This window comes from Bidens hawaiensis, unplaced genomic scaffold (assembly GCF_021521415.1).
Source record: "Bidens hawaiensis isolate Kalapana, Puna unplaced genomic scaffold, B.hawaiensis_p1.1 tig00009425_1, whole genome shotgun sequence".
NCBI lineage: Eukaryota > Viridiplantae > Streptophyta > Magnoliopsida > Asterales > Asteraceae > Bidens > Bidens hawaiensis.
This window is the reverse complement of record NW_027491697.1, coordinates 660,691-732,779: the sequence shown is the minus strand read 5'-3', so window position 1 is coordinate 732,779 and position 72,089 is coordinate 660,691. Positions and strand designations below refer to the sequence as shown.

General features: G+C 34.7%; 2 protein-coding genes and 3 pseudogenes across 5 annotated transcripts; 2 read left to right on the top strand and 3 right to left on the bottom strand.

The window, feature by feature from the left end:
- The first annotated feature begins 4,581 nt into the window (after positions 1–4,581).
- On the top strand, positions 4,582–7,025 carry LOC143532285 (lysine histidine transporter-like 7). The gene is made up of 4 exons (XM_077027374.1): positions 4,582–5,183; positions 5,308–5,441; positions 5,552–6,117; positions 6,496–7,025. The coding sequence occupies exons 1-4, from the start codon at positions 4,885–4,887 to the stop codon at positions 6,982–6,984; spliced, it is 1,488 nt and encodes a 495-aa protein (XP_076883489.1). The 5' UTR covers positions 4,582–4,884; the 3' UTR covers positions 6,985–7,025.
- A 12,683-nt stretch (positions 7,026–19,708) lies between these two features.
- LOC143532267 (lysine histidine transporter-like 8) lies at positions 19,709–27,726 on the top strand (annotated as a pseudogene). The gene is made up of 5 exons (XR_013135149.1): positions 19,709–19,947; positions 20,060–20,193; positions 21,074–21,115; positions 26,569–27,089; positions 27,178–27,726. The product of XR_013135149.1 is annotated as a lysine histidine transporter-like 8 (transcript).
- A 4,609-nt stretch (positions 27,727–32,335) lies between these two features.
- LOC143532284 (lysine histidine transporter-like 8) lies at positions 32,336–40,237 on the bottom strand. Its single transcript, XM_077027373.1, has 5 exons — positions 39,759–40,237; positions 39,124–39,260; positions 37,646–38,076; positions 33,379–33,510; positions 32,336–33,057 (listed from the first exon to the last, which is right to left on the bottom strand). Exons 1-5 carry the CDS (start codon positions 40,190–40,192, stop codon positions 32,572–32,574), a joined length of 1,620 nt encoding a protein of 539 aa, XP_076883488.1. The 5' UTR covers positions 40,193–40,237; the 3' UTR covers positions 32,336–32,571.
- Positions 40,238–41,140: 903 nt separating this feature from the next.
- LOC143532248 (lysine histidine transporter-like 8) lies at positions 41,141–45,486 on the bottom strand (annotated as a pseudogene). The gene is made up of 5 exons (XR_013135140.1): positions 45,368–45,486; positions 44,998–45,020; positions 43,995–44,424; positions 42,412–42,543; positions 41,141–41,823 (listed from the first exon to the last, which is right to left on the bottom strand). The product of XR_013135140.1 is annotated as a lysine histidine transporter-like 8 (transcript).
- An 11,070-nt stretch (positions 45,487–56,556) lies between these two features.
- On the bottom strand, positions 56,557–64,021 carry LOC143532266 (lysine histidine transporter-like 8; annotated as a pseudogene). Its single transcript, XR_013135148.1, has 5 exons — positions 63,301–64,021; positions 61,214–61,350; positions 60,674–61,104; positions 59,513–59,644; positions 56,557–57,148 (listed from the first exon to the last, which is right to left on the bottom strand). The product of XR_013135148.1 is annotated as a lysine histidine transporter-like 8 (transcript).
- Between the last annotated feature and the right edge of the window lie 8,068 nt (positions 64,022–72,089).

The window sequence follows — 72,089 nt, the reverse complement described above, 5'->3', positions numbered from 1 at the left end:
GCGGTTTTCTCAAATATTGCACGTGTCGACTATGGACACTAGCATCAAAGGATATGTCGGGTCTAGTAAGTAGCAAGTAAATGAGAATACTAACGAGCTTCTAATATATCGTCAAATCTTCGAAATGTCATCCTCCATCTGCTCTAAGCCAAATGTTTCGCTCCATCGGTGCTACCAGAGGCTTACAACTTTCCGTACCGAACTTGCTTAAAAGGTCTACCGAATATTTGTGTTGGTGCAATATAATTCCTCACGTCTAATAAACTTCTAACTCGAGAAAATGTTTGAGTTTCCCTAGGCCCTTTCATGCTGAATCTAACACAAAGATTTTGTTTCAGTTGATCGATTTCATCGGCTAAGTCACCTAGATGATAAGATCACTCACATATACGAGTATTGTGGCCGCCTTTTTCCTTCGACCCCAAAAAAAATGTAGCAGCTGTTGTACTCCAAGAACTCTTTAATTTTACCAAACCAGGTCCTCAGTGATTGCTTTAAACCGTACAAAGCCCTTTTCAGTTTACACATGTAATTAGGCCGGGTATTCCGAACTTTCAACCCTCCCGGTTGATCCATGTAGATGTGGTCGAGATCTTCATATATATAAGAATGCATTGTTCATGTCCGTCTGCCACAAGTTACCCTCTTTGCTAGCTACATTAGCAAAAAGAACTCGAATTGTGGTTTGTTTGGCCACTAGACTAAAGGTTTATTGTAGTCTAACCCAAACTGTTGTGAAAAAATCGCTAGCCATTAATTACGCCTTGTACTTTTCAATCAAGCCATCCACCTTTGTTTAATCTTGTAAACTCATTTACAACAAACAAAATCATCATTTCTCGACCTTGGGACGAGCTTCTCAAGTTTGATTTCGTACAACAACATCAAGCTCCTCCTTCATTGCTTTTATCCAATTTCATTCTTGCATGCTTGATCATTCGTTTCAGGTTTGGTTTCTCATTTTTCTTCCAATATCGCCACATTGGTTTACCTTGTTTTTCTTTCTCATTTTGATCCTTAAACACTAGACTCTCTGGTTTCTATGTTCTTGGGCTGAATTCTTGGCTCATGATTCACACCATCCCGCCACAATTTTGTCTCGGATTTTAATAGAGTTTCTCTCTCGTTGAACCATACAGCCAACTTCTATAGAGCTATTAATTTCTCAGACTTACAAACATGAAAAGCTAGATTGATATACAACATGAAAGTTTTAGCTTGTTCAGATATATCCATATATCAACTATCATTTCCATATGACGTACTAAATTACAATATATTATTAATTTAACACTTTATATAAGCTTCTCACACCTAATCCCACATGTGCTACATGGACTATAGAGTTTTACACGCCGTGTGATGTATATTATTATATAGTTAATTAGAGAGTCGTAACGTCATTGCTTTTGCCGTTTCCAGCATGTATTAATTCAATGAAAATATAACTTATTCGTACATTTTATTATGTTATGTTCGACTAATCCCATGTTACGAAAGAAACTTGCCACAGTTGACTACGTACAGTTCATAATACACTTGACACAAAACATGTTTTTGTTAGCTCCTCGCCCATGGTCAATGTTGGCGGCTTGTACAGTAAGCAAATTTCTGTTACATCATGTATGACCCATACACGTATATTTTTTCCTAAGCAAGCTAGTTTGAGAAGCAAATAAAACACATGCTTTAAACTTAGCAGAATTATCAAAATTTAAAACTACCAATAAAAATTACTCTCCCTCATCCCATCCCATCCCATCCCATCCCATCCCTACATTAAATAATAGTTACAAAGGTGTCTACGCGATAGCGATATAGTGAGTATTTGAACATAAACTTTGATAATCACGTAACAGTTATGGGCGTTCATGGTTTGGCACGGCATGAAACACGACCTGAACACGACACGATTTTAAACAGGTTCGACACAACACAAATAAGTATATGGGTCGAGTATAGGTTAAAATTAATAATGTCACAAATATGAGATTTATTTTATTTTAGAGAATAGTGTAGAGTTATGTAATTATTCTATCAAGCTAGTTAATTTAAGGTTAAAAATCGAATTATTATGTGTTACGGTTAAAGAAATAAACGTGTTACTATTTTTTGTATTTAAATTATAGAAGTGAAAAGGTAATGTGATTATTGAAGTTTATTGAATACTCTAAGTTGAGTTATTGTAATATTTGGAGGTTGTTTGTATCTTTGTGAGAAAAAATAGGTTGACGTACATAGGATGCTTTTAACCATCTTTTGTATTATGATTGTATATTTAGATTGTACATTCATGCTTTGTTGACTTGTACCTTATAAATGACAACTCGTTATTGAATGACATTTATATAAAAACGTTGAAAAAATGAGTCCATCGCGACGGTAAGTTTCTTTATTTTTTATGATATAATATACTTAAAAATAAAAAAGAAAACATCAAATGACATAGGTAGCGTTTGTTATGAAGGAATTACATGAGAATGAAATGATTCATTGCGTGGGAATGAAAAATGTGGTGTTTGGTTGCTCGATGGAATCATTCATTACACATGGAATCCCATTACATCAAAACAATTTCTTCCCACCACCTTTTTTTTCCATTCCATTCCACCTTCACCCTACTTTCTTAACAACCACTACCATTGCCATCACTATCGGCCACAACCACTGTTTCTGCTGCCACACCACCACCTTACCACTATCGCTACCACCGTCACCATCGTCGTCGTAATCACCAAAGCATTGTCACAGCCGCCTGACCACCATCGCCACCATCGTTGTCGCTGGTTGACCACCACCACCTGACCGCCACTACTGTCGCCACAACCATACCTAGCCATTACTACCTATGCTACCACATCCACCCCGCCAACATCACCACCACAACCACCGCCCATGCTCTGACCGCCGCCACCACCACCACCATCGCCACCGCCAACACCATTTTCGTCGCCGAAGCTACCACCACTATTGTCGCCATTGCAGTTTTTTTTTGTAAAAAAAAAATTATATTTAGATATATGAGCGTTTTTTTGATATCAAACAACATAAGGTAATAATTTATTTAATTCCCGTAGGTTAACCAACAAGACAAAGGAATTGTAATGAACCATTTCATTCTATAATATCGTCAATTTCATTCATTCTCTCATTCAATTCCCCCTTCATTTTATTACCTCCAACCAAACATACCCATAGTTTTATTTTAGTCAAAAATAGGGGAAAATGATGGAGTTAGATTGGGAGAAACGTGGCTCATTTTCTTTTGAGGATTTAGTGGGTGTGAATGTTGTATCTTGTCTATCTTCTTGATAGCCTTGTTGACTATTCATTTAATAAAAATGACCGTTCAAAAAATAATAATAATAGTAGTTTATGGATACTTTATTAAAGGTGTTGCTAAACGTATCCCTCACCCATCCATTTTTACTAAACATGTCTCATCCCTCAAGTTTTACATTAATACAATTCACACCTTTTTGTTGTTTCTTTTGTCAATCTATTATCTTTTATTATTATTATTATTTTCATAAAAGCATTTTTTTTCTATTTTTATTTAACAATTTTTTTTCTATTTATCAAAGGCCTTTTAAAAAAACAAAAACATTTTTCTTCTTATTCAAAGAAAGGTAGATAAAACGTTGTTTTACTTGTTTAAAAAAATGTTTTTTTTCTATACTTGTTTAGTATTTTTGGAGAGCGTTTTTGTTTAAATGAAGAGATAGTTTACATTCTTTTATAAATAATCATATTATTTTTTATAAATAAAAGGGTTAAATAACACACAACTTGATAAACAAATTTGGCTATTTTCTTAAGCAAAGTTATTCTCATGTATCGAATTATCGATACCTAACAAAAAAACATTAAATTGTTTTGAATACATTTTATGAATAAATTAAAAATAAAAAAAAATTAGCTAGAGAAGGCATACAAAACTTTTTAATACATGTAAAAAATAAACAAACTTTTAATAAGATCTTAAAGAAATAAAATAATAAAACTATATAAAAAACTGTGAAACAAAAATAAAAACTTAATATTTTTTTATTTGATATTTTGAGAAAATTATAAAATAACATAAGAGGAAATAACATGTCAATTATAAATGTTAAGGGATAATGAGAGTTAGGGGGGGTGTAGTACGAAGGGAGTGGGGTACGTTTAACCTGACCCTTTATTAGTAACATTTTAATTTTTTAAACATTTTCATTCTATTTATTTTTTTTTTAAGTTATGACTTTTTTAATATTTTTAAATTTACTTTTAAGGGAGTTTTTTTTTACAAATTCTTCTCACATTTTTTATTTTCGTCTCCCATTTTAACTTTACCCTGCAATTGGAAATGCAAAATCAAAGGGATATAATTGTTACAATCACAATAAATTAAAGATACCAATAAATATATTCCTTATCGAGATAGTAGTCCTGATTTATGCGGTTTCCTTAATAAATAATACTAAAGGAAAGAAAAATAAGACGGCCTAGTTTTAAAAATGGTAAGAAACAAAAAATCAATTTTACAACCATCCAAATACAGATCAGGAACCACCAAACACCATTAGACATTAGTTAATGAGGTACTATGAGATTAACACAATTAAGAATTTTTAAAGAGCATCATACGTATCAGATTCAAATAGTTGACATATATAGAAAATTCGATTGATATTCATTTTATAATTAATAATAGAATGGTTAGCTATGGTGTGTCAATCGTAAGCTCACGCGTATGCATACATACGTCACCTTGTTCCACTAATATATGCTATGTATATATAGTCTCCTTTCCTTTCATACTTTGTTCATCAAAATAATTCTTCTTCATCTCTCTCTCTCACTCTCTCTCAAGTCTCAACACACACAAGGTGTAATTAAGGACGCATGGCTGAGATACTGGATGAACGTAAGCAAGGAGAAGTTGGTTTAGATAGCTGGATTCATATCGTGAATGATGATGGTGAAATCACAAGCAAACACATGCAGGATGAGTATAACTTGCAGTTAGAGGTATCTGATTCCAAAGAAGACCAGAATCATAAGATATATCAACCACCAGACGATTGGCTTCCCATCACCGAATCAAGAAGAGGGAATTCTTGGACGGCGACATTCCACTTGCTTTCCTCTGGAATCGGAATCCAAACACTCTCTCTCCCTCTCGCCTTCGTATACCTAGGCTGGTAAGTATTATTTTGCCGTGTACCTTATCATCCCCATAACATGTATTGGTGATTATTATTATCGTCGTTACACGCATTATCGTTTTACATGGTAAACTCTAACTAATATAATTTTTCGTTACAGGTTTTGGGGGATTATGTGTTTGTTTGGGGCATTTGTATGGCAACTCTACACCATTGGATTGCTAGTGAGTCTTCACGAATCTGTCCCTGGAACTCGTTTCAGTAGATACCTTCAACTTTCCATGGCTGCTTTTGGTATGTATATAAAGCAATAAAGCTCCCTCTTTTTACTATAAGCATATAAATATTGGATCTTTACATAAAGTATTTAACATGAGTGTCCACTTTTTGAATGACTTTTGTAGGTGTAAAATTAGGGAAAGTACTAGCCATTTTCCCAGTGATGTATCTTTCAGGAGGCACATGTGTAATGTTCATAATCACAGGGGGTGGAACCATGAAGCAATTCTATCAACTCTTGTGTGGGAATTGCTCTTCCAAACACCCTTTGACCACAACCGAATGGTTCTTGGTTTTCATCTTTATTGCAATTCTCGTGTCTCTATTCTTTCCAAACCTGCATTCGGTATCTTTGGTTTCGTTTCTTGGAGCAATCATGGCTGTTGGATACTGTACGATTTTATGGGTCATGTTTGTTGCTAAAGGAAAGGTTGATGGCGTTGTTTATGATCCATCAGAAGCTGTCACAACCGAATCTGGTCGAGTTCGGAGTATCTTTAATGCACTTGGGATCATTGCAGTCGCCTTTAGAGGCCACAATGTTGTGTTAGAGATACAAGGTACAATGCCATCAACCCCAAATCGCACATCATCGAAGTTCATGTGGAAAGCAGTGGTGGCATCATATATCATTATTGCAATGTGTTTCCTCCCCCTTGCAATTGTTGGATATTGGGCATTTGGAAACAAGGTTAGCAAAACTAAAACTCTTAGATTATGTTGTGGAAGTAGGTTATTTAGAAACTAGAACTACTAGATACTTTTATTTTAGGGCAACTTCTTGTATAACTTAATCGTAGTTCTTGATAGTTCGCTACCCTAAGCGATTTCAATGAAGATTTTTCCTTTTTATATAAAACTTAACAAGTGTTCATCAAACTTTATGAAAAGCGCGCCCAAACAAAATTACGAGTTCGCTTAGAGAGGTAGTGTAGTGTATAAAGTGCAGATTCCTCATAAAAACACCTAGAAGTGCCAATGATGTTCCTAAATCACCTTTCAGTTTATAAAACTGAAAATTTTCAATGATAACCTTCATGTTTAAACTCATTTACTTTAATGGTTGCAGGTTCCAACCAACGGAGGAATGCTATCCGCGATCTCAACCACCCTTAACTACCACACGTCGAAATCGGTGCTAGGTCTCATATACATGCAAATTATCATAAGTTGTGTCACTGCTTTCCAAATATACAGCATGGTGGTTTATGACAATTTGGAGCGTGCATACGCAACCAAAGCAAGACATGAATGCTCAAAATTTATCCGTGCGGGCATCCGGATTTTCTTTGGAGGTTTGACTTTCTTTATATCAGTAGCGTTCCCATTTCTGCCAAGCTTGGCACTAATCACCGGTGGGATTTCCCTGCATTTGACGTTCGGTTACCCGTCTCTCATGTGGATTGCAATCAAGAGACCATCAATGAAATCCGTAAAGTGGTGGGTTAACCTTACACTTGGTTGTTTAGGCACAGCACTAAGTGTTTTGGTAGTTGTTGGGGCGGTATGGAACTTGGTTTGTAGAGGTTTAGATGCCAACTTCTTTCATCCACATTGAAATAGGTCAAGTTCAACTCAACATCGGAACGAGAATTAATGAATTTAGCTAGGTTAAACAAGGATTAATACTCATAAATTTACAATTAACTTATCATTTACAAAATGTAGAAATTTATGGTTTAAATTATCCGTCTTAGTTGACAACTAAGATACAAAATTACAAACTATACCCAAGTAAATTGAACATATAATTATAGATCTAATCGAACGGTTGCTCTTTTTAAAATTTTATGAATCTCAAGAAATATTTAGAACTATATACGATGTTCTATTTTCTTTTATTTCAAGAAATAATGTCTATATCTATATCCAAATTAATTGTTCAATTATGAATAAAGAAGTAAGAGTAACAACAGAGAGAGAGAAAGAAAAAAAAATAATAAGAATTGAATTTGTATCCACATCCAACATCCTTGACGCTACCAACTTTCGTTTTGGTGCACCGCGGACTACAAGACTGCATCACTACCAACTTTCGTTTCTAGGCATGTCACCACCGGCTGCTTCGCCTAAGCCTAAAATAGTCCCATAATCCGCAACATCTCCAAAACTTGTAGAACCCGCCCAAAAACTAACATCATCAACCCCACTACCGTCTTGGACCAGACCCAAAAACATGTTGGGTTAATAGGGGCCAAACATAAAATTTAAAATTAAAATATTGTTTGACAAGTTTGTTATTATTATGTATTTATTTATAACATTATTCTCTACTTAAATGAAGGCTAGACCAGTAGACATAATATTTGTATATATTATATTTATATATAGAGAAAGTAAACAAGTCCTTTTACTCTTTCATGGTATCAGTGTAGGGATCCTATTCTAGCATCTATCGACATCTCTCATCTTCTCCACAATGACCGGCCCTAACAACAACCTTTCTTCGTCTTCCTCGTATGACCCCTCCTCCACACCCCTGCACTCTCTTCTCCACTCTGTATATCCTCCACCAACTACCTCTTTTGAAACAATCAAGTCCTCTCCTGCATAAATATTCTTCATGATCATATCAATGGTTCTTCCCCAGCACCATCATCCCATCATCAAAATCGTCATCACATATGGCAAAACTAGTCCGAATCCATCTTACACATCATGGAAAGATGCCGACCAAAATGTCATTTTTTTACTTCTTTCCACTCTTACAGAAGAAGCAATGACTAAAACTCTCGGTCACTCCACTGCTCTTCAGATCTTGTATGCACTCGAAAATGCCTACAGCCACCATTCCATTGAATGGATGCACACACTCCGTCAGTTGAAAAAGGAATCTTCAGCTTCTAATTACGGTCAAAAATTTAAACTCAAATGTGACCGGTTGGCTTCCATAGGTCACCCTATCACTAATGAAGAAAAGCGTCACAGTTTCTTGTGTGGACTCGGTTCCTCAATTGAAAATTTCTCCACCTCTCAACTTACTATTTGGCATGCTCCTCTTTTTCATGATCTATTGGCTCAAGTCGAAAATCATGAAATTTTCATTCAAACCCTAAATGGTCAGTCAACTCCCAAGCAGCATTTGCGACCAAATCCAATCGGTTCCAACTAAGTACTAGATCTTATTGAGACTCCTCCCAGCGAGGCCGTTTTCGAGGATCTACTTCGGCTCGTGGTCGTGTAAAAAGATGGCCATTCCACTAGTTGTTGTCCTAATCATGTTGATTACACACAACGGGTTGTTCTTCTTGATTCCAATCTTGCTCAAGTGTTCCAAGCACAATGACATGTCACTCAAAATACCCCGGACTGGACTGCTGACTCTGAAGCTATTGCACTTATGCTCGAATCTTCGGACAGCCTAGACAAGTCTTATGCGAACTCTAGTAATACGCAGGTCACCTTCGGTATGGTCAATCCTTACTCGTAACACAAATCGGTACCACTAAGATTAATAACACTTTACAGTTACAAAATGTGATTGTGGTTTAAAATCTCACAAAAAAAAATTCTACTTTCAGTCAGTAGATTAACATACGATTATCCCGTTGATATATTATGATCTAACACTTTTTTTTTCATATTCAAGATAAAAAAGTGGTGACCTCATCACTAGAGGAACATGTGAAAACGGGTTTTATGTTTCTTTCTCAAAGCCACAAGCCTCTTGTTATCGCTCTTGCTGTGCCTCACCTTCGTGCTTCCTTTGATAACTGCCATAGTCATTTAGGACATGCTGCTTTTAATGTTATTTCCAATTAAAAATAAACTTCCACATCTGTTTGTTTCATCATTGTTACCCAATCCGGAACTATGTTCTTGTCAATTATCTAAAACACTTTGTTTGTCCTTTATTGAGAATAATAAACACTCCCTAAATGTACATTGGATTTAATCCATTGTGATCTTTGGGGACCAAACCAATATCATCCACCGATGGATATTTATATTATGTTATATTTATGGATGATTTTTCACGGTTTATGTGGTTCTATCATTAAATTTCGAATCCGACTTGTTTAATGTTCTCACAACATTTTTTCAAAACCTTTTTCAACAACGAGGTATTCGACATAGACTATCATGTCCATATACACCTTAAAAAAACGGTAGGGCCAAGAACTAAAACATCGTCAACTTACTGAAACGGTGCTTTTATATCCACCACTTATATAATAAATCGGCTTTTGATGCCTCTTCTTGAAAAAAAAGTCATTCAACATTAAAATTTAAATAATAGTCAAACAACACTTAAATAATATTCATAAAACCGTGTCATATATTCCCGATTTGATGCAGTGCCATGTGCTTCAACCTCGTCTTCTTCATCATCAACGCACACATGAGTATTTCTGAACGACACGTTGAGTTGATCGTATTTTTCAAACAACTCATCGCTCAAACCCTTTTTCCTAATAAAACTATGTAGCGTGAAACATGCAATCGTAATGCTCCTTTGTGTTTCTAACGGAAATCGTGCTTTCAAGACAACAAAAGCATGCTCAATGACGTTCTGAATTTCTGTATGTGCATGGTAAAAATTTTCTTTATTGGTGAATGCACGTCTCCGATAAAAATCTCCAAGCCAATACCTCACATTACGGTATGGAGCCATAAATCCTCGTATGTGTGCATGCGCAGCATAACAAAGATAGTATTTCTCGTAAATATATACAAGTTAATTAGAATCAAACCTAAAGAAAATTAATTAAGATTGTAAGATAAAATCAAACCTGAAATTAAAGATGATATGGAGAATATGACTAGCAACGATGATTTAGAAAGCGGCGCGGGGGGTGTGAGGACGGAGTGGAGAAGATGACCTGTTAAGATTAAACACACACACGAACTGAACATGACACGCGAATGCAATAAATGACACGAGGATTTAACGTGGTTCGGTCTAAACTGACATACGTCCACGGGTGGCAACTAGGTATTTCTTTTTTGAGTGACAATTATTACAAGTAGATGACATCAAATATATAGAGATACACTTAGGGGGTGTTTGGTACAGAGAATGAAAAAGGAGAGAAAATAGAAATGGAAATGGAATTGTAGAGAAAGAGAATTGGTATGGAGAATGAGAATCATTTCTCTTGTTTGGTACACGAGAAAATAAACAGAGAACTCTACCATACCCAACCCCACCTCCACCCAACCTGACACCACTCACCACCACAGCCCCACCACCACCAGCACCACCACCACAGCACCACCACCACAGCCCCACCACTACAGCCCCACACCACCAGCACCACCACCACAGCCCTTTCTTCAACCACAGCCCACCACCACCGGCTGCCGCCACCAAATCCCCTTCTTCAACCACAGTACACAAGAAATTAAAAAGATTCAAATTTTTGGAACATAAGATATAGAAAAAGGAGGCTCAGATCTGTCATCACTGCCTCTTTGGAGATTTTGTGGTGGTGGTTGTGGTGGCGATGATGATGATGATAATCAGAAGCCACCTGCGACCACCGCCGATTTCCACCACCACTGTCACCCACCTGCGACCACAATCACCCGACCATCTGAAAACCCTAACCTACCACGAACCACCACTTGAAACCCTAATCTCCGTTCACCCGTACCACCTGCAACCTACAACCGGTTACCATCTTTGTGTTCACCACTGCGAACGGCGGAGACGGGGTGGTGGTTGCAGACTTGGAGACGAGGTGGCGGTTGCAGACTTGGAGACGAGGTGGCGGCCGGAGACGGGGTGGTGGCCGGAGACGAGGTGGTGATATGCTATGAGGAGGCTGCTGAGAAATGAATTTCTCTTTGTTTTAAAGAGAAATGGAATTCTCTAGTTTTAGAGAAATAGAAAGAGAAATAGAAATGAAAAGTGGAAAACAAACAAAAGAATATTTCTAATTCCATTTCTCCCCAATCAAATCCTTCTACCAAACACCCCCTTAGGGTTTGTATCTTATTAAACAAGAAATCTAAACCGGGTCGGGCCTGCCCTTTGGACTTCAAATAATAAACCGGGCCTACACCGAAAAGGCCTACGAAACCCAACATGACCGTCGGCGGTGGTTCAAGAGGCGGCGCGGCGATGGTGGTTCAAGTGGAGCAGCTGCGGTTGTGGAGGATGAGAAGTCGATGGTTGGAGGGGAAGGGGAGATTAGGGTTGGAGTTTTTGAATGAACGTATGTTATGTCTAATGTAAAACAAGAAGAATAGAAGAGGTTAGAAGACTATGATCCGTGTCTTCTAGATGATGCGCGAACCTTTTTTAATGCAATGTATTCCGAAAAACAAACACAATGTAGACCACAACGTATATGCGGCACAGACAAAGAGGCCAGGAAGAGATTTTGAGAAAAAACAAATAGCCCCAAAGAGTCTTTTGCGCCCCCTGTTTGAACGCTTCTACACAAAGCTTCGCGATAGACCCTACCTGTTCGTTTGAAGGGTGGTAATAACGGTCAAACGTAAAATTCAAAATTCAAATATTATTTCACAATTAGTTTGTTATGAATATGTATTTTTGCATAGCGTTATTCTTTGCTTAAATGAAGTCTTAATCAGTGGACAAAATATTTATAAATTAGTTTGTTATAAATCTGTACTTTTACTCTTTTAGGTTATTTGGTTTGTTCACAGGTTACACGGGTCTCATGTGAACGGTTTTGCAGGTGTACAGGTCACGAGTCAAAGTAATGGGCTAGTTAAGGGGATTAGCATATTTTAATTCACTTATTTATTTGTTTTATGTCACATGTTATATTATAGCTTTTAATAGGTCAAAAGTCGTGGGCTTGGTTTCTTAGATTTTAGGCTATTCAGGTATAGTAGCAATAGCTTACCTTCTATCTAAAAGCAAGTTAGTTTCTTTTCAATGTACTTTTTCATTATTAATGAAGGAATCGTGAATACAAAAGGGCTCTTATAACAACCGTACCCATACCGATAGCAAAATGTACTTGCGCCATTAGTGGTTTCGAACAAGTTAAAGCAAGCTATGAAATGGCTGTCCGAAATGAAAAAAATGACCTAGATAGAAGTCGTAACCTGAAGATGTGAGTGGTAGTTGAGACCATCCAGTATGTGTTTGTTCAACTCAAATGATGATCGGCGTGGCAACTCACTATGTTCTTAAGAACAAAAGCGTTTTTAAAGCATGCGGGAATTGTTATCGTCAATCCTAGTCCCCATGCCCACCTTATAGGGACCCATGTCCTCCATGCACACCAACGTCAAACTACAATTTCCAATTTACTTGCTTACTGCGTTTTTATTATTTTTCTTAATTCATCTGTTTTCTTATTATTAGTTGAGTAGTTGGGCAATGCTCAATGAGCATGTTAGTTATTTCATTCTCTTAATTTGTTGCAAGTTAGTTATTTCATTCCCTGTATTGCGAGCCTTATAAAAGAGACATTGTGAGTTAAATAAAAAGCAGATATAATTGTTTCAAGTTGTTATTAATTATATATCGTTCTTGGTCTTGTTATTTGGAGATTGACCCATTTAACCGATTTCCTATAGGAACTATAATTATCACTATTAAATAGCCATGATAATGATTTTTTGAACAAGGATAGATTGCTTTGTAGTGGTTGTGCAGTTAATTGGCCAATTGGATCAGATTTGGTTTCTGTATTTGATCGGAATAATTGGGTACCAATGAAGGTTAACCTATTTGGATGGAAGGTTTAGATGGAAAGAATCGTAACCTCGGATGAGTTATGTAAACAAAGGGCTCTTGATGATACTAAATGTGGTCAGTTATGTGAGGAATTGCTAGAGTCGTTGGAGTGACTACTGGTTTCATTCTATATACCGACAATTATCTGGCGATTTGTTGTTGGTGCGATATTATACACATCTATGCGTTTAAGGTAAAAGATCGATTTACTATAGATCCACCTTAACATAAAAGGGCATGAAGGTAAACAAAGAACCGTTCTATCAGTCATACACACAACATGTTAGCCTATGGAAGTGGAAGGGCGGGAATAAAATCCTTTTTAATAACACAAGAGTGTCGATCACTAAATTAAAGAAGCGAGAATGCAAATTACGTTCTTATGAGTGAAGAACAGGGGAAAATTGTTTGGGTAAGATCGAGAGAAGTGGGTAGCCATTTCACTTTGTAATTTTATCATATAATTTGATGTGTATGTTGTAATCATTTATAATTTTGGTGTTGTTTTGTGACTAGTTACCTTCTAGTCCTTCCAAAAATCGTTTGTTCAAATATAACATGTTAATCACTTCAGCTTTATTTATTTATAGGATTTCTTGTCTTCCATTGATTTATTGTTACTGCAATTGACTATATTTAGTCAGGGCCGACTATGAGGGGAGGCGGAGAGGTTGACCGTCCCTGGCCGAACACCCCGTTATGACAAAAAAAAAATTAAATGATTTTACATTTTTTTTGAAAAAAAGAGTTGTGTTCTTAATGTTTAAACTCAATTATTCAACTTATCAAAGCCCAATTTTATATATTTTTTTCACAGCCCAAATTATAACCAAATAAACATTGTAAAAATTTAATTGATTAAACCCAATAAAAAAATATTTCTACTTGATACCCAAATTTTGTCGCCATTGGCCCAAAAACTTTTAACGATTTTCAAAGACAACTTTGTGTTTAGTTCATAACATACCGACACAAATCATGCACGTCTTTTGTTTCTTATTAATATATAATTTTCTGAACTGATTTACGTTGGTTATTTGGTCCAAGTTGGCATATAATAAACTAATTTCTATATTAACACTTTCGGATGAAGTAGTGCTTCAAGTGTTGTACATCCTGTAATTAAAATTGTATTGTCTATTTTTCTTCTTCTTTGTTATTGTAAGGCCTTTGCTTCAATTGGCTGACTTTTCAAAGTTGCTTATTTGCTTTTCAAAAACAAAATAAGCAAATAATTATGTTTAAGTGTTATAAAAACATTTCTAGGTTTTTGAAGAGGTAGGTCCCCGCAAAGCCCAGTTGGACCAGCAAGACTCACCTTGAAGAGGTACGTCTGCGCAAAGACCGACTGGATCCGCAGGACCCACCATGCTCAGAGATGAAGACCTTACATGCAGTAAGCCAGCTGTTCCCGCAGGAAAGCCTCCCTTGGTACAGTACCCTGCCTGTCCCCGCAGCTGTGGGTACAAGCCAAGAAGGAAGGCTACCCGCACTAACAGTAAGGCTATACGCATAAGGCACTAACTCTTAATACTTCAGTAATGTCACCTGAAGAAGGAATGAGCAGGGCGGGAATATTCCCGCCCAAAAGAGCCAGTCCGTACGCTTCTAGAAGATTTTTTGTACTATACATACCAAGGTATGGACAAATAGACAAGATCTGGCAAAAGCAACCCATGAACCAATCACAGGGTGACAGCTCACCGACAATAGTACGAGGAGGAGCACGCTCCAGTACAAAATGTCACTATCAGCCGCTGCCTACCCACCAACTCCCATCGTGGCACGAACGTAGCCCATAGCTGGTGGAAAAGGAATATAATACAGCTGGTCATACCTACTTGGAAACCTACCTTCGGCTATAAATACTCCAACACCTTGGATCGGTATGGAGATCTTATCTTATCTTCTCTCTAGCTATTTCTCTCTATATACACTTATATTCAGAGCAATCTAGTCTGATTCTCACACCGAAGGGTGGTCACAAGGAGGAACCCACCCCCCCTTCTCAGTGACGAGCTCACGGTGTCTGTTTTGCAGGTTGAGAAGAATAACCATCTTTGCCGGACCTAACCCTCGTGGGAAACATTTATTTAACCCTAAGATTATCCTTAATCTGCCGGGGTCATTTAGTGTTTCTTCATTGGCGCCATCCGTGCATTAAGCTAGAACTAATTCTTTTTCTCAGTTTTTTCAAACTTCTGGAAAGATGGTTAAGGTTACTCTGATGCCAAGGCCACCGAGTGACCAAGAAACTCCGGTAACCACAACCCCAGCTACTGGGGGGAACACCGGGGAATACACGATTTTTACGAACACTACCCCGGCTACCCAAGCCGGGGCAAGTGCAGTAAACAATCCTCCCCTGGGATTCATTGATACCCAGTTGGAGAAACAACAGACGAGGCTTCCCCGACAAACACTAGATCAAGTTAAAGCTTGGGCGGAAGCACGTCAGAAAGAATTCCAAGCTGAGTTGGACGAACGTTTACGTTCACTCCAACGGGCCAATGACGAATTCGGAAGCACTCGACAACAGCTCAACATGAGCAATGATTGCGAGTATTTGGCTGATGAAGATTGGGAAGAATCAAGTGTTACGTAAGGGGACTTCCGCGGAATGTTCGCACTTTGGTTAAGTCTAGTAAGCCCGCAACATTTGACTCGGCCGTGGAATTGGCCGAGATGATTTATGAGGACCTTGCCAACTGTGAAGGGGAGAAAATGGAACCGAAGAAAAAGAACCCAACCCCAGAACCAGAGGAAGCCAATGAAGTGGATCCACGCAAAAAGAAGGCAAGGCAAGAGGGGTTCACTGCTTGTGAAAAATGTGGGAAGAGACACCCCGGAGAGTGCAGAAAGGGATTAGGTGTTTGCTACAGGTGTGGAAGAGCAGGACATTCCTCTTGGGAATGTGATGATTACCATAGGTGTCACAACTGTGGAGGACGTGGGCACATAGCAAGGGATTGTAAGAAGCCAAAGGGAGGACATGAAGGAGAGAAGAGTGCTTGAGGTTTAACAGATTCCTCCGTATGCTTAGAGAAGACATTCAAGAAGGCTAGATGCTAGCCATAAGTATTAAATCTATGTGTAACTTATTAATGACTCGATGCGTGTTGTTTTATGTTGAAGTCTTGACTGGTGTTTATTAATTATGGTACGAATTGTCTGAATGCATGTTAGTCATGATAAATTGTTGGGCTGTGATAGAGTGTCGACTTAGGCTTTAGCATTTAATATGATATAAGACAAAGCCTCTTGAAGATTGAAATGAGACTTGGTACATCGAAGGCTTCATGGACAAGCTACCTTAAATAGCTAATACACATGACCACCATTCGATGACTGCAAAGTCGGAAGTAAGAAGAGCAACTCAGAAAACGAAGGCGATTCAATAAAGCGTGTAAATATAAGAAGTTTTCCTTTTATAGGGAATAAGTTAGGTTTCGGGGACGAAACCTCTTTAAGGAGGGAAGACTTGTAACATCCCGAAATTTCAAGATAATATTAATTATATTACTTAATAATAGAGAGAAAGTTTACCCGGGTTATCAGGAAATAAACAATAGAATAGGAGTTGGTATGGGTCGGGCTAGTGTTGGGTAATGGATGTGGGTTGTGGACTTGGATTAATTAGGATGGGTTAAATGAGAATGGGCCTTAGGTCCATGGGATCTCAGGGATATAAATACCCTAACACCCCAAAATATCTTCATTTACATCTATTTCTTCACACACTCAAAACACACACATTCTAACCGATCAAGATTCGAAGCCGAGACCCGAGATTTTGTTGATAGATCTGAGTTGGTAAGGTAAGAACAAATCCAACAAAGCTAATATTACTGAAAATGGTTAGGATTGGATGGTTAACCGGACCCGAAACCCAAACTGCCCAAATCGGACCCCTAAAACGTCGATTTTAGGCCGATTTGATGGTTGGGATTTGTAGGCGCCGATCATACGATTCCGTGGGTACCAAAATCGAGTTATTTGGCTAAGAAACGAAGGATTTATGGGCAAACAGATCTGTAGCGCGATAACTTCGCCTGCAAGATTAAGTTCGCCTGATGAACTTCGCCTTCAAGCGTAACTTCGCCTTCAAGCGTAACTTCGCCTACGGCCAAGTTCGCCTAAGGATAACTTCGCCTGAAGCCAAGTTCGCCTAAGGATAACTTCGCCTGAAGCCAAGTTCGCCTAAGGTTTAACTTCGCCTGAAGCCAAGTTCGCCTAAGGTTTAACTTCGCCTGAAGCCAAGTTCGCCTAAGGTTTTAACTTCGCCTAAAGTTAAGTTTGCTTAGAAAATAAATTAAAAACCTAATGGGAAATGTGTTAAGACAGTTAATGTAAATAAAATTTTTCCAAGCTGACCTGGCAGCTCGACCCCAGCCAGGGGCTCTGCCCCTTGGACCCTGCTAGGGGCTGCCGCCCCTAGACCCCGCTGCCAGGGGCGCTGCCCCCGGACCCCCGTTCGTTGTGGGTCATATAAAGATAGAAATACATTATGAGAAGTGATAGTTAATTGATACGTGTAACTTGTTCAGTCAGCCGAGCTCAGTTAAAGAAGGGATTTACAGCTATCAGAAAAAGAAGCAGAGTTCAGGTGAGTTTCTAGCCCCATTCCTTGTTATGTTTTCGGGGCTGTGTGCATACTCAATGTGATAGTTAATACACTTATCCTAAGAGATAAGTGTATGCCTTATGTGGATAATGTGAAATGTATGAATGATTGCTTGATGGTACGTGAACGATCTTCGGATATTGCACGTACTGTCAGGTTGTAACGCTAGGTATAAGGTAAGTATGTTAGGTATGATTATGTGTATAAACATGATGGAGATAATAGAAGAAAGAAATGATAATGTATGGTCGTATGGTTACGAAAAGGGTACCGAGCCCTACTAATACTCGAGGTATGATGTATGGTTGTAAGGTAACGAAGAGGGAATTGAACCCTACTAATATTTGGGAACTAGGGAACCGAACCATACCAATATTCGAGAAAAGAGGTGTATGCCGTGTATGACATATGTGATAGATACGATTGATTGTCTGACGGTACGTGAATGATCTTCGGATATTTCACGTACTGTCAGGATATAAATAAAGATATTAATATTGCATGTAATGTAATGATGATGTATGAACATTATGAATGAAAGCTTGTCGGCACGTGAACGATCTTCGGATATTGCACGTATCGTCAAGGGAAGAGATTAGCTCCTTACATGGATATTAAATAATAACGTATAGATAGTGTTCCTTTCATGGAAAGTATAGTGTTCCTTTTATGGAGAGTATAGTGTTCCTTTTATGGAAAGTATAGTGTTACTTCTATGGAAAGTATAGTGTTCCTTTTATGGAAAGTATAGTGTTCCTTCTATGGAAAGTATAGTGTTCCTTTTATGGAAAGTATAGTGTTCCTTTTATGGAAAGTATAGTGTTCCTTTTATAGAAAGTATAGGGTTCCTTCTATGGAAAGTATAGGGTTCCTTCTATGGATAGTAAAGTGTTCCTTCTATGGAAAGTATAGTGTTCCTTTTATGGAAAGTATAGGGTTCCTTCTATGGAAAGTATAGGGTTCCTTCTATGGATAGTAAAGTGTTCATTCTATGGAAAGTATACAGAGTGTTCCTCCTATGGAAAGTATACAGAGTGTTCCTCCTATGGAAATTCTATATAGTATGGTAATGGTAAAGGTTCTTTTAATAGATATTACGTGATGATCCTCCTATGGATATTTACACGAGGTTAAGGTAGAAATAGGTGTCTTCGGATACGTTAAGAAATATATGAGAATAAAATTGTATGTTGCCTGATTAACTAGAACTCACTCAGCGTAGCTGACTTTTAGTATGCACGCAGGTGAGCTGATTATAGAGTTAGCATGAGGATGACACACGGCATAGTTTGAACGGCTGACATCTGAAGAAAGAAGTAAAGATGTTTTAAATATAAAGTTTTGTGTTATGGTATCAAAGAAAAGATTTAATGTTTTGTAACAAATGATTGATGTTTTATATTCCGCGAAAAGTTTTAATAAACTCTGATTTGAAGAACTGTGTTTATGAGTAAATCCGACACGAAAGTAGGGCCACCGGGTTCGGGGCCTTACAATAGTTGGATTATTTTGATTGAAGATTGGCTCATCGGATTTAATGATGATCAGTTTTATATGAACGGGAACTAGCTTGATCATCTCCAAATGAATTGTGATTTATTTATTCATTTCATGAATAATGATGTCTATTTTGTGTGTGCACAACTTCATATTCCGTGACATCTGGTTCATGTTTATTTTGCCATATTACTTATATCACATATAGTTAGAGTGTATTTTGAGCATCTTTTTTTGTTTGACATTGTATCATTTATTCAATCCGTATAGCACACGGGATACTAATCTAGTAATTGATATACATAGAATAGCCGTTGCATATTTATTATTTTACAATAAAACGGTTAGCCATCATGTGTGATAATCGTAAGCTCACTCGTCTACGTTTACGTCGCCATACTCCACTAATAAATGTGATGTATATCTTCTCCTTCTTCTTCTTATATACACAAACACACACAGAGTGAAGGTTAAACAAGTGTAAGTAATTAAGGACATATGGCTGAGATATTGACAGGATGTAGGCAAGTAGAAGTGGCTTTTGACAGCAGGATCCATATCGTAAACAAGCACATGCAGTCAGAGGTCCCGAATGATGATGAGATGTATCAACCACCAGACGAATGGCTTCCGATCACCCAATCGAGAAGAGGGAATTCTTGGACCGTGACATTCCATTTGGTTTGCTCTGGAATCGGAATCCAAACGCTCTCTCTCCCCCTCGCCTTCGTATCTTGGCTGGTACGTAATTATATATATATATATATATATATATATAGCACCGTCTACCTTTCTACTCAATTATTATGGATTTACGTAATAAACTAAACTATATATTTGTCATTGCAGGTTTTGGGGGGTTGTGAGTTTGTTTACGGCATTTGTATGGCAGCTCTACACCATTGGACTGCTAGTGAGTCTTCACGAATCTGTCCCGGGCACTCGTTTCAGTAGATACCTTCAACTTTCCATGGCAGCGTTTGGTAATTATAACAAAGCTTCCTCTTTATACCATTCGATCTTTATACTGTTGGATAGAGGTGACAATTATATGAATGAGTTGGGTTGGATTGGATGATTGGTCAAAATGGGTTTGGGTCGGGTTTGAGTCGAGATGTGTTTTTTTTTTAAAAAGAGGTTATGATAAGTATGTGTCAAGATGGGTAAGGTTTACACATCTGGACCCAAGTAACGGTTATAATATAAAGAGTTTCAAAAAATACTGTCTATTCAAACACCAATTTTGCTATTCATACACCCTTTTCATGTACAATTTCTCTTTTTCATACACCCTCTCTAAAATTATTGTGGGTGTATGAATAGCAGCTCCCTTTCAAAAACCCTTCAAAAAAATCAATAAAGAAATAACAACTTAAAATATAAATAAATAATGAAAAACGTAAAACAACTAAATATTTCTCCCGTCTTCCTCGTTCATTAAAAAAACTCGGTTTTGTCTCGGATCAGGTTCAGTGTTTCTAGTTTTTTTTTTCGGTTCGGTTTTGTTCTTTTTTCATTTTGGCCAGTTTTGATATCTGTTCAGTTTTGATGTTTTCGGTTTCTATTGGGTTTCGATTTCTCAGTTATTTTTTTGTTTCGTGGGTTTTGTTTGACAAAAATAGGATGGAGATTGTTTTATTCCATTCTAACCCATATATAAACTCATTTTAACCCATAACCAAAAATGACTAGTCTTTCCCAACTCATTTTGACCTTATTGAAAAAATTCGTTTAATCCATCCTAAACTCATTTTGTTTAAAAGCCCAGTTAAAAAAAAAATTCCCACCCCAACTGTTCAACATACAAAGAACGGATTATTACAAAAGTAACATGAGGGTCCACTTTTTGAATGACTTTTGTAGGTGTAAAGTTGGGGAAAGTTATAGCCATTTTCCCAGTGATGTATCTTTTGTTGAAAGTGATCCAAACCTAACTAGCCGTTAAAGTTCATGACTGTTGAAGTTGTTGAGATCATGGTCAGTCAATAAAGAAGTCCTAGTATTCTGCAGCTATTTTATGTTTTATTATTTAGCACGTTTGTTTACCTAGTCTATCGGTTAGTTTGTTATGTTTTGATTAAGTCTTTTATTAACGTTGTAATGTTGCCTATATAAGGCTTTTTAGTTTAATGAAGGTATTATCCATTTTTCAATAATCACATTCACTGTCAAACACTAATTCTTATCTCTTTATCAATTTGTTCCAAAGATTGGTATCAGAGCTGGTTATACACAATCACGCTCGCATAGTTTTAACCCTCCATCTACAATTTTCCATCTACAGTGATTGCTGATGGCTGCTAATGGTAATGGTGGCACCCTGTCCACTCCCCTTCCAATTTTTAAGGGGGGTGGGTATGAGTTTTGGAAGATTCGTATGAGGATGATTCTGCTTTCACAAGATCTGTGGGATTTTGTGTGGACAGGTATAATGAGACAGATGGAGATCGGGTGAGGCTACGTGATAATAGAAAGAAAGATGCGAAGGCACTATCTTTAATTCAATCTGCAGTACACGATGATCTCTTTATCAATTTGTTCCAAAGATTGGTATCAGAGCTGGTTATACACAATCACGCTCGCATAGTTTTAACCCTCCATCTACAATTTTCCATCTACAGTGATTGCTGATGGCTGCTAATGGTAATGGTGGCACCCTGTCCACTCCCCTTCCAATTTTTAAGGAGGGTGGGTATGAGTTTTGGAAGATTCGTATGAGGACGATTCTGCTTTCACAAGATCTGTGGGATTTTGTGGGGACAGGTATAATGAGACAGATGGAGATCGGGTGAGGTTACGTGATAATAGAAAGAAAGATGCGAAGGCACTATCTTTAATTCAATCTGCAGTACACGATGATATTTCTCTCGAATTGCAGGAGCCACTACATCCAAGCAAGCTTGGACACTCCTGCAAAACGATTACCAAGGTGATTCGAAGGTGCAAATAGTCAAGTTGCAAGGACTCCGAAGGGAGTTTGAAATAATACAAATGAAAAAAGGGGAACCAGTTGCAGATTTTTTATCAAAAGTGATGAAGATAGTAAACCAAAAGCGAGCGTATGGAGAAGTTGTGACGGATCAGACGGTCGTCGAAAAAGTACTTCGTAGCCCACCAGTTAGATGGGACCATGTTGTGGCTGCAATAGAAGAATCAAAGGACCTCAGTAGGTTGTCATATGATCAGGGTTCGTTACAGGCTCATGAAGCCAGAGTAAATCGAGGTGTCCAAACTCCTGTAGAAGAACAGGCTCTTCAAGCCAAGGAAGAAGACACGGGACTGTTTGTACGTGGTAGAGGTCGGGCTCCATTTAGGAGCCGTGGACGAGGCCGTGGAAGAAATACTGGACGGGGCATAAATCTGTGCTACAATTGTAGGCGAATTGGGCACATTAGTAGAGATTGTTGGAGCGAACCTCAAGCCAGTGCGGCGATTGAAGGAGAATATGATGAAGAAGAGGGTCAAGTGCACATGGCACTTGAATGTCTTAATGACGAGAATGAAGCTGCTAGTGTTCTTATGGGCCAAGAAAAGAGTTCTGTTAAAATTAAGGACATTTGGTTCCTTGATAGTGGTGTTCTAATCATATGACAGGACAAAAAGTCTTGTTCGAAGACATTGATACAACAAAGAAAGTAAAGGTACGGATGGGAAACGGGAAGAAGATCCAGGTAGAAGGAAAGGGTCCAGTAAAGATTGATGCTATGGCTGGTAAGCATAAGGTTATTAGGGATGTTCAATATGCACCAGAGTTGGACTACAATCTTTTAAGTGTAGGACAATTAATGAACGTGGGCCATAAGTTGTTGTTTGATGATGGTGTGTGCACTATCACAGATAAAAAGACTAATAAAGTGGTATGCACAATACCAATGTCAAGCAACAATACTTTTCCACTTGATGTTACATGTACTAACAGTGTTGGGTTACCGGTTGTGGAAGATGAAACTCTCATTTGGCATCTACGGTATGGGCATCTAAATGAGAGAGATCTGCAAAGTTTTAGCACCAAAAACATGGTATATGGTTTGCCAACTGTGAAGCAGTGGAATGTGTGTGAAGGTTGTGTACAAGGAAAGAAGTCTAGAGAGTCGTTTCCTAAGCACGCTACTAGAACTCGTCAGATTCTTGATCTTGTACATGCCGACATTTGTGGACCAATGCCCACTCAATCATTAGGAGGTAACAAGTTATTTCTTTTGTTCACAGATGATGTTAGTCGAATGACCTGGGTCTACTTCCTAAAAGATAAAGCTGAAGTATTTGAAAAGTTCAAAGTGTTTAAAGCCAAAGTTGAAACTGAAACCGGATTAAACATTAAAGCTTTAAGGTTAGACCGAGGGGGAGAATTTATATCACATGAATTTATGAAATTTTGTGAAGATTAAGGAATAAGGAGAGATCTAACTGCTCCATACACTCCCCAACAAAGTGGAGTGTCGGAGAGAAAGAATAGGACCATAGTTGAAATGGCTACTAGCATGTTACAAGAAAAGAATCTAAGCAAGGTGTTTTGGGGAGAGGCTATAGCTACATCAATATGCATCAGAAACTTGTCACCCACTCGAGCACTAGATAACCGAACTCCATATGAAGTGTGGTACAATTGTAAGCCTTCTGTTTATCATCTTAAAGTATTTGGGTGTGTTGCTTATGTCCTAAAGCCTAAACAACACAGAAAGAAACTTGATTCCAAGACTAGAAAGTGCATATTTATTGGTTATTCCCTGAACTCTAAAGCATATAGATTATATGATCCGGTTACTAAAAGTATTGTTATTAGTCATGATGTAACATTTGATGAGTTGGCTAAATGGAGTTCAATGGGTGAGGGGAAACATGTGTTGGAAGTAATTTCGGACTCAAGTCACAAGTCGGTGAACTTGAAGGACCAATATTAACAAGTAGGTCATAGTGGTTATGTTTCCTAATTGTATTGTAATTATATTAGGTAATGTCTTGGCTAGCAAGTTAGGTTAGTCTATATAAGCATGTCATGGTTAGACATTATAGAATGGGGTGTGAGGTGTAACCGAGTTAAGGGTTCATCTGGAGACACACACGAGATGTAACCGAGTTAGGGTTTATCTAAATGTAACTGAGTTAGGTTTCATCAATAGTCAAACCAAGTTAGGGTTTGAGAGAGATTGTAATCAGTTTTTTGAGTGAGATTTTCTGATTAATATAAACGAGAGTTAGTCGTTTAATTCGTGTGTTGATTATTGATCCGGGACTTGAACATGAACTTGCAGAAGAATTCATAATTGAAGTAGGTGGCACAAGTAAACATTATCCACCAAATTATGAGTCTTCAACTGATGGGTCAGATGAAGAAACGATTAACAAGCAGCAACATTCAAGTCGTGAAGATGTGAAAACACCTATATCAAGTCACTCAAATAATGCAAGTTCAAACCACACACTAGAAAGTAAAACACCAAAGGTACGATCTCTTACTGATTTATATGAGAATACTATTCCTATGGAAGATTACCAAGCTTGTCAGCTTACACTTTCATCTATGGAACCAACAAATTTTGATGAGGCTGTAGAACACAAAGAATGGGTTGATGCTATGCAAGCTGAATTGCAAGCCTTGAAGCATCACAAAACATGGACCCTAACCGAGTTGCCTGAAGGGAAGAAGGCTATTGGTCTAAAATGGGTATACAAAGTAAAAGTTACGGCTGAAGGAGAGATTCAGAAGTACAAAGCACGTCTAGTTGTGAAAGGCTATGCCCAAGAATATGGAATCAATTATGAAGAAACTTTCTCTCCGGTGGCTCGTTTTGAAACAATTCGTGTTATAATTTCGCTGGCTGCACAACAAGGCTGGGAAATTTATCAGTTTGATGTTAAATCAGCCCTCTTGAATGGACCTCTTCAAGAAGAGGTTTATGTTGTCCAGCCACCTGGTTTCGAAGTGCATGGTGAAGAACATAAAGTGTATCGGTTGCACAAAGCTTTGTACGGGTTAAAGCAAGCGCCAAGGGCATGGTATGAAAGAATAGACTCATATCTTCAGCATCATTCGTATATTCGAGTCAAATGTGAGCTAACAGTCTACGTTAAAAGGGTTAGTGTAGCTGACTTAATCATAATATGTCTATATGTTGATGATATAATTTACACTAGTTCTTCAAGTGATTTATTACAAGAGTTCAAAGACAAGATGGTTAGGGAATTCGAGATGTCTGATCTCGGTAAATTGGCCTACTTTCTTGGGCTGGAAGTAACACAAAGACATGATGGCATATTTGTGTCTCAAAAGAAATATGCAAGAGATGTGTTGGAAAAATTTGGTATGAGAAAATGTACATCAGCTGTAACACCTATGAACACATGTGAAAAATTGCATGCTGATGCAGAGGGACAAGTTGATGAAAGGTTGTTTAGAAGTTTGGTGGGTGGTATGTTATATCTAACTCATACGTGGCCCGAGTTGGCTTATTCAGTTGGTCTTATTTCAAGGTTTATGTAGAAACCATCTGCATGTATTATGGTGCTGCTAGGAGAGTCCTAAGATATGTTGCAGGGACGATTGATTTTGGTATTTGGTATGAACGAGGAAAAGATGTGTGCTTGGAAGGTTACACCGACAGTGATTGGGCAAGTGATATTGATGATCGAAAGAGTATTTCAGCAAATGTATTTTCTATCGGGTCGGGTGCAGTTACATGGAGCTCCAAGAAGCAGCCTATTGTGGCACTTTCTTCAACTGAAGCTGAGTACGTTGCAGCTACAAGTGCTGCGTGTCAAGGAATGTGGCTAAGGCAATTAATGAGTGAAGTGGGGTATGAACAAGAAGGTGCAACCAACATTTACTGTGATAGTGTATCTGCAATATTTTTATCAAAGAATGCGGCATTGCATAGTAGGAGCAAACACATTGATATAAAGTACCATTATATCAAAGATCTGGTGGAAGCTAATCGTGTTAATCTGAAGCCATGTCACACTCAGGAACAGATTGCAGATTTGTTAACAAAAGCTTTGGGAGCTGATCAGTTTTGTTACTTACATGAGAGATTGGGAGTAAGAATATTTGAATCAAGGAAGGGTGTTGAAAGTGATCCAAACCTAACTAGCCGTTAAAGTTCATGACTGTTGAAGTTGTTGAGATCATGGTCAGTCAATAAAGAAGTCCTAGTATTCTGCAGCTATTTTATGTTTTATTATTTAGCACGTTTGTTTACCTAGTCTATAGGTTAGTTTGTTATGTTTTGATTAAGTCTTTTATTAGCGTTGTAATGTTGCCTATATAAGGCTTTTTAGTTTAATGAAGTTATTATCCGTTTTCCAATAATCACATTCACTGTCAAACACTAATTCTTATCTCTTTATCAATCTGTTCCAACATCTTTCCGGAGGCTCGTGTGTGCTGTTCATAATCACAGGGGGTGAAACCATGAAGCTTTTCTATCAACTCTTGTGCGGGGATTGTTCTTCCAAACACCCGTTGACAACAACCGAATGGTTCTTGGTTTTCGTTTGTATTGCAATTCTTGTGTCTCTATTCTGCCCAAACTTGCATTCGGTGTCTCTGGTTTCGTTTCTTGGAGCGATCACGGCTGTTGGATACTGTACGATCTTATGGGTCATGTTTGTGGTGAAAGGAAAGGTAGATGGCGTTTATGATCCATCAGAAGCAGTCACAACCGAATCTGGTCGAGTTATGGGTATCTTTAATGCATTTGGGATCATTGCACTTGCATTTAGAGGACATAATGTTGTGTTAGAGATACAGGGTACAATGCCATCTACCCCAAATCGGACGTCATCGAAGTTTATATTGAAAGGAGCGGTAGCATCATATCTTATTATTGCAATGTGTTTCTTCCCCGTAGCAATTGCTGGATATTGGGCATTCGGAAACTAGGTTATATATTAAAACTAAAGCATCTAGACTTTGTTGTGGAAGTAGGATGTTTAGAAACTATTACAAGGTTATACTTTTATGGTTTCAGGTCCCAACCAACGGAGGAATGCTAACCGCAATCTCAACCACCCTTGACTACCACACGTCGAAATCAGTGCTAGATCTCATATACATGCAAATTATCATAAGTTGTGTCACTGCTTTCCAAATATACAGCATGGTGATCTACGACAACTTACAGCGGGCATACGCAACCAAAGCAAGACATGAATGCTCAAAATTTATCCGAGCGGGCATCCGGATTTTCTTCGGCGGTTTAACTTTCTTTATATCTGTGGCGTTCCCATTTCTGCCAAGCCTGGCGCTACTTATCGGAGGGATTTCCTTGCATTTGACGTTCGGTTACCCGTCTCTCATGTGGATTGCAATCAAGAGACCACCAATGAGATCCGTAAAGTGGTGGCTTAACCTTACACTTGGTTGTTTAGGCACAACACTAAGTGTTTTGGTAGTTGTTGGTGCTGTATGGAACTTGGTTTGTAGAGGTTTAGATGCCAACTTCTTCCATCCACATTAAAATGGGTCAAGTTCAACTCGTAATCAGAACGAGAATATTCTTGAATTTAACTAAGATAAATGAGGTTTAATACTTTAGGGGGAAAGTTAACGTTAAAACTAAAAATATAGTGTAATTATGTAATTGCATCGTAATATAATTACATTATGTTGAAATTATACTACATTATAATTACAATATGTTGTATATATGATCACACTACTTAATTTGCATAGTTAGCACGTTAATTTGATTGTATTTAATCCATACCTATATATATTCTTTCAAATAACTTATTGTTAAACGTGTCCAACACCAAATCAGATTGAGGTCTCCTAATATCTCGTAGAATATTTAATATAATAATTAGTTTATTATTATAGATAAGCTAGCTTTATTTAATCCTATTTGTTTTAGATTCAAATTGTGTATTTGGGTTAGTATAGGATTACAACCGTGGGCTTATATATACCCTAGGATCAATGTGTTAGTTAATTATTAAAGTTTTTCTCGTTAGTCGTTTTCTTAATAAAAGAGTCGATCGTGTGTTGATCAAATCCTCGTGTTCGTGTTCTTGATTCACCCGCTAAAAGTTTAACAAGTGGTATCAGAGCCAAGGGCTCGTACTAGGAAGCGGTTTGAAGAGCGGAGGCAGCCTCTACCGGTGGGCGTGTCCGTCGGTGGAGGGCAGGCGTGAAAGAAAGTCTTGGGTTTGCTTGACACAAATTAATTTGTTTTATTATGGCCTAATTTGGTTGTCTTTTGTGAATTAATTGCAAGTCCACCGTATTCTATTGAATGCAAACAAGTATAACGGAATTTGCTTCTGAACTCCGTCTCTTTTGTATCAAGCCCACCAATAACTACCAATTGGTTTATTGGTTGTACACAAGAAGAAAATATGTTTGTGACAAGAAGGAATCAACAGTATGTGGTGTAACCGTTCGTAGCAAAACAATAATTGCTGAAATTTGTATGATTGCAACAGGAGCTTGCAGCCAAAGTATTTTTTTGATTTTCTTTTTGTTTGATTGAAAGAAAAATATAATACTTGCAACTTTGTGTTCTCGTTTCGAGTTCGATTTTTCGGAACGGAACCGACCACAGAAAGTTTCCAATCGAAGGTGTGTCCGTGTTTCGATTGTCGTAAGTTTCCGATCGAACAAAGGTGTGTCCCGGTTCTGATCGAGGTGAGTAAGTTTCCGATTTAAGGTGTGTCCGGGGTTCCGATCGTGAAGGAGTTGCGACCTGTTTGTCGGGCTAGTGATTGAACCACTGAAAGTCGAAGGAAGCGATGGCTGGCTGTTTTAGTTCGTTTAAAACATAGAAACCAATCGAAAGAAGGGGTGTCCACGTTTCAATCGCCTTAACTTTTGAAGATCGAATGAAGGGGTGTTCGGTTCTGATCGCGGTACGATTAAATGAAGGCGTGTCCAGGCTTCAAGTGTAGTACGTTTCTGATCGAAAGTGTTTGTGTTCCGTCGGAGTATGAATTTGATTGTATGCATCAATAAGATGGTGATAAACTAATAATCATGATTTAATGATATGGTGATCGTTCGGCAGCTAGGTGAACACATGCTGATTGACAAAGTGGTGAAACTTGTTTCAATAGCAAATTGGTAATTGTTGAAAAGTTATATATTGGTGGTCAAACTTTGTTGGCTCATGCTAACTTATCATGAAGCGTACGTGGTTCCATGAATTTAGAATGTTGATTAACTGTGAGATTGAGTGGGTCAAGAATCAAAGTCCCGGGTCCTAATCGATGCACGCCTAAGTGAACAAAGTGTTTCCATCTTGTTCGAATATAGAAGAAGCAATTGGTTCAGTTTGAAGTTGTTTACCGTGTGACGTTTAGCCGAACCGGTGAATGTTGTCTATGGGTATTAATACTGGTTACAAGGTGGTTCAGGTCCGCCGGTATAACGGAGTGCAACAAGGTTGTGTGTCAACTTTGTTTTGGTGTTCATCGAGTTGAAGGTTTCGGTGGTGACGTGCCTTCACCGTGTGTCGGGATGGTTAAGTTTTTGTGTGTCTAAGGAGTGATGATGTGCCATCACCGTGTGTTTGGATAGTTAACTCTTCGTGTGTTGAGCAATGATGTTGTGCCATGATCGTGTGTCGGTATGGCTAAATCTCCGTGTGTCGGAATGATAAAATCTCCTTGTGTCGGGGTAGTTTAGTGGGTTGGATCGATGACCCAACAGTTCGAGTGGTAGTGTTTTCGGGCTGTCTAAACGAGACAACAACATCAGATGTTCGAGGTCCGGTTTCGGGAACAAATTGTAACGTGCATGGCAGCAACGGTTCATGTTAACAACAGCGAAGGATGAGTTACGGAGCTAGAACTGGTGGCTAAAAATGGTCACATAGTTATGGTTTTGGGACTGTCAAAATAGAAGACAGCGGGCTCGATGGTTTCGGTTTGTGCGAACAGTGGGTTCGTAGAAGAGCACCGAAGATGATCAAGGCTTGTGATAAGTTTGTTTGGAGGTGAGTTGAATATGTCCTAGATCTTATGTAGATTAAGGTGTAACGAACCTAGAAGCAACTTCGTGTGAAGGCGTGTGACGAGACCAGGAATCAAGTCTAAAGAGATATAGGTGTTGCGGGTCCGTAAAAGACCTTGGAATTACCAAGTATGAACCTAGAGGGAGTGTTGGAATTCAACATTTGAGCCGATGTCGAAAGACGTGACCTATTGTGTTGAGTCGCGGGTTGTTTCGAGTCGAAGTGCTTCGTGTGTGTCACGGTTAGAAGAAGTTTGGTGTTGAGAGGGAGTGTTAAACATGTCCAACACCAAATCAGATTGAGGTCTCCTAATATCTCGTAGAATATTTAATATAATAATAATTAGTTTATTATTATAGATAAGTTAGCTTTATTTAATCCTATTTGTTTTAGATTCAAATTGTGTATTTGAGTTAGTATAGGATTACAACCGTGGGCTTATATATACCCTATGATCAATGTGTTAGTTAATTATTAAAGTTTTTCTCGTTAGTCGTTTTCTTAATAAAAGAGTCGATCGTGTGTTGATCAAATCCTCGTGTTCGTGTTCTTGATTCACCCGCTAAAAGTTTAACACTTATTAGTCGTAGAAAACAATTATATATGATGGCACACAAAAACATCAATATGATGTATAAGCTGCAAGAGTGTCCGGTTTGTATTTGTGACTAATATACATGGGTTGTTGTAGGAAGGTCATTCCCAAATTTTTCTTCAACCAAATGAATGCAAATCGTGGGTACATGGTTTGACATATCGTTTGCAGTAGCCTATGGTCTCATAAGATAGATGTAGTTTAAAAAATTAAACAGAATTTTTGTGTGAGGTTGAGCATGGACCAAATATTGATCTATATATCATTGATGCCAGTTAAAAGATATAGCTTTTCTTGAATGATATCACGATTTGTTAACGAAAAGCTTCCATTTTGAGTTAAGAAAATTGTAGACCTAATGCTTTTTAAAAGTTGATTGGGGAACTCATCCAATAGTTTAGCAATGCGTGAATTGAAGCCCAGTTTTGCTTTGAAACCATAAAAATATAGATTGAAGCTTTAAAAATACGGTTGTGTTTCGAAAACTTTCTATTAGCTAATGAATTTTATGTAATAAAACAATAGATTTACTAATTTTGGGAGAACTTCTTTTTTTGTAAGCTGGAACTGTTTCGTTTTCTTATTGCTTATGAGGTTATTCTAGATGTTAAGTACTCCTTTAACCTTGTGCAAGTGATGTATTTTTGATTTAACGTAAAACACCCCCAAATCAAGAAGATAGGCGCGCGGGAGATGAAGATGTAAGTTTAGAAGCTCATTTTTGGGTTTAATGTTGTGGATCTCCTATGTTTTCTTGAACGAACAACGAATAAAAGATGACATTATACGTCTGCGATCGAAGACGATGTTGAGTAGCCTAAGCCAACTATCTCCTGTTTCAGGAAAAACTCGTCGCCTGAAGACCCATTTTGGTAAAACCTTATGGGATCGGATTCCAACTTGAAACGTTGCGGCCTCTAGCCCAAATCTTCAACCCCCCCCCCCCCCCAACCCCCCACCCCCAAAATAATTATAAGCCTTAAATGAATCGAACGCTAATTTTGGTGAACTGTTCGTGATCGTTAGACGGGAAGTTCGTATATTTAATGCATGAACGAACATGAACCAAAACTTTGAGTTCTTTTAACTAAACGAACGAACACGAACATATGTTTCGTTCGTTCATTTATGTTCGTGAATGTTCGTATGTGTTCGCTTATGTTTCATATATGTTCGTAAATGTTTCTTTGTGTTCATTTATGTTTGTTTGTGTTCATTTAATTAAGTAGCTTCATATATGTTCAATTATGTTTATTTTTCTTTGTCCATTTATGTTCGTGAACTTTCGTTTAAACAAACACACATAAACACACATGAACATGTTCATTTTTTAAACAAACGAACATGAACACCAAATATTTGTTTGATTAAGTGTTCGTTTAAAGTTAAATAAACGAACACGAACATACTCTTGTCCGTGTACGTTCGGTTCGTTCACATGCCTCCCCCACTCCCTCCCTTCATGATTCAATGTCAGTTGAGCTAAAACATATTGATAACTTACGCATTATATTGGTCTCAACTATACATAATGTTAGCGGATCTCCTTTTAAATATATTCATTGGTTTCAACTTACACACCCCATACTTGGTAAATATTCAGTTTTAGATTTCAACGATTTTTTAACAAGTATGTGAACTCTTGAATTCTTCTAGTACATGTTTACATTTTGAAAATTTTAGAACCGTATACAAACAATATTATAAAAAAATGTTAATAAACTCAATTACACCCACACACAAAAAATAACTTGCAAGTTGGCTAATAGAATTTGTCTAAATTAAATTTGGTCATTGGAAACTCTCATTCCATAACATCACACAGGCTTGAAGAAATTTAAATTGACACCGTCATGAATGACGACATAAATCCCAGCTGAAATCAGTAGCCCACTCAACATCATTCCAAGAATTCCTAGTCCCCAATGTAGCCACCAAACTGGGCTATAGACTTTTGGTTTCTTGATCTTTATCCACATGAAGCATGGGTATGCTAGTGTCACAGGCAAAGCAATGCCACCAATAAAGCCGGCTAGATTGGCTAGAAATGGGATTGCCACCGCTATAAAGAAACACGTGAATCCGAAGGCGGTTCTTATGATCATTCTTTGCCACCACGTACAAGCCTTTTTGAACTTTCTGACATATAATGACTCCAGTTCGTCGAATGTTGGCATTCCATAGATTTGAAATGAGCTTAGCGCGTTGAAGATCACAAGTATGCTTGTTAAACCAAGGACTGATTTCGCCACGTCTTGTGAATGGTACACGAATAGTGCGGTCAACATCCCACTCGGTGGAATCTGTCCAATAACAACGCGAATGATCGAGTTTTTTAAAAGTCATTTCGACAGATTATCCCTACACTATTTTTATAAGTTATTTGTATTTTTCAATATGTTTGTATTTAAGCTAGCTTGGATTTTATTCAAGCAATAGTCTTGGAAAGCTAAAAATGTTTTTAGGCACAAAATTAGTCATCGGACATGGCAAGCAAGAATCAAGTCCAAGGAAGCCCTATAACTCTACTTTGTTTTTTTCATGATTTTTTTTTCTCATTTTGACTTGGCATCCATTGAGGAAGCCCTAAAGATGCATGTTTTAAGGGGATAAAAATAACTTACCAAATTACCATATGCCCAGTAGCCTCCAATTGCAAGTGGGAACAAACACAATGCTATGAGCGTGTAAGAAAATTTGATACCGTTCCACATTGGTACTTGTGATGGATGAGCTTTACTTGTAGGCATCGTTGCCTACAATTTATTTACATGGTTTATATCCGATTAAAACATAGATAACAGTGTGTATGTGTGTATGCAAATTGTATATATAAGTATTTTAGTTATTCAAGCGAAACGTTTATGAAGTAATTCATACATTTAATTTTAAAAATTAACTAAAGCGAAACGTGTCCTCCAATGGTTTTTAATTTGGAGATGCATACTCACGAAGAAAAACCGTAATATCAGTCTCTCGAGTATAGTAAATCTCCTTGGGCGTTAAAGCTGATTTGACAAAAGACAAGTGGGACACCGCTCTATTCATGGATTAAGGGACGTTAAAAGTAAAATGAGTTAAAATGTTAACGAGCTTTAAAATCCCTTTAATAATATTTCTTTTATATGAGTGTCCGAAAAGTATCCAAAATTTTCAAAATTTATCCAAAATTTATAAATAATATTTATTATTTAATAATTAAAACAAATATTTTGGATAGTTCGGATATCCGAACTATCTGAAAGTTTTCAAAATCACTATAAAAATCCGAATCGAAATTTTGGATTTCTAAATTTTTGAATAATTTATATTTTCGGATATTTTGGATACGGATTCGGATTTTTTGAACACCCCAACATCCTACCATTGTAATATTTTAATTTGACTATCATTACATACGATATATAACTAATTAGTCGATATATAACTAATTAGTCGATATATAATTATATGCCTTTTTATAACATATATATTTTCAATCTAAGAATAATTTAGTGTTAAAATGATAAAAACTTGAAAACTTTCAATAAATTTTTTTTTTCGGATTTAACATTTTTCGTACATATTATATAATCAGGATATTTAACTAATTACAATTCGGTTACACACTTGGTTGTTATTATTCTTTTGCGTGCACGGTTAAATATATGTTTTTAACAGTGAAAACTTTTCACAAATCTTTTATTCAGCAATTTAATATATTTCGTATTGTTTTATATTATACTTTTTTTATGTAATGTTTAAGCCTTGTAAGAATATTTCTTCGATATATTAAACCAAAAAGGAGGAAACACCAAGCAAGTATCTAGGTGTTCAACTACAGGAAATTAAAACGGTACTAATTAACGAAACATACAAAGGCAGAAATTGTGTTACGTGTTATTTGCGTCTTTTTGTGTGTGTTTTGACTGGGGATATAACATGGGTGTATATTTTTGTGAATTTCTCGATGATATTAGATATATATTAATGATAACACTTTTAAGTAACATAAATTTGTTAAGAAAAGAATATATAAAAAGAATATAAACACATGAAAACACGTGAAGAAAAAACAAAACAAAACGTTAAAGATAAATGAATATAACAATTGAAATAGTTGTTTGTGCTTATTTAAAGAAAGGAGGGGAAAATATGTCCCACTTACATATTTTAAACTCACTACACGCATTAAACATATATTTTAATTACCCTGTCGTGATAAAAAAAAATAAGTGTTTTGATATTTTTATTATTTATTTATATATTTTGCATATATCATCTTTTCAAGACTCCTAACTTTCCAAATTTTTGCCCCTGGTGATTAAAATTCCTGATTCGACACTGATAAGCAAATTATAAATTTATATTTCCTCTATTAGCATGCAATTATCATTTTACCCTTACCCTTTTACAATCCCTAAAAAACAAACCAAGCGTCCATTGCCCATGTATTCACCCCCCCCCCCCCTCATGCTGGCAGAAAACGAATGTTAAAGTTTGTTCTTTAATTTCTGCATAAAAATCCCAAGAATGATTGACTTTGATTTGTTGTATCAAGGCTCCATATTCAATGTAGTTTTCGATTTGCACGGTGTTTTTGTGGGTTTGGGGATCCATCGGAATACCGACAACACTTACGATTTACAGAGAACAGGGAGAGAGGATTTTGTGTGTTGCGGAATACCAACAATACTTGTCGGAATACCGACAGCATTCACCGGAATAGCAAATGGTGAAGACAGAAACCAAAAAGCTCGCAGATTCTTAAAACACGTAATTGCCAGTTAATCTCCTTTTATTTCAAAGTTGGACTCAAGCGATGTTTTAAAAATTGGTATGTATCAGCCGGTTGAACTAATAATATCGGATTTTGGTAAGACGGCCGATATTTAAAACCCAGTATTTTTGGGCGATTTGCTAGAACATCGAACCACCGGTTTTTTTTTTTAAATATCAATTTAAACCGTCAAACTAGATTTAAACCCAAGGGATTTTTAATATTTTTTGCCGCCCATATTTTCTATAAATGACTTTTAACATAGCAGATAAAACAACTAAAAATAGTAAACAACGATTCGTTAATCAACCAATTTTGTGTCATGGAAATGCAAGGTTGGTTTCTTAACATCTTTTGTAATTGATTAATTTCATATACTAGGTACAAATATTCCTATTTGACTCGATAATTGATAATGTGTGATGTTTGGTTCACATGTGATGTTTATTAATGTACTTTTGAATTATTTTTTGAGTTAAAGTTGTATTTATAAGGAATTACAAGTAAACTATTCAATCCGTTCAATTTCACGATACATCCCGGTTCAACCGGTTGTACCTGTATTTTTAAACCAATAACCGGTATGAGTAAAACCCCGTTTTTTTAAAACACTAGACTCAGGTGACTTCATTCACCCTACGATTGTTTATTTCATTTCCAATTTGTCCAAATTTTGAACAAACAGATTTGAAACATCCACTACTAGAAAAAGAGATGTTTTTCTACAACCGAATTGTAGGAAATTTGTTGCAAAAATTCAATTTTAATAATTTTCTAACAAAAAATTTGTTTGAAAAACACATGCTTAAAAATCGTTTTCAACCGTTTTCCAACAACTTTTCATACAAAATTGCTACAAAAACCTGTGGTTGTAAACTTCCTACAACTTTTCTACAAAATCTATTCATAATTTTTATTAGATAATATTGTAGCAAAGTTTGAGCTTATTTTTTTGTTGGAACTACTTGTCGTAGGAAATTTGTAGGAAATTTTTGTGAAAAAATAACTTGTTTTCTAGTAGTGATCATTTTAATTGGTATCGCATCTCTATAGACTAAATTTGATATTTTGGTTATTGTTGTCTATTTCAATTTAGATAGTTGCATATATTTGGGTTAAACTTATACTCGTGTCCGATTTTACATATCAATTATTGGTGTTTAATTCAAAATGTTTATTTTTGGTGATGGTAAGTGAAGGTAAGTTTGGGATGAGGAAGAAAAGGGCAGGGGTTATAAAATGGACTAAGGGTAAAATAGTTTTAAACAAGTTAATTTTAAGAAAATAAGTAAATATGTAATATATGAATTTTAGGAAGGAAAAATACGAAAGTTATGCTTTAAAAAAAAAAATAATAATAATAATTAATAAATAAATAATTACATTTTTAAGTTTGAAGAAATATGTAATTAATAAACTTAGGAAATAGAAACATGTAAATGCCTCGTAAAGCAAAAGTCGGTTAAACTTAACAATTTATAGCAAGCACACTACCTCTATTATACGTCGTCATTTATTATTAAAATTTGAATATAAAAAAGTAATTTTTAATCGTGTTGTATTACTAATTAAAAATTAAGCTGGTTGTCTCGATATTTTAGTATTAAGTCCGCCAGCGTAATGGTCAAATCTTAATGTTTCAAAATATACCCTATTAGACCAAGCGTAGTGGGGCTTCTTCGGAGGCGTTTTGGGCTATAACGACGGGGGCACCCCCCCCCCCCTCCCCACGGGTTTTGGGGTAATTTTTTTTGAGCGCTTTGTGTATACGCAGGTGGAAGGTACATAAATTTAAAAAAACAAATAACAAAGTTATGGTTTTATGGAGGCTTTTATGATTACACTCTATTTTTGTAAAAAGCTATAACTCTGACTGAGCGCCACGTGACGCACAGAGCCTAGGGATGAGGCTTTATAACTACACATTGTCTTACTTTTTAATTTTATTCTCAATATAAATTATAAGAAATCTTTAATATATTTTTATTTTACTACAACGAACATACAAATTTATTATAGGACGAACTATTATTTTAATTTATTCAAAATATACCCAGATAATTTCTTGTAATAATAATTTTAGTGCAGTATATATCAACTACCATATAAAGGAAGAGAAATAAGTTTTTTACCTGAATCTCTAATACAAGATTGTGACCTCTAAATGCAAAAGCAATGATACCAAGGGCATTTAGGACATCGAAAAACCTAGTGACTCTGGTCCCAACCCTAACCGGATTATATGAAACATTTGGAAGTCTGTCTTTAGCTACCGATATCGCCCAAATTGTTGTGCAATATCCGAGGGCGCTGAATGCCCCAACTAACGAGATGCCGGCTATCGAGTTCAGATTTGGCAGTTGAGAGAGGATTATTACGCCACAAGTAAACACCAAGTACCATTCTACCACGGTCAGCTTCTCTGGGTAACATTTGTCGTCCGTACAGACAATTTGGAAGAATATTTTGGATGTTGATGCTCCAATGATTATACATGCAACACATGTACCAACAGATAAGTACAAGATGGAAAATTTAGCTAGGATCCTCCCTAATCTTACGCCTGCGCAAGACATTATATGTTTGGTTAGACGTCCAAAGAATATAATTGCTCTTTATGTAAAGTTAACTTTGTTTGTTTTATTTGATGATGTAGATAACTTGTGTGGCATGAACATGCGTCATGCAACAAACTGAGTGTTCTTAATTGCTCTTAATTGAAAGTTATTAACTGAAAGTTAACCATGTAAGTTAATCTCATTAGTTTTTAAGGGCTTCAATCGAGTGTTAACTAGAATGTAGGCCACTTGTATTATGTATCCCTCTTAATTTGAAGTAACCGAAACTTTTTCAACATAAGTAATCCGGTCATGTCATTAAAAAAACTTAACGGGGTTAATTTTTCATTGTGTGTGTGTGTTTCTATATATATATATATATATATATATATATATATAGGGTAGGGTTAACGTAAAAAACAATAGTTTTGTGAGAAACATAAGAATAGATCTAGGCCATTGGATCTAGGATCTAGTGGTTGAGATTTTAGTTTTTAAAAACCGTATAGTTTTCTATTTACATGATATAGTGTCCTATTTAGGTGGTGTACGTGCTTTATTTTAAAGTCTTCTCACAAAACAATTGTTTTTTATTTGAACCATTTTATATATATATATATATATGTGAAAGGAAATACGTTAAAAGTTATGAGAGTCTGTAATATTTCATGAGTTGAGATTAATATTGTCCAATATGATTAACTTAGGATTATTAAAATCAAATTAATTTACTTCTTACACTCACCTTTCAACAAATGACAAACAATAAAACAAAAAACAGTACTCTTGTTTCATATTTTCATAGGGGGTGTGCAATAAAAATCTAGGGGTAGGGCACATATAGGAAACGTTGCATCTAAATATATAAACAAAACTATTCTATAAAAATAAAATACTTTTAAGTAGATATGATTTGGAAAGCGGATTAGCTTTTTTGGTAAACAACAAAAATGTTTACCTGGAATGATGTTATATATATACATCAATGTCATTCTTCGTTAATCGTTACTATCTATATGATAATTAAAAATTGTTAAAATAAATTTGCTTACCAAACGCGGCCTTAGCGAGTTGCATGTACCTACTGTAACGCACTCCCTCTTCGGGTGATTCATGAAGATTTACCAGCAGATACAAAGTATAAAGTTGCCATATGAAAGTCAATGTAAAGGTTATCACACCCCAAGCCCTGTATTAGTCATGTACAATTATACATTACACAAACAGTTTTGCTAGTCTAGATTAAAACAAGGATAATAGTTTCATTAAAGGGTACTTAGGCAGCAAGTCCATATATATATGTGTGTATTAGCTTCCGTGTATATATGCTTATTACCAAGTGCGTATTAGTTTCGGTTACCTTAACCAAATCCGATCATTGAAATGGTAAAATATCTTATACGCACCAAAACTGTTTCTAATTTTTCTAAACTTTTCAAATATATAAGCTAGTATATATAATATAACTTAAAATGACTATACGTGTATAAAACAATTTAAATAAATTTCATAAACTTTTGCTAAAACGCAAGGTGAGAATATGAGCCCCTAACCGCCAGGCACATGCATGAGCGTCGTGCACAAGGTTTATTGTTTCTTAATTTTTCACTTCAACATCATGAAAAACATCCCTACCTAGCCAAGAATGGTGAAATGTAACTAAGAAATGGAAAATTGAGTAAATTACCAGCCAAGAATGGTGAAAGCAACAGGAAGAATAAGGGCTTGAATCCCAATCCCAGCACAAAGTGTATGAAAAGCAGCATAATAAGCATTCCCATTTCTTGATTCAGTAATGGGCAGCCATGCATCTTTTGGATCCAATTTTATGAGGTGAAGAGCTGTTTTGGAAAAACTAGTCAAAGGTGTCAAAAACTTTGGTGTTATATTTCTTGACTTGATATTTGTTCTTGTGGGTGTCCTAGCACCACTAGGGGGTATGCTGGTCATCAGTCTGTCAGGTGAACCAGTGATCGGGGTGGTCGAAAACGTTATCTCATGTTTGGTTTTTGGTTCGGTGGTGGAGCTTGGGTGGTCTGGTGATAGAGATAAAGGTGGAGAATCATGATGTTGCGTCGAAGGAGATGAGGTTATTGGGTTCGATCCAACTTGATTCATCATATTGCTAATGTTTGTAGTCACTTGGATGTTGAACTGCTGGGAGATTAGTGTATAAATAGGATCATAGAAAGCGAGAGAGGTCAAGACAGGTGGATTTTAAACGTTTAGATAATGTGTGAATGATTGACCGTAATGCATGGCAATTAAAAACTTGTACATGGCCATATAAAAATAATACGTATAATGCCATTTCTAAATCAACCAATTCTTGTCACTCTCTCCTGTCCCATGATGTCTCTTCATTTGAATATATCTTATGAACATAATTGCATGTTCCGGAAATTAATGAACATGTGGGACTAAACTATTCAAGTTGAAAAATCACCTGAACAAAATCAGTGATTAACATAAATACATGAATTCTATACCAAAAAATTAATCGACGGATTTGTTCTCCATCGATACCCTATATATATTTCCCCAACCGTTGCCTTTGATCTATACGTCATTTGATAAACGGAAAATGACTAAAAATGCGCACTTGACCAGTCAAAGTCAACAATTGGTTCATTAGGTTGTGTGTTTTGGAGAGGCTTCTCCATCGTTCCACGTCATTTCCACGCAGGAAATGGACCCACCTCCCCCCCTATACCGACTCGTTAACCAAATGCCATAACCCCTCATGTCACCCTCCATATGCTTCCCCATCATGGTGTACATGGGCAGTAAAGTTCCTAATGCAGCCAACGACACCAAGCCTTAGAATCGGCTCTCCTAAAATTGTCCACCCTAAATCCCGTCCCAAGTTAATAGTCATTATCTGCGACTAGATTTTCAACCTATCAGGTCACACCACATGTTAACATTTTGTCGTATTTAACGAAACCATGTGTTCAACTTCACATCTGTATATAGGAATCGACGGTTTAACCACCATGGTCGCACTGCCTTACCATTTACAGGAATTTTGACTCCTTCATTTAAAGAATATTTTTTTTCTTTTTTTTTTGCTAAATTAAACCCACATTTTGAACATGTAAAATTTTTCTAAGTCTTTCACTTCAAACAAAAAGAATTGTAAAAGAAGTTACAAACTTTGATATTAAACCCTACCACATCCACACACAAATAAAAACATGCAAATTCGCTAAATAGAGTTGATCCAAAGCTAAATCTGGTCTTTAGAAACTCTCATTCCCTTGACATCACACAGGCTTGAAGAAATTAAACTTAACACCATCATGAATGACAACATAAATTCCAGCTGAAATCAAGAGAGCACTTAACATCATTCCAACAATTCCAAGCGTCCAATTTAGCCACCAACTCGGGCTATAGACCTTAGGTTTCTTGATCCTTATCCACATGAAGCATGGATATGCTATTGTTACCGGCAAAGCAATGCCACCAATCAAACCGGCTAGATTGGCTAGAAAAAGGATTGCTACAGCTAGAAAGAAACAGCCGAATCCAAACAACGTTCTCAAGGCCATCCTTTGCCACCATGTGCAGGCCTTTTTGAACTTTCTAACATATATAGACTCCATCTCGTCGAATGCTGGCATCGCATAGATTTGAAATGAGCTTAGAGCGTTGATTATCACAAGTAAACTTGTAAAGGCAAGGACTGATTTCGACACGTCTTGTGAGTGGTACACGAATAGTGCAGTCAACATCCCACTCGGTGGAATCTGTCAAATAACAATGTGAATGAGTTTTGGACAAGTCATTTGTACGTACATATTGTCCCAAAATTTTATTTGATAATTTGTTTGTATTTTCCTTCGTTGTGTATTTAATTAAGCTCACGTTTTATACTAGATCATATAAACAAAATCCCACTACAACAAATTTATCCTATTGCAACGACTTAGTTTTGGGTTATGGCAACGAAATTCACCAGCCAAAGCATGTTAGCGTTGGTTCATACCATTACTAGAGAAAGTGGTAAAGTGGAATGAAATATGCGACCAAAAGAAAGGGTTGCCAAAGTTGCGGTCAGTTAGCTACAAGATAATAAGTAAAAGATAATTCGGTTGTAACTTTGAAAACAAGTTAAAAGATAAAATATAAGTAAGCTAGTAACCCAGTAAATGATCTTGAAGACCAGTTTAAGTTAAGGGTGTAAGTGACCGTTAAAACCGATCCCATACAGTTAGTTGCTTTTAGTAATGTACAAGTAAACTAACGATGCATGTTCTAAGAATAATAGAATGCATCTTGTTACCCGTTTGTCTGTCATATGTAAGAGTATAATACTATAGCGTTATAGAACTTACCAAGTTGCCATATGCCCAATAGCCTCCGATTGCAAGTGGAAACAAACACATTGCTACAAGTGCGTATGAAACTTTGATACCTTTCCACGTTGGTACTCGTGATGGGTGAACTTTACTTGAAGGCATCGTTGCCTGTAATTTATTTACAAGGTAATTAATTATATTCCGTTAAAGTATGAATATTGTTATACATATTTGTATATTATATAGATTATTTTAGTTATATGAATAACTAGCTAGTTAATTATATTTGTAGCTTATACATAAATATTAGTTTCAGCCTTTCACAGATAAAAAAAATGTAAATAAATATTAGTTTAGTGTTAAAATCTGTAAACCGTGGAAACCATCACTAATCTTTTTTGAACAATTTAACATTTTTCACATATTTTATATTATACTTTTCTAGGTAATGTTTTAACGACTTTCTAGCATTCTTTTTGCAATAACTGTACGTACCCTCCTTTTCCTTTTGATCTTTAATACACTTGATTATAAATATTATTATTATTATTATTATTATTATTATTATTATTATTATTATTATTATTATTATATATAATAATATTATTATTGTTGTTGTTGTTGTTAATACTATTGTTACTGTTATTTTTATTATTTTAAGGTAGTTTTATTAATAGTACTGTTATATTATTATAAAAGTTATTGTTAATAAAAATCTTTAAAATTATCTAACATTTTATGAAAACCCCGAGCTAATTATACCATTTAACATTTACAACTGTATTAAATTAGTATATTTTCAATCAACATATAATAAAATAGTGGAAGGGAGCACATTGTTGCATACAAATTTGTGTGTTATGTATTATTGCCGTCTTTTTGTATGTTTGATAAGGGATTGGGTGCATTTTTGTTGAATCTCTTGATGATTGCTAATATACAATTAATATTTATATTATTATTATTATTAATTTTATTTATAATACAAAATATATTAAGAAAGTAATATAAAAATAATAAAAACACATGTCAACACGTGAAGAATGAAAAAAAAACGTTAAATAAGAAGATTGAATATGACAATTGAAATAATGTTTTGAGCTTATTAACCATTAGAAAAAGAATAAAGGAGCCAAGAGGGATTAAACTATAACCCACTTACATGTTTTAAACTCATTATAAAATCTTGAAACAGACACTTTATACTTCTTTAAGATAAAGAAAACATCAAACATTATAACGTAATCATACCTTTATTAGTTTGTTATTTACCATAAACTTTTAAAGATGAAAAACTTTTTTTTAATTAACTCGCGTGTTAGTATTGAGCCCGCCAAATAAGAATGGCCAAGACCTAATTTTTTTTTTCCATATTACATTTTATTCTCAATGTAAGTGTTATTATATTGTAATCTTAAATATAATATTATATTACTGCAAGATAAAACATACTATTAGGTAAAATAAACTACTCCGTATTAGTTTAATATTTTGGAATATTTCTTTTTATATAACATCTTGTAATAATTTAAATTAAGTATTAACTGCCAAATAACCTATAACCCCCTTTGGCATAATTAATAAAACAAAATAAATGAAGATGAGAATAAGTTGTCTACCTGAATCTCCAATACAAGATTATTTCCTCTAAATGCAAACGCAATAATACCAAGGGCATTTAGGACATCGAAAAACCTAGTGGTTCTACTTCCAACACTAACAGGATTATATGAACATTTGGAAGCCTATCTTTAGCCACCGATATAGCCCAAATTGTTGTACAATATCCAAGGGCGCTGAAGGCCCCGACTAGTGAGATGCCGGCAATGGAGTTCAGATTCGGCAGTTGAGCGAGGATTACCACACCGCAAGTGAAAACCAAGTACCATTCGACCACAGTCAGCTTCTCAGGGTTGCAGTTGTGTCCCGCACACACAACTTGGAAGAATATCTTCGATGTTGATGCTCCAATTATTATAGAGGCAATACATGTACCTATTGATAAGTATACGATTGAAAATTTCGCTAGAAATCTCCCTATTCTTACACCTGCACATGACATTATGTGTTTAGTCGTTAGATATATACTCTAAGTAAGGTAAAGTGTTCTTAATGTAAAGATTATACTTTAAGTTCCATGTATTAAAATGGTTGTGTTAATTAAATGTTGTAATACTTTATGTTTCAAGCATCTTCTTTTACTTTTCAAGGAAGCTTAATTAGAAGCGCAAATTCAAATAATAGAAATACTCTTGTGTAGAAGTACAATACTTTATAACCAGATATGATTCGAAAAGTGTACTCTTTTTTGGTAGACAACAAAAATGCTAATCTTATCAACTAAAGAATAGTTATATCATCTCCATTCTCCCTACATTAGTTTGTTTGTGTAGGTGCATATTAGATAAATGTTTGTTATTTTCTTCTTTTATGTTTTTTAAAAGTTTCAATTTCACCCATTAATACTACTACGTAATTTAATTTCTTAAGAAAAACTGAATAAACACTTATAATTGATTTTGTTTTTTCAATATTCTGGTATAAATTTCATTGAAATTAAAGTTTTATTCATAATTGGGACTTGTTTTGTATCATAGACCACATGGAGTGTCTATGCCATACTTTTTATCATGGCAACGACACCCCTGGCAAATATTTAATCATTATTATTGAAACCAATATTGATATTAGCTTTATTGCTTTATGGTTTTTGATAAAATTAAAGCACGATTTTATTGTTTGGGTTACTTCAAACAATTTTAAGTAGCATTTGGTATGTAAGAATGACAAGGGGAATGAATGAGTCATTGCGTGATATGAAAAAAAGTGATTTTTGATTGCAATTGAATCATCTATTACACATGAAATCTCATTTCATTAAAATCATTCATACTCAACCCCCACCCCCCTTTTTAATACATTCTCCATTCACCCTATTTTCTCAACACCACAACCACCTAACAACAATTACCGTTACCATCACAACCACCACCTGACAATCACCGCCATCACCACCACCACCTCTGCCGCCGACACCACCACTTTACCACCGCCACCGCCATCATCGTCGCCGTAACCACCGCAACCATTGTCACCACCGCCACCCACCATCACCCCAATGCTACCACCGCTTGACCACCCTAACGCCCCCCCCCCCCCCCCCAACACACCACCACCACCACCATCACAACCACTGCCCCTGCCGCCTGACCGCCACCACCGTAGCCAGAGCTACCATCACCATCACCACCACCATCACAACCACTGCCCCTGCCGCCTGACCGCCACCACCGCCGCCACCATTTTCATCGCCAGAGCTACCATCACCATCGCCATTGCAATTTTTTTTATTTTGGTAAAAAAATATATTTTGAGGTATGAGTGTTTTTATTAATTCTATTCCATTCCTACAAGTTTTTTGGATACCAAACAACATAAAGTAATAATTTATTTTATTCTCATATGTTAACTAAACAAGACAAAAGAATAGTAATGATTCATTTCAATCCCCTGTCCATTTCATTTATTTTCTCATTCCATTCTCTATATATTCAGTTACCTCCAACCAAACATACTCTTAGTGTAACAAAACTATATCAAGTACCGATATTATAAAAAATTGAACCACAACTGCATAACATCGATACCGATCATAAGTTTAATGCTATGTAATTAAACTACTCTAATTATTTTTGTTTATTTTGCATTTCATGTGGAATTTTTTCTAACAAAGCTAAACAGCTACCGCCGAACATAGATACCGGTACAGGCATTCATTTTTATTATTTTTGGTTTTGATATGATATTTTTTGATATTTTTCAATATATACCGTACAGAAGTGATACTGTAACGTAATGTAACTTATTAACCCGCAATTCTTGTTTGTACGTAACCTTTATAAGATTATGTTGCTACGTACCAATGTAAAATTTATTTTACGTTTTGTGCATATACGGTATTCATGGCGTGATAACGTAGGAGAATCCACCACTAATTGTTATTGTCTCATTAAAAATGGTAAAACAAATATATGGAGTATATGCTTACCAAAGGCCGCCTTAGCAAGTTGCATGTACCTACTATAACGCACCCCTTCTTCAGGTGATTCATGAAGATTCACGAGCAAATATAAAGGGTAGAGTTGCCATATGAAAGCCGATGTTAAGGTTATGATATCCCAAGCCCTGTATAACAATAAACTTTAAGTATATAACGAGATATGTGTACAAGGGTTAGGCAACAAATATAAACAGGTTAAATTAATAATTTTCGAAGACAACAAAATGAGTTTTGACATGTACAACAAAATGAGTTTCGATATGGATAATTGAGTAAATTACCAGCCTAGAATGGTGAAAGCAACAGGAAGAATATGAGCTTGAATCCCAATCCCAGCACAAAGTGTATGAAAAGCAGCATAATAAGCATTCCCATTTCTTGATTCAGTAATAGGCAGCCATGCCTCGGTTGGGTCCAACTTGGTGAGATGAAGAGCTGTTTTGGAAAAACTGGCCAAAGGTGTCAAAAACTTTGGTGTTATATTTCTTGACTTGATATTTGTAGTCGTGGGTGTCCTAGCCCCACTAGGGGGTACGCTCGTCATCAGTCTGTCAGGTGAACCATTGCACGGGGTGGTAGAAAACATTATCTCGTGCCTGGTTTTTGGTTTTGTGGTCGCAGGGTGATCTGGTGATAGAGATAAAGGTGGGGAGTCATGATGTTGTGAAGAGGGAGCAGAGGTTATCGCGTTTGATGCAACTTAATCGGTCATATTGCCAATATAATTCGTAGTCACTTGGATGTGTGAATAGCGAATTATAGAGAGGTGGATTTATATAACATTTGGGTACGTAATGTGTGAATGATAGACCATAAATGCATGGCAATAGAAAACTTGTGCATGGCAATGTAATATAATTTATATAATGTCATTTGTAAATCCACCAATCCGATAACATGAGTTAGCTAGTTTGATTTATCTCTATCTTAAGTTATATTCTACGAACTGTCTCATGTCCCACGTTGCCTATTTATTTGAATTGTTTCGACTAACAATAATTCATAGGAATCTCGTATAAACTATGAGCATAAGTAAATGTGCCGGATATTAATGAACATGAGCGGTTCACTCTTCGAGCACTAAAAAGCAACATTTGAAATTGTGCATTTTCTGGAAAAGAAAAGCTAACTGGATTATTAAAACGGTCACACGCATACAAACATGGTGATTTCATAAAACAAAAAGTATATACATGTTAATAAAACAAAAAAGTGGAAGATACGCTGAGGATGTTAGTGGATGTTCATGATTCCAAAGAACATAAAGAATGAATATGCTAATTAAACAATAATTCAATTAATGCAACAACAGTTGATGAAGTGACGTCGCCGGTTCGAGTGTAAAGAACTAATTACAACAAATGAGGAAACAAAATAATCTAGTACGACCTTGCAAGATGGACGGCCATGGAATCAGGACAATCTTGGATAGAAGAAGACGAGGCTTTTGTTTGAGCAATGGCTAGTAAGAGCATCTATAGTTTGATATTCACCTGCTATATGAGTGACCAGTAAAGAGCCCTCTTGAACCTTTTTTCGGTATGAAGTGGAAATCCAATGGAAGATGCTTCATTCTAAAATGAAAAACAGGGTTAGTCGAATCATAAGTGGCACTTAAGTAAACTGTCACGATAGACTGTCGACGTGAAACTAGACTAATAACCAAGTTCATGCACTAATGTTATTAGCCATTTTATTTCAGTGGTGGTGAATGCAACCGTTCAAAACTCGGCTTCGGTAAAAGAATGAGCTAAGGTGGGTTGGAATTTGGAGCTCATAGATATCGGGTTAGAGCGAGAGCCAAGATAAGCAGTAGATGCTTTGATTGCTTAATCAAAATCAGTGAGCAGTGGCCCTAAGAATTCATGTGACCCGGCCGAGCCGAAAAAAAAATTGCTTCTTAAGCCTCAATGAACTAAATAATGTAAACTAATTTTTTTAAGCGAAGATTGAAGTTATAACAATAAACATAACAATTAGCAAAATCATGGTATTAGAATAAGTTTATTACGACATTTGTGCCTCCGAAAAAAATGTGTCCTGACCGAACGCCCATATTGCCACTCCCTGCTAGTGAGCACGTCGAGCTATAACGGGGCGGTATGTGTGAAAAGTAACATGTGATGAATAGTACAATGTAGATAGCTTAGTAATTGTTTAAGGTCAGCCTAGACTTGTTTAGTTGGTTAACTCATGAACTGTGAAACATTGTTTAACGAAAATTATAAAAAAAAATAAAGGAAAAAAAACGAAACCCTAACTTCAGCCTTGCCATTTGAAATGACAAGAGTAAATAGTATGGTCAAAAAGGTGAAATGAGCCGTCATATATGTCAATTCTGATCGCCATTCATTATTGTCATTTAAAATGGCAAAAGTGAATAAATTTGTCATATCATTGTTCACTATTCCCATTTAAAATGACGGAAGTCTGTAAAAACTATAGGGCATGCTAGTTCTTGTTGTGGGATTTGCCAGTCAAACTAGCGGAAGAGGTGTCGGTGGATTCCGCCATTTGAAATGACATAACACAAGATAAATGTCCTACTTCCGTCATTTAAATTGGCGGAACACCCGATTATAACCCTCCAACTCAGCCGACAAACACTGACTTGTTGTGCTATCATTCTAGCATCCGTCATTTCAAATGACGGATCACCTAGAAACCTTAAAAAAATTATCTCCTAGAAACCATTTCAATCCATTCATTTATGCAATTATTAAAATCATTTCATTGAAAATGCCCACATCCAGGTGGGTTAAGGAAATATATTGTTTAGCTCTTACAAAGGTACGGTATTCAGTTGAAGATAGTAAATATTGTGGGTAGAAATTTCAAGAATCCTGACAGACAGAATTCTCAGGAGAATCCTAGCAGTGCATCAGAATCACGGGCATACAAGATCCTCAGTAAGTAACGTTATTAACTATCATTATTCTTTCACCCATGACTTGGTCTTGCATACAATGGTCAGCAATTAATGCCCAGCTGAATACTTGGTCAAACATTGAAGATTATGGATGTTGGAGGCAGTTACAAGCGGTAAATGATGGAGATATGCAAATATGTAACCGCCTCTAGGATTCTCGCCAAGGCAATTAATGTTTATTATTGTTAGTTAATATTAAGTTATCCTTAATGTAACTATATATATAAGCTGCTTAGATCACATAAGACACATTACACACACCATACTACACGCTCTTGTACCCCTAGCAGCGATCGTACACTTCCAACCGTTGTAATCATCGTTTTTATTAATATAATTGAGACAGCGAGATAGTTTTCTCCTCCCAAGGTTTTTTGTCGGAGATCCTCTAAGGATCAAGGGGTTTTCCTCGTTAAATCGTTGTGTCACATGAAATATTTACTTATTAATTCGTCTATAATGTCAAGCATCATACCTTACAATCAAAGTTTGATTACTTGATTATCCTCGGATAATTTTTGACCAAAACAATAAACATGTAGCATTTCTAGTATAGAAATTCAAAATGCAAAATCAACTGACAGCTTTTATGTAGATGCACAATTTTTATTATAAAAATCAGTGTTGTCAAGGAAAGGGTTTATCATCTAATCTGTAAACTCGTGCTTTCTTGTCCATAGCGCTATACGACCGCATGATTTTAGTTTAGTTGTGAAACGTAAGTGGCATTTTTTATGTACAAGACTGCTACTCATGAATATTTGTATATTAGTCCTTTATTACTCAATTATATCTCCCCAAACATCTTCTTTTAGGGGTGTTCAAGTTGAGATATCCAAACATTTTGTATAGTTGGTTTAGTATGTAGATCATATATGATATAAGAAATTTTAGATTTGGATTCCGATATTAAAAATATCTAATTATCTGACTATGTATAGTTTTGTAAATATACCATTCCAATCTAATTAATTTTCCAATCTAGCGCTTCATAAACAGAAATAACATTCCAATATGTCACTCCAACATTCTAGTCCTTTGTAAATGGAGACAGAAACAATAGTTTACAAAACAAATTAAAATTAAAAATAAAAATAAAACAGTTTTTAGAATAATAATATTCGTATCAAGTGTTCTGAAGGTGCACAAAATACCCGGTTCGGGACCTAACCTAATATACCTGACCTGGAACCGACTCCTACCCGTACCCGATCCGCGGGTACAACCTGTTATAGGATTTCTCTCCGGACAAGTACCCGGAACCGGAAATACCCAGTCAATATACCCTACCCTGCCGGCCTACCCTACCCGAAACCCGGAAAACCCAGTCAAATACCCGACTATACCTGGAACCAGTTACTACCCGACCCGGTTGACTTTTGTTGACCATAGCCTCCGGTTTCTGAAAATATCCAGTTTGTGCACATCTAAAGTGTTCCATCAATGATAACGGTGGCTTTTCTCAGGCTGAGTCCATCAAGCCTATGATATAATAGAAAAAATATGTATTAAAAATAGGTACGTAAAAGAACTAATGTTCTCGATTTTGATTAAAGTATGTTCAATCAAAACTAAGCGCACAGCCAATTGGTTACTTCTTAAACGCATAGTTCATAAATATAATACTTAGAATTTTCAGGTTTTCGGACTGTCCAAAACTTTTTGAAATCCTATTCAAATATGGAACTTGGATATCCATTTTTTTATTATTCTTTTGGATTAAAATTTTGGGTTTTTCATTGGATGTATACTAGGGGTGTGCAAGAAACTGAAAAACAGTTTCAAAACTGAAAAAACCGAAAAACCCTAACCGAAAAACCGAACCAAAACAAAAATCGGCGGGTGGTTTTAAGATTTTGTAAAAACCGTACTAGTGGTTTGGTTTTGGTACTTTTGCATGTAATAAAAACTGAAAAAAACCCTAACTAAACCGAATTTCTAGATGTTTATTTTTTTTATTTATTATTTTAAGAAGTTTATAGATATTAATAAATATGTAACCCAAATACTTTTGGCGAAATGTATAATAGTCTATTAGTTAACAATTAATAAAACTATTTATACCTATAAATTCATTATTTTCAGCCAACCATCTTTTCGACCTAAAATTTTCAAGCTCAAATGACAAACACCGAAAAAACCGAAACCCAATGGTTTCAAAATCCAAAAACAAGTTTTGGTTTTATCTCAAAGCCGCACCGAACCGCACCACGCACACTATGTAATGTATACCAATTTTATAATCCTCACTAATATTTTACTATCATGTTAAAGTTCTATTCAGATTAATGTTTGGAAAGTACGTATAACAATAAAGTGATCATTCATAATGCATTCTTAGTAAAATAAAAATATATATTTTAAAATTGTTATTTTAAAGTTTGGTATATGAAATTAAAGACATTTAATTAGAGGGGGAAATGTACCTGAAATTCTTCAAAAGTCGAATGCTCAGTTTTATACGTTGGTTTTAGATTCTAAAAGAGTAAAAGGCTTGCATTAACCCTAGGAACTTGAAGAATCAAACTTCAGTTTAAATGTTTAATCGAGTATCAGTTTTGTTAAGCTAATTATTTTCTTACATCCCAGATCTATTTAGTTTTCTATAACTATATATTATCACATAACTATTAATGTAACATTGATGAAACAAGATGTTTATAATTCAGTTTTGAAAATAAAAATAAAACCCTGAGAGCAAACGCGCGTGACTCAATTTAAAGAAACTGAGGGTTCAACCTCAGCCAAAGTTTCCAAATGGAACAATCCAAAAGGCACATGTAATTCAGTTTAATAAAAAGCACCTGAGCATACATATGTTATAAAGTTAGAAATAAAAAAGATTATATTTGATAATTTCACATAAAATCAAACAACTTTTCAAGAAAATATACCACATGTGATTGGTAATGTACTAATGTTTATTAAACCAATAAAGGAACATGTGAATTAACAATCAAGAAGTCGCGACAAATATTAATTATGCATTATTGTGATATTATCTGTTTCATAGATAAGAAATAAAAATATATCTATCGTCTGTAAATTTGTTTGCTTATACGATAGAATTTAAACATATTTTTAAGTTAATTAAAGAAACACATGTTTATTATACTCATCACTTTTAACACAAGGCTGGTAGAGGCCTAGAGGGACGGGAGCTTTTATAGAGGAAAGAGGTAAAGATTAGTCGTTATAACTTATAAGACTGAGCTTCTTTACTATGTTTTAAATAAATATGTGGATTTCGATATCAAGTGAAAAGCGAAAACTCGGAAAATACTCTTGCAAATCCAAAACCCAGATATGTGCGAAAATTACAAGCTAATTTGCTTTATTAGAGAACTACAAGAATACAAGATAACGGTCAAGTGCGAAAACTACAAAGGAGTTTTCGCATATGAAGCAGTTCTCGCAAGGATGAAGTTTTCGCACATACAATTTTAGTATATCTTTTAATATATGAAAGGCCACCAAGGGTGCACACCTTGATGGTGTGGGACTCAAATGTATGTATGTATGTGTATATGTATTATCTTGTAATTTTCCAGTTAGTGTCAAAGCATTCGATTAGATCGTCTTACATATAATTCTAGTTATTTAATGTTTCACACACACATCCATTTTAATAATGTATCAAGTGAAATATGTTTATAAAGGATTAATTGGACTTTACAATTGGTATCATTGCGGGTAATTGCTCTTGATCAATGGATTTACATTCCTTAATCATCCGTTTGAGACGTTAAACAAACGATTTGGTGAAAAAAAGTTGATTATTTTATGAAGAATTTGAGAAGAACAAGAGGTTTTGGTCTATGTTAGTCAAAGTCAACTTCAAACAAAAAGTCAAATTATCATATTGAAGTTCAAATGGTGTTGATTGTTGATTATTTGGATCAGACTTTATGAAATAAGCATCCATGTTCAACGCAGGTACTTAAAACAAATTTTGCGCATCCTCTTAGACGAACATGTCTATCTCCAAAAGTATAACAACCGAAATACCATGTGTAATGCAAGAGATGGCTCTCACACCCATGATAACACCCGGCTTATTGGTGTTCTTGGTTTTATTGCGAACAAAAAAATATACAAGCAAGAATGTGGAACATAATTGGAGAGTTCTCTTTAACCTCAGATTGCACATTAATTCCGTAATATATTGAGAATTTAATTGCAATAAAAGTATTGATCAAAGTGATCAAACAAAACTATCATATTCATTCACGAGTTCATTTGTAACGATTAAGTATTAACACATCAATAGACACCGCGCCTGTGGAGAACAGACTAGAACCGATTGCGAGAGGTTGGGCTGGCGCACCATCTATGAACGAGATGAGTGCGCAGTGTACTACTCGAGATCGCCTAGGCTGAGTGTCACACACTTGGATTAGTCAAGCCTCCGCCCTCCATTTCCTTGCTAAACGCCATTTGTCCACACCTCGGCATGTCAGTCTGTGTCATCTGTGCTAGTCATGCCAAGACCCGCTTGTTCATGTGCCTAAGCCTGTCTCACTCGTATGCACCACTTCTGACACCTCGGACTGTGCCACATATATATATATATATATATATATATATATATATATATATATATATATATATCTCACGCCAAGAGAACCCTGGGTATGCGAAATGTAAAGTGTGCGTGCAAGCGTCACATCATGCCCATATCCCACATGTCACGTATGCACTTTCGCGAGTTGGGGTGCTTTGAAGCCCTTAGAGTCTCAACTTGTGTGTCCACTTAAGGAAAACAATATACAAGGCCGAGCATCACACACTTGGATCAGTTACGCCTCCGCGACTTCGCCCTCCAATTTCAAGGCATACGTCTGCCATTTGTCCACACCTCGGCATGCCAGTCTATGTCATATGTTCTCGTCTCGATTGTCCACCCTCCAATTCCAAGACCCACTTGTTTGTGTGCCTACGTCTGTCTCGCCCATATAGACCACTTTTGGAACGACTCCACAAATATCTATACCATGCCAATAGAACCCCGGTTATGCGAAGTGTAAAGTGAGCGTACAATGCTAAATTGTGCCCCCACATATCGTGTGTGCATTTTCACGAGTTAAGGTGCCTCTAAGCCTTTAGAGTCACAACTTGTGTCTCCACTTAAGAAAAATTTAAAATGTGTGCTCCTCCATATAAACCACTTGAAGTTTTGTACGTCCACCTATGTGGAACAAGTGACAAAACTTGAAACATTTCTTTCAAGTTTATCACATCTTTGGTTGTTCCCCAACACATCTTCTAGCATCGATTCTCATTCAACTTTGCTTCAATTGAACGTGGTTTAGTTGGTTACGATCTCTCAAATATTAAAACAAAAGCCCATAAGTAGTTATAAAACTCATTTGTCGATACAACTGTTAATGTCCAAAGTTAATGATAACTCATTTTCACTAAGAGTTTTTCCAACATATAACAGTTCACAATAAAAAATTCTTTGGGTTGTCTTTGAGAATCCCTTAAAATTTTGGGCTCGGGAGGAACATAAATAAAGTAGGTCTCTGAAATCACGTTTTTAATTATGTGATAAGTAATTTAAGAATTTTACCAATTGGGTTTCATTTTCAAATCACAATAAGTATCAATGCCAATAATAATAATAATAATAATAATAATAATAATAATAATAAGGAAAATTGGATTTTAATAATCCCAACTTAATACAGTTGGCCGATAATAATCCCAACTTTGAAAATAGCTGTCACTGATCCCAACTTTCACACTATTTGTATTCATTGGACCTTTGTTAAAAAAAACTTAACGACGTTAAATTTTTTCCAAATTTCAAACTGATATTTTAGGGCTTTTGATCGGAATGAGGATACGAGTCGATTGATGTAAAACTTACCATCAAATGGTGGTCCAAACGACTAAAGGATACTTCAATTCCGATGTTTAAACTTTTAATTAACAAAAATTAAACTGTTTAAAGCGTTATTTCGAGTTAAGTTTTACATCGGCCGATTCATATTCTCATTTTGATCAAAAGCCCTAAAATATCAATTTAGAATTTGAAAAAAACTTAACGTCGTTAAATTTTTTTTAACAGAGGTCCAATGAAAACAAATAGTGTGAAAGTTGGGACCAGTGATAACTATTTTTAAAGTTGGGATTATTATCGGCCAACTCCACTAAGTTGGGATTATTAAAATCCAATTTTCCTAATAATAATAAGTTACTAAAATAGCACATACAAAACACAATGAAAAGTTTTTTTTTCCTAAAGAGATAATAACAGTAGAAAAGTTTTTTTCTATAAAAATAATCACACTAAATGGCAAATGAATCCATGACCTTTGCTTTTATAGACTGCTGCTTCATTTGGGAGAAAATAATCATACATATGCCGGTCATTAGAAGGAAGAACCATCATAAAAAGATTCGTCGTGTATCATCTGTAGAGCAATTCTTCCGATTGCTCCAAGAAGTCATTTTGTAGACTTATATTTCAAAACAAAATTATATATAAAAAATATATATAATTTATTTTAATGATTCTGGGCCTATCGGGAAAACGGACATGTGTCCGTCACCCTCCTCGCCTTCCCTTTGGGCCGACTCTGACTATACTCATACACATGGCTTGAACTTCGGGTGTTACAATATTATGTTTGTGACATATACGTTATTGATCCAAGTTTTTGATGAAAATCGCCATGGCGTCACTTATTCGTGACACATCACCAGTGATCTTTAGGTAATATATATCAATGGTCAACATTTCGGTAATATTGTGGGTGATCTTTAGGTTGTTTGATGGTTCAAGGTTTAGATGTTAAAGATTCGGTTTTTCTAGATTGTAGAAGGGTTTAAAATTAGACATCATAACATTCCCTATGAGTTTGTAAGTATGTTTGAGTAAGTTAAACTAGATTAACTAGTATGATCTATATACCAACAATTCTTTTTGTGTGGGTCGGAACTTACCCGACAAGGAATTTCGCAACCTTAGGATTGTTAAAGTTACGACCGTCGTTCATCGGGGCTTTAGTCGCCGGCTCCCCTGTCATTAGGTCACCAACTTCCTTGACCTTCCAACACTGGGCAGGCGTCAGCCCCCATACATGGTCTTACGACTTTGCGGAGACCCATATATTGAACGTGTTTGTGCAAGCAAGTGAAATAAACAACTTAAATTTATTTGATACAAGAGATTGTCAACAAACAAATATTGTTGTCCAACTACAACCTCAAAACAAATACATACATACAAATGTCGTTACTAACTAATGGTTGAAAGTGCAATTAACCATTACAAATTCTCATTTCACTTACTCTGGTTGAAAGAAATTTAACTTGACATCATTGTCTATAACGACATAAACCCCAGCTGCAATCAGTAGCCCACTTAAGACCATCCCAATAATCCCAAGCCCCCAATTTAGCCACCATATGGGGCTATAGGCCCTTGGTTTCTTGACCTTTAACCACATGAAGCATGGATACGCTAATGTGACGGGCAAAGCAACCCCTCCGATTAAACCAGCAAGGCTAGCTAGAAATGGAATCGCAACCGCCACAAAGAAACAAATAAATCCAAATAATGCTCTTATGATTACCCTTAGCCACCATGGACATGGCTTTTTAAACCTCATCACATATATGGACTCTAACTCGTCGAATATCGGCATTCCATATATCTGGAATGAGCTAAGACCGTTGATGATAACAAGCATGCTTGTCAATGCTAAGACTGATTTCGCCACGTTTTGTGAGTGATATGCAAATAGTGCAGTTAACATCCCCCCACTAGGCGGAATCTGTAGGAAAAGAAAAACAATAATTTATCGTGTCATGGAAATTATTTTTTCACTAGTTGCACAAGACCATCGAGCACTTGGGAATTCTAAGCCGTCCATAATTGTGGTTCACCCTCGTACATGTGTTTTTATTTTAATTTATATTTTTAGTAACTAGACAAGTGCCCGTGCAGTGGCGGGCTTACCTATTGCCGAGCCGTAGCCTCCGCTTCGGCTCAAATTTTTACGGGTAGTGTAAAAAAAAATTTAGTCGATTTTCGTGTTTCGTTTCGGCAGAAAAAAAATAACGTCCCGGCTAAGATTTTAAGCCCAACTAATATATGTTTTAAACCCAATAAAAAGATAAAGCCCAAACAAACAAAACCCATTAACCCAACCCAACCAACCCATTAACCCACCTTTCACAACCTAAAAAAAAAGCATACGCAGTCTTCCTTCCACCTCCCCTGCAGCAGCGCAGCAGAGCCAGTCACCAAATTGACAGGAACAAAGTCGACGTGTAGATCCTTCTCGTAGAGAGCAGCCAAAGCACGAAAGGTAGCCGGTGAACCGACGGTCCCGTGCAATTTAAGAGCCATTGCAGTCTTGCAGAGCACTTGAAATAAGTGATGGTAAAGGTATGATGAAAAGGAGACTAATTATGCAGATAACTAGATGAGGCTAAGTTTGATATTTTATATTTAAGGCTATTTTTGTGGGGTTGTCGGTGTTGATGGTTTATGTTAGATTGTTAGAATAATTATATTTAATATGGCATGTGGAATTGAATAGGTTTGGTTTTTGTTTAGGTTTTTGTTAGGTTATTGATTATTGGTTATTGGTTATTGATTATTGTTATTGGCTATTGAATATTGATTATTGATATTAGGTTTTTGTTTCAAATTTTGTTTAGGAACTTTGAATCTTTGAAGATGAGTAAACAAGCTCTTATTAGCAACCTTTTTAAACGTCAAAGAAAAGAAAACCATGACATTGGTTTATCTTCACCAAGTTTAAATATTCCAACTTCATGTTCAAATAAGGTTGATGATTTGCAAGAAAATGAAGATATCTGTCCAAGTTCAAGTCCTTCAATACGTTCAAAAATCAATTTAGATGATCTTCCTTCGGATCCCGCCGATAGACCACCTATTATTAGTTATCATCCTAATCAAATAGATGACGTAAGAACATATATTGTTAAAAAAGTTTTTCAACCACGAGGTCATAACTTTAAATGGTCAAATTATTCTAGTGGCCGGAGACGTTTTAATGTCAAATGGTTTGATAAATATGATTGGTTGGAGTATTGCACTAAACAAGAAAAAGCGTATTGTTTATATTGTTACTTGTTTAATGGAAGTGTTGGTAATCAAGGTGGAAGAGAGGTTTTTTGTTAGTGGAGGCTTTACTAGCTTTAAATTTATTTGTTGTCATGTTCTTTATATTTGTTTCGTTAACATTGTATTAAATATGGAAAAAAAAAATTTTGAGCGCTCCGGCTCGGTTTCGAGTCTAGATCCGCCACTGTGCCCGTGCGATGCGGCAGGAAACAAAAATCCTAGTAATCTTGTAACAATTACGAATGTTCAAGGTTCGTTTGAAACCTTGAAAACGTTTAAACCCATCACCACTTTTGATTAGCTGGTTTCTGAATGTTCAAACCATAGCAAACAATTCGGCTTACGGTTTATACCAAAAATAGGCCATAAAAAAGGACCGTGTTGTAAACTTATTATTGAAGCTCAATGCGTGAAACCAAACCATTTATAACGATTCAGCTTAAATTTTCGACGGTTCAATTTTGGTTTTCAATGACAAAAAATCAAATTAACGGTTTGGCTCACGGTTCAACTTAGAAACCGTTAAACCGGATTGTGAACGCCCATACATAACATATTTTTTTTAATTGTAAAAAACTATAGCAATATCATACCCAAATTAAAAACAATAAAATGCTCATTTTTATAGTGCAATTTTAAAAAAATATATATTAACTAATGAAAAAGTTACGACTGTCAGAAAATCATTGGTGGGAAGTTGGTTACAATTTAAATCAAAAGAAATACATGGGTAAATAGGAAGGTTCAAAGTTTTAACAATTCTTTTAATTTACAAAAATTGAGTAAAGTTGAGGGGGCGATGTAATTATTTCTACGCATATTTTCTAAATTGATAAGCTTGTAATATCTTACATTGCTATAGAATGTATACCATGTGACTTACAAGTTGAAAATTACTTAAAAGATAGATGCTTAATTTGTCATGTCTCATATATTATATATAATATAGAATATTTGTATAACTGGAAAACTTACAAGACCTTTTTTTGATATTTTTAAAAAATAGACACATGAAATAAAGCTTGTAACTAATGTATCTTACCATTTGACCGTATGCCCAATAGCCTCCAATTGCAAGTGGGAACAAACACATTGCAATGAGTGTGTATGAAACTTTGACACCCTCCCACATTGGCACCGTTGATGGATGCTTTTCACTAGATGGCATAGTAGCCTGAAAGGTAGTATAAATCATATTATTAAAATTGCTTAAAACATGAATTTTTACATAGAAAATTATCACATGTATAATTTATGTTGACAAACATAATCATTCAAATAATTTCAAATAATGGCTTTTAAAAAAAAGTTGAAAAACTTAAAAATTATCTATTTGTGTGCTATACCATCTCTGTTATATATTAAATTTAACAATTCTGGGGATAAATTTAAAAAAGATAGTTGATAATACATATGTCAAAGAATTGTAAGAGTTTAAAAGGTTTTAAATATACAGAAGTATTTATAAAGAAAACTAGATTTTAATAGTCAAACTATATATGAGCCAATCATCAATGATTTTCACTCGGTTTACTCTTCATTTTTACTCGATATAGTTTTTATTTCTCCATTTCAGTTATAATTATTTTGAGTGAAATCGAGTGAATATATATTAAGAATCAATAATAATTGTGCTATTGAGATTGCAACAAAACTAATATATAGTTAAGAGTTCTATCTGTCAAACTATTAGTATAGATCATTATCATCGGTCAAAGCTCATAATTTGATTTGTTTAATACATTATTATACATGATATAAAAGTTTTAATAGTTTATTTGTTAATCAACCAAAGTTTTTTTGACTTGTACATATCAAAACTGTTACACCTAATGCTTATTTATTTTTAATTAACACGTTTTGAATGTTATAATATTGAGCTCGCCAAATTAGAACGGTCAAAGCCACCATTCATAGTTGCAAACTACGAAAAATTGATGCGCATTTGTTTACCATTTTGCCCTTGAAAGTTGTGACGATCATTTATTATCGTATTCATTAAGTACGTTTATACTTTAAGTTATACATCATTATAAATTTATAGTTTGCAATACGTGGATAAAAGAACTGTTTATAAGAAACGTGAACTATTAAAGTACTGTGGAGGAATATTTATGTGACCTAACCTTTGAAAATAAAAATATAAAAAAATAATTTGAGCAATTAACATATTTGGTAAAATATAAAAGAAAAGGTTATTTACCTGAATTTCCAAAATAAGATTGTGTCCTCTAAACGCAAAAGCAATAATGCCTAGAGCGTTTAGGACATCAAACACTTTTGAGACATCACTTCCGACCCTAACTGGATTATATGAAACATTTGGTAGCCTGCCTTCAGACACTGAGATTATCCAGATCATCGTACAATATCCAAGGGCCGTAATCGCCCCAACAAGTGAAACCCCGGCTATCGAATTTAGATTGGGTAGTTGAGATAAAAGCACCGCGCCACAAGTGAAGACCAAGTACCATTCAACAGTCGTGAGCGTCTCTGCTTTGCATTCGTTGGCGGCACACACCACTTGGAAGAATATTTTCGACGTTGACCCACCGATAATGATCAAAGCGACACATGTGCCTGCTGACAAGTAGATGATAGGAAATAGGGCTAACAATTTCCCTAACCTTTCACCTATGAAACATTTTTGGATCATTATAAGTTTGAGTCCAAAAATAATTGTATTGATTAACTAATTATTCTAATAAGTACACACAATAACATTTTCAAATAAATTGCTTACCAAAAGCTGCATTTGCCAGTTGCATGTATCTACTGTATCGCATCCCAGTTTCTGTTGATTCATGAAGATTTACGAGCAAATACAAAGTGTAAAGCTGCCATATGAAAGCCAAAGTCAACGCTATGACTCCCCAAGACCTGTAACAATAACAAATAATTAAAATGTTGCATATATAAATTAAAATAAAGGCCATGTAATTGTTAGTTGTTTTATTTTATTTTTTTAAATATTGTTTGCGGGAAGTAATTTATTATGATGTACGTTCGTTAATAAATATTTACAAAAATGTTTTGGTTAATTTATTTTGTACTTTTTAACCTGCATGTTTGGGATTTTTAATTCAAGTAATTCATATTATCTATTTTTTACTTTATTATAGTTTATTATTACTTTTGATTCTTTATTCAATCAATCCAATATTGTTTTTCAATCAACTCATTTAATTAATCAATTCTTTACTTTTTTGCCAGCTTATTATAATTATTTTATTAACTATAAGAAAGAGACCCAAAAGAATATTAGTAACATTATTCGAAACTGAATATATATTAAGAAGCACACAGAATTATTTATATGTTGTTAACAAATCAAATCGATATACATACAACATATATCTTATATTTTATGGGATGGTGATTATTATTGTTATTATTGGGTAATATTTTTCATACACCCTCGAGAGGGAAAAAAAACAAAGAAAATTTGTCATCGTACACAAACAAGGATGTATGATTCTTAAAGATGGTGTATGAAACCACAATCCCCTTATTGAAACATGAAATTATACAGGTATGGTAAACCTGTATATTAATTGGTTCATAAAGTTCAAAATTATTTTCTCAAAGCTTGTTTTTAACTTAATCACAACTTATTTTTCTTATTTAATTTTTTCAAATATTGTTTGAGATTATTTTTTTTTAAATATTTTACATGGATTTGTTGAAGTAAAACTGAGAAATAAAAAGAATTTCCATGAGTTGGTTCAAGAAAAAAATAGATATAATAGGTTGATGGAAGAAAAGTAAAAAGTATATATAAAATAGGTTGGTCGAATAAAAAATAGGAAACAAGTATAAAAGTCAGAAAATATAAATAACTGAAACTACCCCTTTTTGCTGAACTTGAATACCACTTAGTACTTAAGTATTTGTTAAATATTATTTAAACCACCCCTTTTAGTAAATAAGTTTTTCAAGTATACAATTTTAGATGAAACTCCTATATCGGGTTAACTATGAAGTTAAAATCACTGCTGTTCAAAAAAACGAAAATAATAATATCAATTCCACTTGGTGAGGTTAGGGTACTGTTAAGTAAAAGGTCAAGGCTCAATTGCACTAATAATGCAACACATTTAGTTATTAAAAAAAAAAAAAGATGGTCAAAGATTTTGAAACTAATTTTTTTTTCATGCATGCGCTGTCTTGCGTGTAGGTTTGCTCATGCTCAAGAGGAATTGTACCTAAACTACTCCAAAATTCGTATAATTGAATTGATTGAATAGATGATGTCTTCAATAAAACAATTGAAACAAAATAACAACATAATGTTTGGTATGCTTATTTTTAATCATGATATTCCTTAATAATTTGGTAGTTTTTTAATGACTATTAAGAGACTATCTCTTTATGGTTTATAACATTTTAATGATTATGACGTAGTCCCAAGTCTAAAAGGTTAATAGGTAATTATTAATTAGAGGTAGTCTCTTAGCTATTCAGACTTAGGGGTTGTTTATTTATATCTGAATGGTTCTGATTTATTCAGACTTCAGACTGTTTGGTTCCAAACTTATTGTTGTTGTTGAATGAGACAGAGGTTTATTCATATATAAGTCATTCAGATCTGAATGAACCAAACAACCCCTTAAAGTTACTTGTTAACTGTTAAAAGTTAGCCTCTTAATGACCATTAAGATTTAAGAGGCTGCCAATTAGCCTCTAAACCTAATTCAAGTTATTTTCAACTTAGTTTGGTGAACTTGCCATCAATATGTATGTGCTAGGGTTTTAGGGTGGAGGCCGGATAAAAGAACTCTACAAAACTTTTTAAAAATATATATAATTAAAAAAAATTGAGTTATATACCAGCCAAGAATGGTGAAAGCAACAGGAAGAACAAGTGCTTGAATCCCGATCCCAGAACAAAGTGTATGAAAAGCTGCATAATAAGCATTTCCATTTCTTGACTCAGTGATAGGCAACCATGCATCAGTTGGGTCCAATTTGGTGAGATGAAGAGCCTTTCTTAAAGGACTTCCCAATGGTGTCAAAAATCTTGGTGTCAAATTCCTAGACCTAATATACGCCATGGGTGTTCTAGCCCCACTTGGTGGCATGGTCACCGGTCAGTCTGGTGTCCCCATAAACGGTGTGTGCATCTGGGACGGAGGAGCCGAGACCGCTGGTGGGGTGTGTGAAAACGTGATCTTGTGGCCGGTTTTTGGTTTGGTGGTTGATGAGGCGGCTTGTGGGTGTTCAGGTGAATGGAGGAGTGGTGATCGAGATAAGGATGGGGAGTGGAGTTGTGAGGAAAGAGCCGAAGATGGCGGAGAGTGGACCGATGATGGAGTTATCGGGTTGGAGTGAACACGATCGGTTCTGTCCCTCATGTTGGTTTGAGTTCAAGTTGAATCAAGCAGTTAATTGTTCCTTTTGATCACTTGAGTTATCATGTTTAGGGGAGATTATTAATGTATATACAGGGAATAGATGGCAGGCGTGGTCAAAACAGGAATACAACTTACATTTGAAATATAAAATTTGTTAGTGTGTGCCTGCTGACCAAAGTTAGCAGTCAGAAACTATGCTTATAATTTTTAATATTATATATGCACACACACGAGTGTTTGAAGTGTTGAAGGTTACATATATATATTTATAATTCACTCATGGATAGCATGTCATTTCTCTTTTCAATTAAGGCATTTCAAGTATACGAAAAATATGTAATCGAATAAGACACAAAGTTTAGCAAGAAACAAGAATGTGATTTATGTGAAAAATGAAGTTGTAATTTGTATGTTAAAACAAACCAAATGATTCCTTTTACATAAAGGAGTGGACCGTCATAACGTTCCGGTTGATAGTTGACACTTGGTGGTTATAACTTCGACAGTTAAATGATTATCTGAGTGGAAAACCTTCAGTAGAAAATTCTAACAGTGGAAATAAGGTTACTATTGACAGCTAAGTGGCAATAACAACTAAATTGTTACTAATGTACGTTCATTTGCCATTGATAATCATCTACTATTTGAAGGGTCAAGTTGTTGCTAACCACATTTACCAAATTACCATTGATTATTAGTAGCAACTTTGATATTGAAGGTCAATACCCTATAGATTTTTCAGGGCCGTCCTCGAAAATTTATATGCCTCGGCCGAGCCAAAATAAAAAGGTCCGTAGACTCTAACGAGTAACGAATTATTATAAGCAAAAAAAAAAATATATAGGCCTTAGATAAATGGGTTTTTTGTTTGGTTTAAACAATTAAATTTTTAAATATGCTTACTTGGTTATGATTTAGGTTGTGTAAAAAACTTTGTATATAAAAATAAACTTAAAAATGTCTCAAGTGAGACTAGAACTTGCAACATTTTGATTAAAAGTCATACTCCTTAAATATAAAAACCTAGTTATTGTATAATTAGAGTAAAACATTAAATATAAATATTTCCTTTTCATAAATTAAAGTATATATATATATATATATATATATATATATATATATATATATATATATATATAAAGAGTTCAAATAAAAATAAAGAGTTTCCTAAGAATGATAAAAACCAATAGATTTTTGACATGTGGCACTACAACCTATGGTGAAAGAACAATTCTAGGAAACTATGTCGGTTATAGTGGTGAAAGAGTAATTCTAGGAAACTATGACGGTTTTTGGTAATTTTAAATCTCAAGCATTGATTAACATGATATAATGGCTAAGATTTATTCCTAGTCTTCCTAGGAAACTACTTCTTTTTAGAAAAACCCTTCCATATATATATATATATATATGGGATGGTTCAAGAGAGAAATGATATTATTGCAAGAAATGAGAGAAATGAATATGGACACTAGTTTTGTTTTAAGTTTTAATTCTTAAAGCTAAATAAAGAAAGTATTAATCATTCTCTTCAATTAATATAACTAATCAACCACAATACTTATCTACTTAATTAATATAACTAATTAAATTATTGTAATTGAAAAATATTAAGAATTCATTTATTTTTATAACTTATTTTTTGTGTCTTAAATTTTTATCCTACACAAGTATAATTTATTCATACATTAAAATTTCTTTCTATCCAAAACTAATTTCTTCTAACTCAATATATTAATATCCATCAAAAAATACTTACATTATAATGAATAATACCAAAAAACTGTTTTACATGTGTTTGCATTAAAGATCAACAAAAAACATACAACCTACGCAAAAACATATAATCTACACTTGTTCTAAGAATAAGACAACATAACATACACACGAAAAACATATAACCTACACACAAAATTCATCATCAATAAAATACACATGCATACGAAAAGATATAACCTACACACGAAAAACATATAACCTACACACGAAAATTTTATCTTACACAAATACAATTTATTCATACATTAATTTCTTTTTATTCAAAACCAATTTCTTCAAACTCAACATATCAATATCCATCAACACGTAGTTACATTGTGATGAATAATACAAAAAACTATCTTACACATGTTTGCATTAATTAATGTCAATAAAAAATATACAACCTACATAAAAACATATAACCTACACTTGTTATAAAAATAAAAAAAACATATAAACTACATACGAAAAACATATAACCTATGCATGTGTAGGATATGTGTATCTTTGTGTAGTTTATATAATTGTTGATGTCGAAATACATGTGTAAGTTGTATGCTAAATGTATGTTGTACGTTTTTATCGCTCAAAACAAGTGTAGGTTATATAACTTTGTGTAGGTTGTATATTTATTGTTTACATTTAATTGACATATTTGTATGATATTTTTTTATTATTATTTATGACAATAATTTTTAAAGGCATACCAATTGAAAAAAAAAATATATTTTATGTTTTGATATTTAATGTTAAAAAACATGCTAATAAATTGAGTGGAAATTATTTTTTTAATATCAAGAATATTATTATATAAATAAATTGTATTTATGTTGAATAAAATGAAGAATGTTTAAATAAAAAATAAAACTAAAGTATTGTTTTTATCTTTTTAATTATTATAATTAAATTATTTAGATATATTAATAATTAATTAGAGAGATTTATTATGGTTATATTAGTTGTATTAATTGGAAAGAGAGAATGCATTTATTGTTGCATTTACATCTTTTTTTATTTATTTTTAAATATTTTAAACCTAAAATAAAACTAGTGGGTCATATTCATTTCTCTCATTTCTTACAATAATTTGATTTCTTTCTTGAACTTAAACCTATATATATATATATATATAGAAACATGATCAAATACATTTTATTCTTAACATGAAAAAGGTAAGAACCAATTTGTTGTTATGATTAGGTTTATTTTTATAGGTGTTTGCTGCTATTTTTTGTTCCTATTTGCTAATTTTCGATTATGAGACGTTATAAATATTTGTTTATTTATATTTTGTTGTTATTATTAGATGTTTTCTTTTACTGTTATAAGTATTTGCTGGTATATGTTGTTATTATTTTGTTCTTGATTTTGATTTTTTTTGTTGTAGTTTTTAGGTTCTTTTCTTTGTTATTATAAGCCATTTTTATGTAGATTGGTATTGTAGTTGGTACTGTTTCTTACGTTTGCATTTTTAAATAAATTGGCATATTTCCTACGTACTCATGTTAAGATCAAAATGTACATGAACCTTCCCCTATATATATATATATATATATATATATATATATATATATATTGTGCCCCGAAAATTAAGTGCCTCGGCCGGTCGCCCACATCGCCCTATGCCCGAGCCGCCCCTGAGACTTTTTATCAAGCATATCATTCTGAAGGAACTTCCGATGATTATTATTGCATGTAAGAATAAATATATAGAAATATATATTTATATATGATCATTATAATCATTTATATTATAATAGATCAAAATATTAAATATACCTTATTATATACTATTAGTTTGGTAATTGTTGATGAGTCATATTACCTCTAATTAACTAATAAGGATTTCCCATTAGATGTATATAAAGAGAGATAAATATTAACATGATAACCTAATCACTCACACATAAGAATTTTGTGTGCCTCCTCTCTCATAAAACCGGGTTCCTCTCAAGAACCCTAACACCATCTTTAACTATACATCTTAAAGGGGAACTCGATCAAGATGACAAACATGTCGACTACATCATACTCAGCTGCGATGACTGCTCTCCATGCTGTAACAGGTTCATAGGTTTAATATATTTCATGTTTTCCATTCCTTACATGAGAAAATGATCAACATTGCAACCTCGATCACTAGGGGCTAAGTCCCTTGGACCTCATGACCCATCGTGTGACACCCCTCAGCCCCTTTATCATTCTATTCTTTTTAGTCTTGCTAGAATGTCGTCTTCTTCTTCTCCCAAAAGAAAAGTATCTTCACGTTAACTTCAAAGTCTACCTCATAGCTTTTAGGTTGCTCTCTCGACATGGTTCTTACCATGTCATGTTTCAATACAATTTGTCAAGATACTACAAAAGTAGCATGCTCAACTTTTTAAGCAAAACTCTCAGCCAACGTATTAGCCTATTCTTTAATGATTCTAGCACCAGCAAATTAGCAATAACATTAGATGGTCTTTGAATCTATGGCCTAGAATAGCTAGAAACAATATGTTGTTGTAGATGTCATACTCAACAAAAAAACATGTATTTAGAAAATTTAAATATTTATAACTAGTACGGGTAAGTAAGGTTTTTTCTTCAAAACGAATCATTGGAAAGTGCTATTAAGATCAATTGTTTACTAATTAATTAGACTAAGTGGACAAACGATGCCAAATGGTTTTAAAGATTTGGTTGTAAAACTATTTAAGAAAACCATGACAACACTTCAGTTCGGGTAATGTAATGAACTAACTGACCAAATTTATACCAATTAGGAAATCACATAGACGTAATTCGTTTATCGATCTTTGGAAAAAAAAAAGAATTATTTGTAACGACCTTTTTAATACTCGTCTAAGACATTTAAAATCTCCAAATCCCGAAGAAAGCCTTAAATAAGGAAAAGGTATAACCATGCTGTCGGTGAGAACTAGAACTTCACGTCGTGCACAAAGGTAAAATTAAGAATTTGATACGTGCTTTCATATAATTTGTTTAAAACACTAATATAATTGTATGATATAAACTAGGTTACGTACCCGTGTGCAACACGGGTTGGAATAAATAAATTTATTAAACTGACGACATTATAAGAAATACAAAAAATGTGTTAAATTTGTTGATGCATAAATGTCAGTAGTTCATATGTCTAATGTCTGTAATCGAGTCTGAATATTGTTTATGTATTTGTTTGTTTAAAGCGAAGTTGTTGACAAGTTCGCTTAGGCGAACTTGTTAACCAAGCGAAGTTGTTGACAAGTTCGCTTAGGCGAACTTGTTGAACGAGCGAAGTTATGGACAACTTCGCCTGAGGCGAAGTTGTCGTGTATTTATATAGTTGTCTTGTTGGTTTTAGTAGTTCGGGTTACGTGTAATTCAGTGAGTCAAGTGACGTGAGGTCGAGAGTCTGTAAGTATCACGTGTTGGGTTATTAATATAACGTGTGTTTGTTCGTATCGTGTTCGTGTGTTAGTGAGCTTGTGTTCTACGTCCGTAACGATCTACACAGGGATTCCGCACCTGTGTATATCGGGATATCTCGTGTGATCCGTCCAGGGAACCTACAAAATTGTTTATATAAATATGTATTATACGGTACATATTAAACAATATGAAAAAATATATGTACATTTCGGAAATTCATAAATATCCAAATATTTTTTTTTATTTTTGTTACAAATAAAATTCAACTTATTTAATATTTTAACCCTTTGAGATAAAAGCAGTGTTCAGAAACTGGACCATATTGGATGTCCAACCAAATAAATAAAAAAATGGTTGGTTGTTCGCAAACCAGCTTTCAAACCGAAAACAACTGGGATAACATTAATATTTTTAAAACTGAGTAGACGTACACAATAGTTCATCACCGCCTAGTGATAATAATAATAAGTCGGATGCACTACCTTGTCTTTTATAAATGTTTGTTTTCTTCTTGATTTCTCATTGAAGCAATAAGAGATGGAATATAGTTTTATTTTGAACCTTGAAGTGCCAAGTGACACAAAGATGGTCATATTAGGTGTCAAATGACATAACAATATTTTTGTTTATTATATTAAGGATGAGTTTTCATTGTTTTCTTTTTTCAGCGGGAATAGGCGTTGTTCGTATTAAAAATTGTAAGAAAGACAACTATTTAGATGGAACTAAAACAAATGTGTTTAGTAAATTTAAATTTTTATTTTTCAAATTAAATTCAAGTTAAATTAAATAATAATAGAATACCATTTGAAATATATGACAACGGGCCTGTATATGTTAGTTGTAATATAAAATAAATACGTATCCCTTAGAATTTAATTATAAGCATGTAAACGAATGATACTTTGTTGTATAACTCCTGTTAGAAACATCGTTCTCCGAATTTATAAGATGAGCTTTTGATCTTTTAGACATCACCTTATCATTTGACAAAACAAATACATTTATAAAAATGAATCATATGAATGGTACAAGAAGTATAAAATAGCATTAACAATGAATTTAAAGTGTAAACAACACGAAGAAAATTAAAATTGACCAATCACCTCCTACAATCCGATTTGGTTTATACGACCCTTAATTCTAAAAATCATAAACCAAACCGTTGGTCATAATTTTACACAACTTTTAGTGGGGTACCACCTTTATGTTTATTGTATCAGTGGCAAATTGTCGTTTTTTTATAAAACAACTTCATTTTAATATTCTAATTTAACGCCTAATTAAATTTTATTTTATATATTTCTTTAGATAATGAAATAGTTCATGCATGTTTTTTAGGGGAGATATAAAAAATTTATCATCCAATAGGTACATGTAAATTTTATATGAAAACCACGTGTATTATGATGTTTGTAACCCAAGTATATAATATATGTATATCATTGTATAAACATAAGCAATTGATTTAAAGGCGAAGTTCATTTCAAGATGGTAAGTTTGGATGGTTTAATGGGTTTAAAGTCAACCAAGAAATAGTTCATGCATGTTTTTTAGGGGAAATATAAAAAAATTATCACCCAATAGGTACATGTAAATTTTATATGAAAACCACGTATAATATGATGTTTGTAACCCAAATATATAATACATGTATAACATTGTATAAGCATAAGCAATTGATTTAAAGTCGAAGTTCATTTCAAGATGGTAAGTTTAGACGGTTTAATGGGTTTAAAGTCAACCAAGAAGACACCTAGTTGATATACATGTAATTCACATATGCTTAAAAGTGCGAAGAATACAATATTAATATATGGTGCGCAATACAAAATACATAATTGGATGTAAGACTTGTTGTATATAAGGTAAATTGATTGAGAAGGAGCAGAGCTATGAAAGTCTCATCAGGTGTGTTTGTGAGTACGAACACTATCAAATAAAGGTGTTTAGTACTAAGGAATGAAGGAGACCAAAGAAATTTAGTTTTCGTTGTTGCTGACGGAAATCACCAATCACTAATGGAAATAATCATATTTTACGGTAACTAATAGCTACTGTATAATATATTAATTAGATTATTAGTTGTCTACATAATTAATAATACACAACTTAAAGGAAATAACTAATTATTAATGAATAATGAAATTTTGTTTTCATAGAAGAAAGAATTCAAAAATCAATGAATACATTTAGTTGTGTATATAGAAGGTTTTAATTTCTTTATTTTAATTTAATTATAAATATTTATGACATAAAGCTTCAAAGATAGGGTGTCACTTTAAAAAATATTAGGCCAATTAGAGTTAATGTGGTTCAACCATCATTTTTGTTTATTATAATAGTAAATGTTTATAAGATGTTCAACCAAACATTCTCTAATCTCTAAGGCTTAGGAAATAAGCTTTTACTTTTTTTTTAAACAAGAATATTTTACTTAAAATATAATTATGATATCAAATCAAATATCTCATTATCTTAATTAAATCATATAATTAGTTTGTTAGTGAAGCAACAAAAGATTACATATGATTTAGGGAAAACGTGGCTAGTTTAATATGCATTTAACAATCTAGAACATCAAATTATGACAAACAATCAATCACATGGGATGGAAACAAACCATAGGTTACATATTATTTAATTCAATAATTAGATTCTTTGAAGAAAAATGTGTATATATATATATGTGTGTGTTTTTGTGTGTATGTATCTGTGTATGGTTAATATCCAATAAAAACTTCAAAATAGTTAGAACTTTTAAAACCTCTTAACAACCAAACATTTTTTAGATTTTTATATATGCTAACATTATTTGATAGTAGTTTTCTAACATTTTATATATAAAATTTTTTATTACATATATAATCACATTTTTACATCTGTTTAAAATTTATATAATAACAAATTTACATAACTATAAATAAAAAATTAGATATGTATAAGAACTAATTTGTGTAATTGTAATCCTACATATATTTATATATAAAAAAAGATAAAACTACAGTCAAATAATATAATATAAAAATAATTTTAAAAATAAAACTCATGTGTAGCACCATTTCTCATAAGGTCGGATCAAATTTCTCA

Coding starts and splice junctions, on each gene's coding strand:
- LOC143532285 (XM_077027374.1), top strand. CDS start 4,885: ATGGCTGAGATACTGGATGAACGTAAGCAAGGAGAAGTTGGTTTAGAT. Junction 5,184..5,307: donor GCCTTCGTATACCTAGGCTG/GTAAGTATTATT, acceptor TTTTCGTTACAG/GTTTTGGGGGATTATGTGTT. Junction 5,442..5,551: donor ACTTTCCATGGCTGCTTTTG/GTATGTATATAA, acceptor TGACTTTTGTAG/GTGTAAAATTAGGGAAAGTA.
- LOC143532284 (XM_077027373.1), bottom strand. CDS start 40,192: ATGATGAATCAAGTTGGATCGAACCCAATAACCTCATCTCCTTCGACG. Junction 39,261..39,758: donor GCTTTCACCATTCTTGGCTG/GTAATTTACTCA, acceptor TGACTAATACAG/GGCTTGGGGTGTGATAACCT. Junction 33,058..33,378: donor ACTGGGCATATGGTAATTTG/GTAAGTTATTTT, acceptor GTTATTGGACAG/ATTCCACCGAGTGGGATGTT.